Source organism: Uloborus diversus, chromosome 8, assembly GCF_026930045.1.
Source record: "Uloborus diversus isolate 005 chromosome 8, Udiv.v.3.1, whole genome shotgun sequence".
NCBI lineage: Eukaryota > Metazoa > Arthropoda > Arachnida > Araneae > Uloboridae > Uloborus > Uloborus diversus.
The window spans coordinates 11,742,589-11,814,677 of record NC_072738.1 but is presented as its reverse complement, the minus strand read 5'-3'; the positions used below and the strand labels follow the sequence as shown (position 1 = coordinate 11,814,677).

The 72,089-nt window shown below is 33.4% G+C and overlaps 2 protein-coding genes across 2 annotated transcripts; one reads left to right on the top strand and one right to left on the bottom strand.

Moving 5' to 3' along the window:
• The first annotated feature begins 33,717 nt into the window (after positions 1 to 33,717).
• Positions 33,718 to 36,848, top strand: LOC129227920 (zinc finger protein 726-like). Its single transcript, XM_054862541.1, has one exon. It carries the CDS (start codon positions 33,848 to 33,850, stop codon positions 34,694 to 34,696), a length of 849 nt encoding a protein of 282 aa, XP_054718516.1. The 5' UTR covers positions 33,718 to 33,847; the 3' UTR covers positions 34,697 to 36,848.
• A 10,452-nt stretch (positions 36,849 to 47,300) lies between these two features.
• LOC129228078 (uncharacterized) lies at positions 47,301 to 68,998 on the bottom strand. The gene is made up of 5 exons (XM_054862714.1): positions 68,865 to 68,998; positions 65,384 to 65,417; positions 58,087 to 58,204; positions 52,138 to 52,183; positions 47,301 to 47,538 (listed from the first exon to the last, which is right to left on the bottom strand). The coding sequence occupies exons 1-5, from the start codon at positions 68,979 to 68,981 to the stop codon at positions 47,323 to 47,325; spliced, it is 531 nt and encodes a 176-aa protein (XP_054718689.1). The 5' UTR covers positions 68,982 to 68,998; the 3' UTR covers positions 47,301 to 47,322.
• Positions 68,999 to 72,089: the final 3,091 nt, after the last annotated feature.

Below are 72,089 nucleotides of genomic sequence, written 5' to 3'. Positions count from 1 at the left end.
GGCGGTCAATATGGGTAATTTCAGTGAAACCTGCAGCTTCTAGGCCTTCTCTGAAGGTTTCGAAGTTGTAGTCAAGGGGGAGACCTCTAAAGACCACACGAAGAACCTTCTCTTCGTTAAGTTGTCGGGTATAGAAGGGGAGGTTGTTTTCAGTAGCATATTTTCTTATGGTTCTGAAGGTGTCACTATCCTTAGCGTTAATGGTCAATAATTGATCAGTGGCATTGTATTTGCCTAAAACTTGAGTATTAGTAAGTTTATCGAGGGTGCTCAGTAGATCTTGGGGGGAGGTAACATTACCAATGGTGAGAGGTGGGGGGCGGCTTGAGGCCGGGGGGAGAGGGGGGTCATTAGGGGGGGATAGGGGGGGGGTTGTTGCTGGAAGAAGGGGTGGGATCATTGGGAGCATTGTTGGGAGAGGGGGGAGATACTTGCTCATCAATTTCTGAGTCATCAGTAGGGTCATTATTGAGTGAGGACAAGAACAGATAAGCATGCAGTTTAAAAGATAAAAGCAGCGGATTAGCCAAACACCAATGACAAAGTTATAAACCGATCAGGAACCAATAGGAATGCAAGCAAAGGCCAAGAGCTTTCTCTTAGGTACGAACCCAGAAAGAAAGAATTCAATTGGACAAAGATTAAGCCGAAGCTTAAACAGAAAGAAAAGAAATTGTCAGTAACCGTGAACCGCAAGAAAGAAAAAGCTGAATGGAAAACCATGAAATAAAATAAACAGAAACAAAAAATATTCGAAAAAAGGAAAAATAAAGATAAATAGAAGAAAATTGGGAAGGGGGGGGGGAGTGTCAATCAAGACAAAAAGGTAAAAATAAACAAAGGAAGATCGATAAAAATGAATAGGAAAAAAAGGGGGGGGGGGAATGGGGAAAGGACAGTATTAAAGATATGGGAGCCAAATGTTAGAAAAATATGGAACTGCACTAAGATCGTTAACTAAGTTAGAACTGTTCCTCAAAATATGAAAGGATTCCCAAAAGTCAAGATCAGATGAATTGGGGCATTTTTGGATAATCTGATAAGAGTTAAAATCAAAAGAGTGATTCGAATCCCAACAGTGTTGAGCAATACTAGACTTATTTAATTGTTGTTTTTTCACATAATTTTGATGCTCTTTCAAGCGAATTTTTAAAGCACGCCGAGGCAAGTTTACAACTACAATTAATTCTATAAATTCCACAACAATTAAGAGGGTGAATAGGATCTTTAAGAGAAGAGAATGAAAGTTTATTAATAGGAGAGAACACCACCTGGAATTGGAAACGTTTTAGAATCTTAACAACCTGATAGCTTACAGATGGAAAGAATGGCAAAACAACCGAATTCTTTCTGATGAAGGTTCGGTTAAGAACATTAGTTTGGGATTTATTTGAAAGTTTTTTATAAATGGAATCAATCAAAGTTGGCGGATAGTCTCTATCAATTGCCACAGCTTTAAGATAATTAAGTTCCACTTTGAGAAGTTCCGACGAAGAACAAATATTAATTGCGCGATAAACAAAAGAATTGAAAGCAGAATATTTTTGATTTGGAGGATGAGACGATAGTCTGTGAGGAGGTAAAGAAACAGCAAAAGGTTTGCGATAAACAGTAGTTTCAAAACCAATTTCAGTACGAGAAACAAGTACATCAAAAAATGAAATGCAATTATTCCGTTCTTTCTCACAAGAAAACTGAATATAAGGATCAATGGAGTTTAAAATAGATAAAACCTCATCACTCTCAAACTGATTCTGGTTCATTTGAACAAAACAATCATCATCATACCGAACATAAAATTGAAACTACAGTTTTTGGAACAGCTTAACCTCAAAATAACGCATGTAAATATCACTAAGAATGGGGCTAAGTGGGTTTCCCATAGCCAGACCATCTAACATAATATAAAATTTCCCATTAAAAACAAAAGAACATTGCTTAAGACAAGTACGGGTAAGGAAAATTAAATCCTCAATTTCCGTATTGGTGAAATGAAATTCAGAAAGTCTTCTACGAAGGCATAACAATGAACCCTCGACGGGAACGTTCGTTTATTTTTTGCATTGAAAAAGGCGTTCCCTGTAACGCCGAAACACGTGTCTGCTGTAATTCACAAATTTGTGCTTCTTCTGACGTTGTTTTGTCTTACTTTAAGATGATGTTTGTTCCATTTTTCTCAATTAATTAGAACAGGAGATATAAGCGATACTAATTGAGCTAATTTTCAAGGCTTCTCTTTCGAGAAATTGCTATAACACTAGGTTTACTTTCCAGACAATTTTCAACTATAACACTAGGTCCATTTTCCAGACAATTTTTCAATTACTTTCTTTTTAAACATTTTGGAGGAAGTTGCTTCTGCTGCTTACGAATATTTTACTGTTATTACTTTATTTTAAATTCATTGTGTGCATGTTAATTGATTTTCTTTTTAATTAGAAAGTCGCTTGGCGAACTTTGCAATGAATTATGAAGTTTTTTACATTTGAAAGCTACTGCAAATGTAATTTTGAAGTAATTTGTTTTTCTTTAATTCAACGGATTTTCTTCAAATTTTTAGCACAGGTATCGCTGTGCGGGTACTGCTAGTAAAGTAATAAGAAAAAACTCATGTGAGGTGTGGGATTATTTAATAATCATGCCCTCGTGTTATAATCTATGCTTCTAAGTAAAGCCGCTCATTGTCTATCATGTCGGTAATATAATATTGGACTTTGTATTTAAATGGCCTGACGGACTCCTTAAAAAATAAATAAATTAATAAATAAAATAAAAAACACGAACATTTAAAAATAAACTGATTAAAACTTTGTTTTGAAACATCGAAGTCGGCGGTGGGAGAGGGCTATTCAATTTCCCGTGCCCCCTCCAAAAGATTTTTCTGTATCCGCCCCTGCGTATTCGAGATCTGGAAAGGAATGAATACGCAACTCCAACGAACTATAGGGGGCACTGTAGCCACTTTCTAATGGCGGACGAAAAAGGTAAAACAAATGCACGTGGTAACGAAGAAAATGCTAATAAGCCTAGTAATTTTTGTTCGTATGCATGATTTTTTGTCTTTATTCTTTTTAAATTAATTTTCAAAGTCTTGTTGATAATCTGGCCCACGGAGAAAGAAATGAGAATTCAAGAAGCATTACTAAACGTCAAATATTAATGCAAACTACATAGTTCGTAGGTCTAAGCAGCCATTTCCAAGATGTTGAATTCGATATTTATCAATTCTTGATAAAACTAAATAATAATTGTCGCCTGACAAGAATAACAATTAGTGCTAGAAAATTTAATATGACATTACAAATTATTATCAAAAAGAAGATGATACTTCTTTGCCTTGCTTGGCTAGCGCTGTTTTAGTTTTTTCGGCAATTTAGGAAATCACCGCAAGGAAGCGTATTCGAGCGCTGGAGTTGCGAATAAGAGCACGAATCATTTTTCGTCTTAAGGCGTGGTTACTGGTAACTGATTGGGATTAAAATATACGACGCCGAACGGCGAGGCTGCGGAGGCTTAAAAGAACACGAATATTCTTTAGCAATTATTCCTTTATTTGTAGTATGATTTTGTCGCTGCTTAAAGGAATTTTTATTTGAATGTATTTTGGATGCTGGAGAAAATTACTACAATGTTTAGCAAGCAGTCGGTTGAGCGTAAGGCTTTTAATGTTTAGCAAAATAATTTTAACCAAGCCTTCTGCTGATTTTAATTCTTATAGCAAGTATCGACAAACATACCATAAGCGATTTGTTAAAGCGAAGGTAGCTGTCGTTAAAGTAAGTTTGTACTATGGGCTTTTTAATTAATTTAATCTTTTCCTTCCTTTTTTCAATGTTATTTTTTAGATTCATTTTGTTTTTAGTCGTCTATTTATCAATATTTTGTCCGAATTTTCCCCAATATCCATCTATTGTGGGAAAACTTGAATTCTTCAATCTTAATTTTGACAAAAAAGCTGGCTTCAAAGTATCACTTCTTTCTTTTAATTGCCTGATTCATAGCCGACAAACTTAGGGATCGATTCAGACGCAAATTGGGTCAGCTTTTCTGCTCCTTCACAAAATTCTTTGTTGTAAAAGTGACTACTTAGCTATATTTCATGTCTAAAATTAGACCTTTCACAAAGTTTCACTTGGGCAATTCCACTGTTACAGACGTAACAATCAGACTTTAAACACGCATACTTTCAATCTGGTTTCATAAAAAGCTACAATTTTTTCTCTCCTGTTGTATAGATTAGTGTTATTAATGCTTTCAAAAATTTGAGTGCAGATTGCTTTATTACAAAAAGTAACAAAAATTAAAAACTGCCTGTTATGGACGTAACTCGGAAAACAGCAAAATGTATACATTGTCATACAATTGCCAATATTCCTGTGAATCATTCATTGATTTCTAAAATTTTCTTTCATATACTTGTTCTAGAGATTTCAAGCTTTCTAAAACCATGAAGTTTTCATGGATATTTTTTGTAAAATTTATGATAGAAATTTATATATTTGTTACGGATGTAACAAAAAAGTGTTATGAATGTAACACATCTGATATGCTAATTGTACAAAACAAATAAAAGCTTAATGTATACTAATAATTTTTGTTAAGAGAGTGCAATGGTCTAGATTAACACATTATTTTGACCCTTTAAGTTACTTTAATAGTTTTTAAAGATTTGGGGAGGTAGGGAGCAGCCCACGTGCATATACCACCATGTAAAAAAATATATAAATTGGTGCGTCATAAAAAGTAAAATTATCCAAGGAGAAATTAAGCAGAACAAAAGTAAAATTATTCACCTATAAATAAATTTTTCAAATCTTTAACATGAACATAAAGGGAGAGGGGGGGGGGGCTTCTACAAGGGAGTACTTTGACAGTTTGATAATTTTTGATGATTTTCTCTATCTCTCAACAAACATATTAATGCCAAATTTCTTTTAAAGTTTAACAGTTGCCTTTGATTTCGATTGCTCTTTAATAGCATTGGCACGTTTTTGCCAAAGGTGGAAAAAAAACGGTCAAAACTGACATAGGGAAAAATGCATTTTGGCCAGCATTTGTCTAAGTACATTAGTAAAATCTTGCTTCAAAACTAAATGTGCTTTATCTGAGGATCAGATGTAGCTAGTTTAATATTTAGTACTTTTAACTCTAATCTAATTATGCTTTTTAATTTAAGGTTTAAAACTATAAAATATTCAACGCATCAATGAAACAGTAATTTAAATATTTTTTTTTTTGTGGAGAGTAAATAAAAATAAAAAGTAACCCGCAGTAACTTCGCTTTAAACTATTAAACAGGACAAATTCTTATCTCTAAGTTAGTTTTTAGATAAGAAGTAATATCAATTTGGCTATGCTTTAAGAATGATCTAAGTTTGAAGAGAAAAACTATAATTAATATCTGTAATATAAATTAAAAAAAAAAACTTGTATTAATGAAAATTATGCACAAAATGCTTTAGATTTCATCATGTTAAATTTTTCACAAAAATCTACTTGGAGAACACTATTTTTTTGTGTCATAGTACATTGATGAAGCAAAGTTTGAGGAATTAAGAAACCCTCTAGAACATTTTTATGCACGTTATTAAGCATTAATTTCTAATCTAGAATTATTAATACCAATTGAATTTATTGCATGATTTGGAGGACAAAAAGTCTTACCTTCAGAGGAACACCTCAGAGCAACAGTAGGATATCTTAGTATTATTCCTAGGATTAGATGTATTAATGTTGCTCTGAGGCAACGATGTGTGTTTCAATGATTTTGAAAAATAAAATTAAATATCCACTTATATTTATAAAATTTGAAAATCAGAGTATCAGAAGCTTTGTCATACCATATTACATGTCATACCCTATATTTTCACTGCCCATTCTGTACTTTTTTTCCTTTTAATTGAAAATATACATGTGTTACAGACGTAACGTACAGCTTTTTGTTACGCTCATAACAAAAAATGTTACCTCTGTAACGGCATTTTTTAAAAACTAAAGAAATTCTAATATTTTTAAACTATGGTAAACAATTACTCTGATGAATTGCTAAAAGAACAAAAAAGGTTTTCTTTTAATTTTGTTTTTTTAGGAAGTAACGACAACTTTTGCTAAATTTTTGTAACGGACGTAATATTGAATTTCATTTTTTAAAAATTTAAATTGCCTAATTAGATTTTTGTAAAAAATTAAAAGAAATATATGTTATTATAGTATTATATTAATAGTTTAAGCTGTATTGCAATTAATTTTGTTTATTTTTATTTTGCTATTAGAAATAAGCGTTTGAAAATGGGGTATTTTTTCTGATTGCTTTGAAGAACCGACTATCATACTTCCAACTAGGAAAAAAAATTTAATTTTTATTAAAAAAGCAATGCAATAATCTGAAAATACACATTTCAAGTTTTACAATGATGTGTAATATAGCAATATGATAATATGTATAATAATTGCAATATGAAATTTTGACCTACTGGTTTCACTTTTCATGGAATTGTCCATTTGTAGAAACATCAGTAGCTCTAGCTTCTGAGTCTTTTCCAGTAAATTTCTTTTGGCTTAAGTGATTTCAGATTAGTTTGTAATTTAAACATGCTATATACGATCAGAGAGGATATATTTTTTTTTTTTCAGGAAAAGAAAATGTTCCCAAAAAATTTTTTTCCCCAAAATGTGGACCCATTAATAAAAACTTGAATCGACCTCTGAAAATCTTGAACTTGTTGAATAGTGTTCTATGAACAGCAATTCTGTTTTTCAGTGGCACACACAAGAATTTTTTGAAGATTGGGGAGGGGGGGGGGATTTTTCAAGGGTCCTGGCTCGAAGGTCAACCATTCTTATATCATATTCCAATACGCCTCGAAATATATTCTTTTGATTCTATCGATTGTGAGGAGCAAAAAAAAACAAAAAATAAATTATTTAATTATTACCTAAATACCAGATAGGCAGTGGCGGATCATGTGATTTTGAGGCCCCAGGCGCAACCAGATCCGGAGGCCCTCTAATTGACACAGCGAAAATGATCTAGTTGACTAATGTTTACAATGCCGAAAATCATAACTTTTTTTTAATTTCTTGAATCAACAAGCTGTGTGGGGGCGGGAGGTAGGTAGTTACATTGTTATTTAATAGGGAAAAAAACATTTCTCTCTGACAAAAAAAAAATACTGTGAAAAATTTTGTTCTCTCTATTTTTTAATAATTTATATAGTGCAGAGGGTGAGATCCGAGCCCCAATCTTGGAACATTGTGCCAAGGAGAAGCACTTTTCTGACTCTTTTGAAACAATTTCCTTTTTACACTTATGACTGAGAAGTAAGTAAAGGCATTGGAGGTAAAAAAAAAAGTGTGATTGCTCACCTCAATCCCACAGCTGTTTTATTAGGGAAAAGGCTCTTTTCTTTCATTAAACTAGTAAGATTCTGAACACTGTTACAACACAACACTGACCTGTACTACTGAATTGCTCTGAAATGTACCAGACAGAAGTTCTCGCGGCCATTTTCCAAGGTCAGCCGAACCCCTCTGTTTTTGTCTGCATTTAGCGTAAAACTTGAGCCATAGTAATGCTTTTCCTTTTGTTACTTCTTACCTAGCGCCCCACTTTCTTGGAAACACACACGACCTTGAACAAAGAAGCAGGAACACTCGAATCAGAATAAGTGCTGGGCTACGGTAGAGCACAAAATATGCTGCTTGTTTTAATGAAGCAATCTGGAGGAAAGAAACAAATATATTTTGAAACTTTGTGGACCTTCTGCGTATAAAAAAACATATTTTTTTTAATGTCCCAACTTTTTTTCACTGGAAAAATCAAACAAAGGTACCTGAAGCCAGGGGCCCCTTTAGATGCAGGGGCCCTATTGGCAGCAGTCAGTCTTCACTTAAAATTCATGACTATCTGTCAATCCCATGAGTTTTGAGCATTTTCCACTCAAAATTATGACTTCCAATGGCAAATCCTCAAAACAAACATTTTTTTCTCCTAAAAAAATCATTAACTACTGAAGCAAAATTTTTCCAGATGTAATAGGATTCCCAAAAATCTAAATCATAAATCGAAGAACACCCATGAATAACCTTGGCTGAAGAAAAATCGAAAGTATGATTGAAAGACCAACAGTGTTGTGCAATAGAGGAACGTTTTAAATCTTGTTTCTTGACATAATTTTCATGTTCTTTAATTTAAGAGAATGTCGGCAGGGTTGGCAAGGTTTTGGACACTACGGTAAAAACCCTGGTTTTTACCGTCCTGTCCAAAACCCTTGTGTAATAAACTATATTTTTAGATAAATTATATTCTCTGAGAAAACATCAAAACAGAATAAAAATTATCAAAGTAATTTTTTATATTGAACATTAATTCAATGAGAACATTCAACTTTTTTATGCAGCTGATTTATATCTAGTTATATAGAAGTTGAATTCTTGATTAAAATCAATTTGTATGCATGAGTTTATTTAGTTATTATTATTGTAACGGATTCGGTGCGACTTCCACTTTCTTGAAATGAAGACACAGTTCTTGATAAAAACACAGGAGATTTATTTACACTATATACAGGAAAGATCTTCAACAACTGCTAAATTATTCATCAGCAATTAAGCAATTATCACACAACACCGTAAACTCACCGTTTACACACGTATTTACTTCCAAATACGAAAATAACACAGCGAAATGCCTCGCTATAAACAGAGCAAAAATGCACTCAGTTCGAAAATCTCAATCGAAACTAACTGTTTATCCATCGCTAACGGCTTAAATACACCGAAAAGAATTTTCTCAAATATTCCACACGCTTCTCGAAATGCGTTGACCGTTATCAAATTTTATCAATAAACAAAACGGGAATAGGGGTCGTATATTTTAGCCATATGAAAAAGGGGTTGTATATTCATTACGGGAAACTATTTACAGGTTACGTTCCTACAATAATTACTATTTACAGAATTTGTAACATTGCCCCCTTCCTAAGGACTGCACGTCCCGGGCAGTACAATCCCCAGAAAGGGTGCCAAACTTCTATCACAAGTTTACAAATATACACATTAATTAATAACTAACAGATACAGAAAACACAATAATAACAAGAAATATTACTAAACATTAAAAGCAAAAATTATCTACAACTTTTATGTTATCAACCATGGTTGTTTACGTAATACTCATGAACTATGGCCATAGTATGGGGCTAACCGATCATAATGTACAACCCTAGGTTTTGCATTAGGTGATTTTTGGATCCTCACTACGACGTCATTCAGTCGGTTAACGACTTTGTAGGGTCCATCCCAATGCGACTGCAATTTGGGTGAAAGACCTTTCCGTCGGATGGGATTCCATAACCAAACCTTGTCGCCTTCGTTGAATTCATGTCCAGTAGACCTTGTGTCGTATCGGGTCTTCATCTTCTCCGCCGCGATGTTGATTCGCTCTCGTGCGAAGTTATGAACGTCTTCCAACCGGGCCTGGAGATCCTGGATGTACTCCTCAGGCGATGAAGGCGCATCCGGAGGACGACCGAAGACGAGATCACAAGGTAGCCGAAGCTCTCGTCCGAAGAGCATCTGAGATGGGGCAAATCCGGTAGTCTCGTGGACAGCACTTCGGTAGGCCAGCAGGAACAAAGGTAGCTTCTTGTCCCAATCCTGTTGATTTCTGGATACCATAAGCGAGAGATTGTTCAGGATTGTGCGGTTAAATCTCTCCACCATGCCGTCCGATTGTGGGTGTAGTGGTGTTGTCCTAGTTTTCTCAATTCCGAAAATTTGACATAGGTCCTTAAACACAGCAGAGATGAAATTCCTCCCTTGATCGGAATGAATCTGCAAAGGTGTTCCATATCTCGAGATCCAGTGTTGGACCAGAGTCTCTGCTACGGTGGTAGCCTCTTGATCTGGAATGGGATATGCTTCCGGCCATTTGGTGAAGTAGTCGATGGAAACAAGAATGTATTTGTTCCCATCAGCAGTTCTTGGTAGAGGACCCAGGATGTCAATCCCAATTCGTTCGAAAGGAGCTCCAACGTTGTACAGATGTAGCTTCCCTCTGCTTCTCTTCTTCGGTCCTTTACGAGCAGCACAGGCGTCACAAGAATGGCACCACTTCTCCACGTCATCCTTCGCCTTGCTCCAGAAGAAGCGCTCCCGAACTTTATTGAGGGTTTTCAAGACACCAAAATGTCCTCCAGTCGCACTACTATGTATTTCTTTCAGAACATCTGAAATCCTTGATCGGGGAAGTAGTAACTGCCACCTAGATGTTTTGCCGTCGTCAGATTCCCATTTCCGGTACAGTACGCCGTTCCGTAAATGGAGCGAGTTCCATAAAGCCCAGTATCTTTTTGTTGCAGGACTGAAGATGGAAACGTCCTGCCAGCTAGGGCGCCGACTGTCACTTTCCATGAACTCCAAAATTGGTTTTATGTCGGGGTCTTCAAGCTGATCATTTCGAACTTGGTCGTCACTCCATGGATCAGGTTCTGATGATATTGGAGTCACTGTCACCTGATAGGCGGTAGGGCCAGTCGTTCCATACTGTTTCTCGATTCGGGAACAATAATTGCAGTTCTCAGGACAGGGTCTCCTTGATAGAGCGTCAGCATTACCGTGAGATAACCCTTTTCGATGCTTGATCTCCATGTCATATTCCTGGAGCCGCTGTATCCATCTGGCTATCTGGCCTTCCGGATTTTTGAAGTTCAAAAGCCAAGTTGTAACGGATTCGGTGCGACTTCCACTTTCTTGAAATGAAGACACAGTTCTTGATAAAAACACAGGAGATTTATTTACACTATATACAGGAAAGATCTTCAACAACTGCTAAATTATTCATCAGCAATTAAGCAATTATCACACAACACCGTAAACTCACCGTTTACACACGTATTTACTTCCAAATACGAAAATAACACAGCGAAATGCCTCGCTATAAACAGAGCAAAAATGCACTCAGTTCGAAAATCTCAATCGAAACTAACTGTTTATCCATCGCTAACGGCTTAAATACACCGAAAAGAATTTTCTCAAATATTCCACACGCTTCTCGAAATGCGTTGACCGTTATCAAATTTTATCAATAAACAAAACGGGAATAGGGGTCGTATATTTTAGCCATATGAAAAAGGGGTTGTATATTCATTACGGGAAACTATTTACAGGTTACGTTCCTACAATAATTACTATTTACAGAATTTGTAACATTATTTTGATATTAGTAACCGAATTTCCCTATTTTTATGCATGCGTGCAAATGAAAGTAGGGTTGGCAAGGTTTTTACCATACTGTTCAAAACCCTTGTGTCCAAAAGTGTCTAAAACTACTTTATAAGAAACTATATTTTGTAAGAAAATATAAAAACACCAAAATGTGTCAAAATTATTATTATTTTTTTTGACTATTTAATATATTTATTTTATGTGAACATTCAAATATAGTTACGTAAAAATTGAATTCTTCATTAAAAATTGCAGTTTGTATGCAGGAGTTTTTTTCTTTCCATAAACCAAATTTTTCGACTTTTATGCATGTGTGCAAAAAAAATGTTCAAAATATAGTGCAATAATTGATTTAAATGCAATAAATTACATCTTTTTAGTTACAGAATGTAGGTACTATATTAAAAATATGAACTAAAAAAAGAATAGCACAAGTTTTATTACATAAGTGTTTAATCATCAATGTCTTGTTCTTTAATCTATGATTTAAAGAACAATTTTTGTTAAAACATCATGTAAAACTTATTTGCAAAAATCCTTTAAAAAATTATTACTATTATTATTATTATTATTATTATTTTTGCATCTAAATATTGCACATTTAGTAAATTCCTTTGAGTTGGATAAATGGAACTGAAATTAACTGTCTTGGTAGTGTTGTGAATTTCCTTTCATAACTCTATCAACTGTTACATAAGGAAGTTTTTATGTAATAGTTATTGGCATTTTTTTTAGTAAAATACTTTTTTAAATGAACATTTTACAGAAAAATATTATCCAATACTCATTAATTAAACCTCATTAATATCTATATTTATGCATTAAGAATATTGCAGTAAATACGAATTGATTAGATTACACTTTAGCTTTAGCATAGTTTTGGACAGTTTAAGACACTTTTGGACAGTTTTGGACGGTAAAAACCACCTGTCCTGTCCTAAACCAGTTTTGGACAGTCCAAAACCCAACCCTGAATGTCGGGTCTGTCCTGTGTATGTCATTTGACACTGACAAGAAATACTATAAATGCCCTATCTGTCAAGTTCCTGAACCGGGTGTTTTAGTTGCGAAAATTTAAGTTTCTTGACAGGGGAAAATGCAACAGAAAAATTAAACTTTTTTACCATGATCGTCTTTTGTCGGTTTTAAACTGTATTGATCCACATATTCAATTCAACGTTGAAATGGAATCTAACAATCATCTCTCTTTCTTGAATGTTTCCATCACTCGTTCAGACAATACTTTTGTTACTACTGTTTTCCATAAACCCTTTGCAGTCACTCTTCTCCCACATAAATTATCTGTTCATCCCCCTCAACAAAAATTAGTGGCATTCAAACTTTTGTTTTCCGAGCTTTAACGATTTGTTCTAAATCAATTTACTTCCTGCAGAATTGAATTATTTAAAAAGTGTTGCATTGGATCGGGGGTTTACAATTGACATCATTGACACCATACACAGGAAACTTATCAATTCAACTAATAAAAATCAAGCACTGGCTAAGATGAATTATTCTAATTTGGTTGTTTTACTCTTTTTTCCCAAGAGTCGGTCATCAAATTGCAAAAATTTTTAAAGTTTAATTTTTTTAAAAGTTTAATATTTTTGGAGCATTTTCCCCTGTCAACAAACTTAAATTTTCGCAATTAAAACACTCGGTTCAGGAATTCAACAGATGGGGCATTTATGGTATTTCTTGTCAGTGTCAAATGACATACATGTGGCAGACCCAACGTTCTCTTAAATTCCGTATTAAAGAACATGAAAATTATGTCAAGAAACAAGATTTAAAATGTTCCTCTATTGCGCAACACTGTTGGTCTTTCAATCATACTTTCGATTTTTCTTCTGCCAAGGTTATTCATGGGTGTTCTTCGATTTATGATTTAAATATTTGGGAATCCTATTACATCTGAAAAAAATTTTGCTTCAGTAGTTAATGATTTGTCGAGTTCGCCCCCTTTCCCTGGTGTTTGTAAATCTCATCTTTAAAAACTTTTTTCTGTTTGTGACATTTTTCCGCACTATAGGTGTCGTTGCTGTTCTGTGACGCAATGTTTCCAGTTTCCATGTCCATTTACTTTGCTTCCTTCCATTTTTCTTTCATTTGTTGGTTGGTCTACATTGTAAAGGCTTTTCGTTTCTTTTATGCACTGATGTAGGGGCTTGCATTTGACAGCCCCAAAACAGCTGTTTGCTGAGTTTTTAACTCTATTTTAATACTTTATTTGTACTTAATACACTTTGCGTCATTTTACTCATGCACAGTTTTTATTTTAATTACCCAGGTTGCACAACATAACGATTGACATAGAAAAATTTGCAGCAAAAATATAGATCTACATTTTCCCCAAACGTCGATCTTCCGGAAAACGTAAAACTTTTGGAAAATAAATTGGGGGGGGGGGGGGAATGGCGACTGAGGACTTTTTTTTTTAGGTTGCCACTTTTTCAAACCAGGTCGCCATGTGGCGAGTGGCGGCCGTGAATCTTGACCTTTAACACCCATACACCAGATTGGCTGTGAAGAGAATAAAATTTGAGTAGCTTTGTTGAATCACAAGCCAACGTAAAGAGAATGAACTCGTTTTTTAAATAAAAGTTTTTTCAAAGTTATACATGCCGTTAAAAGAATTTATAGTACTTGATATGCATACTCATTATCAAAACTGCAAAAATTTCTTATACATTGAGGATTTTCCAAGTTGGTAACCATGACACTTTAGTAAAATTATATTTAGGCTTATCCTTCAAAAGGCAGGTCAAAGGACTTTAAATTTTGATTTGTGCAGTGCTTCCCAAACTGACCTACAGACGACTTGGGGATTCAACTGACCTTTAGAGGGTCTGTGGCAAACAAAAAAAAAAAAAAGCTTAAGAAATATTAAATGATATTTAAATGATGCTTTTGCATTTGAAAACTAGAATTTTCACCTTCAAAGAATTTTCCTTTGAACTCTGCTTCCCAGCATCTGGAGATACAATACTTCAAGATCATGCGTAAGCGGTTGAACCATTTTCTGCTGCGATAAAGCCGTGTAATCTGTCCTCATGTGAATCATGGGCGGATTTATGGGGGGGGGCAGAGGGGGGCAATGCCCCCCCCCAGTTTTGGGAGGACTTTATGTAGTAACAACACATCTTCCAAAAAGTTTTTAACATTATTTTTTTATTTTTTGACTAGTTCAGAAGGGTATGGGTGAATTTATAGGAGGGGGCCATAGGGGCAATGCCCCCCAGTTTTGGGAGGACTTTAAATAGTAACAACACATCTTCCAAAATCTTAAAACAAAAAATCATTATTATTTTTCTTTTTTTGAATAGTTCAATGAAAATGAAGAGGATAGTGAATGTCCTTTTCTGATGGGAGAAAAGAAAAAAAAAGAACATTAAATACAAATTGTACAGCTGTCACTGGGGTGCTGGAAATATGCCTAAATTCACTATTTTGGACTGAAAACCATTTGGGCAAGTATACAAATGTAAATATAGTCAAAACGAGCTATGCATTCAGCTGCAACACTTACAATAATTTACGATTATTTTTAAATTAGAACCTAAAACAAAGGGAACCCCCCACTCCCCCATTTGCGCTAACAGAACGATCTGCTCGTTATGATTTGTTTTCTTTCTTTTCAGAATGTTTATTTTCAATTTGCGTGATTTCAAAAACTAGATATTTTGTGTTGTTTCAGATGAAAGATTTCGAAGAACCTTCTGAATTCACACATTCAGATTGGTAAAATTGTAAAAATCCTTTAATCGTAAAAACTGACGAACTTTCGTAAAAATTACAAAAATCTGCAGGTAATAGGGCCAGATTTGCCTATAAGATAAACAAGCTATAGCTTCGGGCCACTGCTTTGAAGTGGGTCCGTTACTCGTAAAAAAATGCATGATTTGTTCCTTGAAAAATGGAAAGTGCTTGAAAAAATTAATTTCATCTTCAAGTGCTTGAAAACCTTGAATATTTGGAAAAGCGTGGCTACAAACCTTAAATTTTAAATTTCTAACAAATGGTAGGGGGAGGAATGCCAAAATATGTCAAATTCAGCTCCTTGCTATATCGTGCATCAAAAGTGTAAAAATCATGGTTCTTACGTATGTAACATATGACTTGAAAAAATTTTTTGTGACTCACATGTTTCATATCTTGCTATTTATTTAACCCCGAATGCAGTATTTTGGAAATTCTTTTGTATTGATTGCTTTTATCTTGCTTCTACTGCATATTGTTAATCCGTTTAGCCTGGAAAAAATGATACACTACCTCTATTCCTTTTCGTTTTCTGCACTGCTTATAATTTAAAAAAAAAGGTTGTTGTAATGAGAGAATTCTATAGTTTATTTTTTCTTTTAAACTTAAAATAGCTGGGTTTTTTTTTTTTTTTTTTTTTTACAAAGTTTGAATAATACTGTACAACTGTATAATCTAGTGCTTAATTTCAGAGATTGGAAAGTGCAAATGAAGTGCCTTAAATTATTAAATGTTCTAAAATCCTTGAAAAAAATTGGCACAGTATAACCTACTAGGGCTCTTGGGCTAAAACATCCAATCTAACCAACCAAACCTTGAAAATAATTAGACAAGTCTTTGAAACTCCTAAGCAAAGTGTGCTTCGATTTTATTTCTTATCAAGTGTATAAATTATGAATTGTTCTAATAAGTAGTATGTTACTCTCATGTTACATATTTTCTAATCCTGTACAGCATTTCTTTTAAAGTATTAACTTACATCACAAAGCACATTTAAATCATAAAACTTTTTTTAAAAAAATTGTCTATTTTTTCCCGAGATTTTTGTTTTTCCAATTAACCCTTATTAGGCTTCAAAATGCACAATTTTATATCCATTTTACAAAATTTTCTCCGGGGGAGAAACCCCCGGACCCCCTAAATTTGGAGACATTCTTTATCCCACTTAAAAAGGAGCCCTGCGTCACTCTCTTGATACCAGTCACCTCTCTTAAGGTCAATTCAAAAAGAACAGCAAGAAAACACATATGAATGAAAACGACGCACCAAAAAAAAAAAGAGTAAAAGCATGACCTTATTCATCGCAGGACAAACAGACCAAAAACATAGGGGGAAGGGGGGCAATTTAAAGTGTTGCTCAAAAAAAAAAACCCCTGCCCCCCCCCCCCACAAGAACTCGGTCCTAAATCCGCCTATATGCTAAGGGTGGTTCAAAAATTTTTTTTTTCTCTCAGCTCGAGCCCGAGACACCCCTTATCTTTTTTAAACTTACTAATAGTATTGTGCTGTAAAAGTTTTAGCTTCTTACTCAAATTTTAAGAGGTTGCTCATTGACCCCTTAATTTAACATTAGCCCTAGAATAGAAAAAGTCACAAGTTTAGAAACATTTAATTTCCCCAGCTGTTCTTTTTTAATTTATGTAAGTAATTATTTTATTGCAATGAATATGCATATAACTCGTGTAGATTGTAGTATGTAACATTGTTTTTTCAGTTCAATGTATTTTTTTAACCCCCTCTCCATACTTATGAAGTTTGGGGAGGAGGTCGAGCACCCTCTTTCAGTTGGAATAGGAAGTTAAAATTCTTCCAGTATTTTACTATCCACAAATCTAAAAACATTGAGTGGTGTCCTGTTTTCCAGGAGAAACTTTTTTTTTTAAGTGTATTTTTGAACTACCCTAATGTACTAACACAAGTGAAGCAAATCACTGTAATAAAGAATTAATGTAACTAGCATATCTAATTTTCAATAGCGAGGAGCCACTGCCTTACATGAAGTGAAAGAACTACGAAATTAACAATTGTGACATCTGTATCACTAAAATAATCTGAACTAAAAAGTTATGAAACCTAAACTTTTTCAATTATTGCCTTCCACCCCTCCAATCCATTGAATTCACAGCGCTTTTAGACTTTGGCCTGCAAAAAAATATGCATCTTTTAGCTTTACATATTTCCCTGTTTGTTGCTCATAAAACAGGGGTGCTCAACCCCCAAGTTCAATGGCACAACCCTCCCCCCCCCCCAATATTTCTGAACGCCTTAGCGCTTTTTTATTTTTAACCCTCTTTTTATTTATTTATTTTTTTTTACCTATTTATTTATTTTTAATTATTGTTTTGAAAGAAAAGTGTGCTCGCTCCTCCGCAATAAAATACACACACACACACAGATGAAAATAATAAAGTAAAATAATATGAGTAAATAATTTGAATAAAAATAAAGTAAAATAAATAAATCACTACCAAAATACTAAAAGATTAGCGACACTTCTGTAAAAAAGAAACTTTCTAAGTTTAAAATTGTCTAATGAACTAAATTTACAGAACAAAATTGTTTAGAAGAATACGATTTCATTAATTAATTTTAAAAAATAATATAAAATATGAAAAGATTATTGCAGCTCATTAAGAACTTCAGTCGCACTCGCAGACAAAACAATGTGCTGTATATCATAACTTCAGAATTGCTGACGTAAATAAGCAGCGTTTAAACAGAGCCCGCTGAAACTAGGAAGAAAAAAAGTACTTCTGCGCATGTCCGCCGCCGACTGCTATGGCGCACGTGCCAATGGCAGAGAGTTGATAAAAAGAACTGCAGGGGGAAGAAGAAAGAGGGGAATGACAAAACGATGAATGGGAATGGCGGCGAAAAAAAACAAGAATGAAAGGGTTTTTTTTGACATCATAGACAGCGGGCCGCGCTAATAACGATCGGAAATATGCAATTTTTCATTTTCCCTGACATTTTCCTGATTTTCGGCCATTTTCCCTGACTATTCCAGGTTTTCCCGGTGCGTGGCAACCCTGTCCTATGTGTTTCACTGCTAAAACTTAATATTCACTAGACATAGTTTGAAACTTCATAGGGAAACACGGCTTGAAAAAGAAAAATTGTAAGAAATTAAATAAAATCAAATCTAATATTAATAATGCTGCATACTTGTGAAATATTACAGCTAATTTCTTTTACACATTTTTCTTTGCAAGAAAATGCACAGCAATAGTGAACCATTTTTCTTGCACTTGGTATTATGAATAAGAAATTAAAACTTAGTGCTTGGCAAACATGATTTCTTTTAGAAATCCATGATATGGAAGACGTCGCCTGCTACGATCAACGCCCGCCGTTGCTAGGATACCCACCAATCACATGGTTCGGTTTGTGAGCACCAAAAGGGTTGCCATAGCTCGGTCTATGTTAAAATGTATAGCGTGAAAAAAAATCATTGAGGTGAAAGATCTGTTGTCTTTTTTTTTCTCGAATATGAACAGTTAAAATTCTTGTTTTTATTTTGAGGCTTTTCCTGTAATCACACACGGGGTTTAAAATGTTACTTTTTGGGCTTTTTCCCGCAACTGTGACAATAGATGGCGCTGTCAAGGTGAATATCTGAAAATAACCTAACGGAGGGACTCTTTAACGGTGGATAATGTTCTTCGGCAATAAGAAATAACTGATTCCAAGAATGAAGAATAAGTCTTCTTTAATGCAGATAAGATCAAGTTACGTGTTTACGACGACCTAATTGGGAGTGTATAACAGCACTTCCCACAGCAAATCGGAGCTGCTGATATTGTCAGTGGCGGTTTTCCATGTCGCATATGTAGCAATTGCGAGAGGCTCCAGGCCACCGCCATGGGCGGATTTATGGGGGGCAATGCCAACCCCCCAGTTTTGGGAGGACTTTATGTAGTAACAACACATCTTTAAAAAATTTTAAAAAACATTTTTTCGTTTTTGAATAGTTTAGAAGAGCATGGGTGGATTTATAGGGGGGGGGCAAAGTGGGCAATGCCCCCCCCCCCAGTTTTGGGAGGAGTTTATATAGTAACAACTTATCTTCCAAAATCTAATAAAATGAAATCAAGATTTTTTCTTTGAATAGTTCAATGAAAATGAAGAGAATAGCAAATGTCCTTTTCTGAAGGGAAAAAAGAAAAAAAAACGAACATTACAGCTGTCACTAGGGTACTGAAAATTGGTCCAATTCACTATTTTGGACTGAAAACCATTTGGGCAAGTATATGAATAAAAATATAGGCTAAACGAGCTATGCATTCAGCTGCAACACTTATAATAATTGATGTTTGGGACCCTCCCTCCCCCCTCCCCAATTTGCGCTAACAGAACGATCTACTCGTTTCGATTTGTTTCTTTCTTTTCAGAATGTTTTTCAATTTGCGTGATTACGAAAACTAGATGTTTTGGGTTTGTTACAGACGAAAGATTTCGAAGAACCTTCTTGATTCACACGTTCAAATGAAATTGGCTGATTTGAAATGTATGCTATTGCAAAAGAAGTACATAGCTAAAAGGTTTTTGTACAGCAAATTACTATCAAATGTAACAGTTAACACCATACTCAACGAATGTATGTAACAATGAAACACAAAACTGGAAAAATTGTCCAACCATTGAACAAACAGATCGAAAAATCACTGTAAACAATGCGTTAATTTTTTAGGGGGGAAAATAGGAATCTCAATTCCTAGCAGTTCAAAACTAAATTTCTGATTTTCCAGAATCATACATTGTAAGGAAAACGTCTGAATAAAAGAAAAAATTGAGGGAGATATAGTATTTTCCGGCACGAAAGTTTTACACAATTCTTGTAAGATCGCATTATTACCTGATGAAATGTTTTTATAACTGTTTTCTTTATTTTTTAAAGGAAAATATTTGTATATATGAAACTAATAGTTAGAACTGTACTTCATGCACTAGGAAAATTTTCGGCATGTCTTTTTTTTTTTTTTTTTGAGAAATAAAAGTAAATACTATCGCAAACTGAATAAATTTCAGTTATCTGAACGTTCTGATTAATTGAATCTTTTTACTTAGATTGAAAGTAACATTTTCCTTACTTTCTAAACACTATTTAAAAATTAAGGTAAGTCATAATCATCTAAGTCCAAATGAGACACTTATTTTCGTTATTGAAATCGGAGTAATTCAGTCATCAAAAGTTTTGGAAAAATTTGCTGAAATTTGATAAAAACCTTGTTACACAGATTGGTAAAATCGTAAAAATCCTTTAACTGTAAAAACTGACGAATTTTCGTTAAAATTACAAAAAATCAAACAAAAATCTGCAGGTAAGAGTGAATTACATGCAGGGCCTGATTTGCCTATAAGATAAACAAGCTATAACTTAGGGCCCATGCTTAGAAGTGGGCCCCTAACTCCCAAAAAATTGTGATTTGTTCCTTAAAAATGGAAAGTGCTTGAAAAACTAATTTCATTTTCAAGTACTACTGGAAAACTTTGAACATTTGGAAATGTGTGGCTACAAACCTTAAATTTTAAAATTTCTAACAAATTGTAGGGGGAGGAATGCTAAAATGTGTCAAATTCAGCTCCTTGCTACATCCTGCATCACAAATGTAAAAATCATGGTTCTTGCATTTGTAACATATTACTTGAAATAAATTTTTGTGACTCACATGCTTCATATCTTGTTATTTATTTAATCCCGAATGCAGAATTTTGAAAAAAAATTTGTATTGGTTGCTTTTATCTTACTTTTAACTGCATATTGTTAATCTGTTTAGCCCGGGGGGAAAATGATACACTACCCCTATTAGTTTTCGTTTTCTGCACTACTCATAATTTAAAAAAAGTTGTAATGAGAAATTAAAGCTTATTTTTTCTTTTAAACTTAAAACAGCAGTTTCTTACAAAGTTTGAACAATAATGTACAACTGTATAATCTACTACTCAATTTCAGAGACTGGAAAGTGCAAATTATTAATAGGTTCTAAAATCCCTGAAAAGAATTGGCGCAGTATAGCCTACCAGGGCTTTTGAGCCAAAAACCCAATCTAACCAACCAAACCTTGAAAATAATTAGACAAGTCTTTGAAACTCCTATGCAAAGTGTGCTTCAATTTTATTTCTTATCAAGTGTATAAATTAAGAGTTGTTCAAATGGGTAGTATGTTACTCTCTTGATACCTATTCTCTAAATCTGTGCACCATTTCTTTTATAACTTGCACCACAAAGCACTTTTAAAGCGTAAAACTTAAAAAAAAAAAAAAAAAAAAAAAATTGCCTATTATTTCGAATTAACCCTTATAAGACTTCAAAATGCAAAATTTTATATCCATTTTATATAATTTTCTCCGGGGGAGTAACACCCAGGCCCCCTAAAATTGGAGATATTCTATATCCTACTTAAAAAGGAGCCCTGAGTCACTCTTTTAATACCAGCTCCTTCTCTTTTAAGGTCAATTCAAAAAGGACAGCATGATTACACCCAGTAATGAAAACGACGCATAAAAAAGTAAAGAATGGCCTTATGCATCACAGAAAACAGGCAGAAACATGGGAGAGAGGGGGGGAGGACAATTAAAAATATTGCTCCAAAAAAAAAAATATCCTGCCCCCCCCCAGGAACTCAGTCCTAAATCCGCCTATGATGTGAATATGAATGTTTGATATACATATCGTTAGGCTGCACCTTGAAATCTACCAGTACCCACAGGGTTTGAAAACCTTGGGCACCAGGTTTCTTGGACTACTTTTCTTTTTGACTTGACTAGTTCTTTACAATATTATTTCAAAAATCACGTTACTCTGAGATTTCGGACAAATCCCAAGAAATAATTTGTCTAGAGCCTAAAATTTTTACCTGTTCCTAAGATTTGATATTTTTTACCAATCTCTGATTAACCCTGTCTTTGGCTTAGTATGGAAAACAAAAATGAAGCCTGAATTTTCCATCTATGCTACAACCGAAACGAACGACCAAAGCTGTCTAGATGCTGATCACACAGCTATCAACAGTTCAACCCAATAATTGAAATTGTTCAAATTAAGAAAATTTTCTCTTCTTACTAATTCAGTGCTCTATTTTGAATTTTAATTGTTTGTTACCTTTAATTGTTTACCACGCCCTCCCCCCCCACACCAGCTACCTATGTGCCAACCGCAAGCATATGTCTACACTCTAATGACAGGGATCAGCTCTGAACATTTGTCCATGAAGAAGTCCGCTTGGTATAAAGTTTAAGAAGCCGTAAATTTGCGTGTTCCTGCTGCTACTAGTGATGTTCCGGATATCCGAGGGAAAATAAAGATCCGTATCCGTTTCTTTTTTGGGGGATCTTAAACGGATCTTTTCTATTCTAAAAATTCTTAAATATTTGAATAAGAGCCTTAAATTCCGTTTAAATTAGGTTTTATTCCGTATATACATTATAAGGTATCATTTCAGAAGCCAATTAGTACCCCACGTCGGGAAAAGGAAGGGGTAATTAGTTTTAAAATTGTGTATCTGAGTTTCAATTTGTGGCATCGTAACTCTTTAACAGGTAAACCGATTTGGATAGTTCTTTTTTTGTTCAAAAACTGAAAACACACTTCTATCGAAAGTGTGCTTAGCTTGGCCTCGATTTTGTAGAACTTTAACTACCGGAGATATTAATTAAAAACCCGACTTAACGTTTTTCACAATTAGGGTAGTAAAAACTTACCTACGTTAAAAATATTGGCCCTAGTTGAAAGAACGAAGTTTTCTGCGTTTGATATTAGTTTGGAACTTCCAAGTTATACAGTAGGACCTACTATAAACTTGTTAAGTAAATTTTAAATGCAATTCTAAGCCTTTATACGTGCGATTGGTAGTGATTTCATAGTTGGATGATAAGGAGAAAAAGCTCAATGCTTTAAAATTTCTATCTGCTGTCAGTTCGTATTTGTTAACAATGTTTGTTATGACCCGCAAAATTCATCTTCATATGAGGTTCTTTTTTATAATGTTTAATTTAATATTAGTTTTTGTTTCTGATTTGGGGTTTCTGTTATTCTTCAGTTTGGTTTTTCTCGGCATCCTTCAAAAAAAGTGAGACTAAATACTCTATTTACTATTTGTAAAGTTGCTCCTGGCTCTGTTATATCGTCGGTCGGAGTAAGTTGGGTGGAATGGGTCAGCACTGCATTTATGCTGAAATGAAATGCGAAAAATTATTTCTAGCCTATCTAGTAGCAGCTTTACCACTCTTGCTCCTGTATCCTACATCTACCGAGCAAGCTAGAAATAATTTTTCACATTCTATTTAAGCATTAATGCAGCGCTGATCCATTCCTTCCAGCTCTCCCTCAATTTTTACGGAGATTTCTTTAAAAAGGAAATCATAGTCTTGAATATATTTTCGCTGTAGATGACATTTTTCGAAGAAACAGTGCCATTATTCTGACGGGAATACCTTCCGTAACAAATTTTACACTTGGATAGTTGAATTGGGTAAAAACAATTTGAGATCCGTATCCGCGGATCTTGACATTAATGATCTGAATCCATATCCATATCCGCGGATCTACTTTTGTAACGATCCGGCACATCACTAGTTGTTACTGTTCAGAATCTTTGTTTATGTTAATTTCATTACAATTTTTATTAATTCTATTTTAAAATTTACAGAAAATATTGAGTTTTAAATTGTATTTAATATTTTTTGTTCTGAAATTCATATTTCTGTTTTAATTACAGATTAAACTATAGATTTAAAAAGGACAGTTGAATGAGTGTTTTGAACATGTTATAAAAGTGATTCTGTTTTTATTTGTCAAGAAAACTAAATATAACAACTTAAGGTTTTTAGAATATTGAAGACAGAGAAAGGTAAGCCTCATTACTTAATTTATTAGTTTTCATTCAACAATAGCAGTTGAACTGGGCCTAAGTGCTTTCTTTGTACACATTCAATGTAACACAAAACACAATGTAATTTTTTTTATAATTTAAGTGAAGAAGTTCAATAAAGCAAGGGTCAGAATATTTTCATAATTTTTTCATTGCTATTTAGGAAATATTCATAAAAAATGTTTCCGTAAAGGGATGTAAAGTGCGGAAATATTTATTTTAGCTTTCATTGGTTTCTAAAATATTTTCAGAATCAGCATTATTTTATTGTTTAAAAAGTTCATTTGATACAATGGAATTCTGATTACTATCAAACCCTGTTAAAACAAACTTGCATAAGGCAAAATTTCACTTAGCGCAAAATAAATGCTACTCCCTGCTAGATAAAGCTACAAATTAGTGACAAATCATTTCCCTTAACACGAAAAGGATAAAGACAAAATCCTGCATAAGACAATTTTTTTTTTTTTTGATTTTGAAGAAAAAAAGGAAAAAAAAAAAAAGAAAACACTCATACTTTTACATGAAATTACTTTCAAAAGTCAAAAGATCTGCACTTGAACCCAACAACATGGACGGCAGAGAGAAAATTCCTCTCCTTGTGTATGAAAATCGGGAAAACCACAATGCTTCAAGAAAGTATGAACGGAACTGATGTGATATACCCCACCCTTGGCGACTTTTTCCTGTTGGCGCCAAGAAAGCGTCGCCATGAAAACGATGTATGACGACATATGTCATACATCGTTCTTAGCGATGCTTTTTTAGCGCCAACAGGAAAAAATCAGATAAAAAAACATGATCAAAGCACTTCAGAACACAATATATATAAAAACAACATAAAAGCACAACGAAAAACATCACGAATATATGCTTCAAAAATGTACAGGGCCGGGGTTTTTTGTAAACATATTAAAATACAATGAAATAAATTATTGTATTAATTACAAGTCGAAATGAATTTTTTTTTCATCATTTCTCCGGGATACGAGCCCTCGGTCTCATAGTACTTTCGTAATGAGACCTCGGCTCGCCGGCCCTGCCTCGGTCTCATTACGAAAGTACTATGAGACCTCTGGCTCGCCAGTTATCCCTCCGACTGTTAATATACATTACAGTCGGAGTATGGTCACAATTATGTATATTTATGTATATTATGCATATTCATGTGTATGTACACCCAAGGGTGGCTCCTTCCGTTCAGTGTACAATAATGACACAGTTTTAAGTGTGAAATATGCACCATTATTGTGCAGATTTATTAATAAAATTCAGCATTTTTAAGAGCACAACCGAAAGAACTTTCAATTGTTAACATAAAATTCAGTACCTAAAGGAGGCACGTTAATGTCTAAATAATTCGTGGCATCGATAAGAATTAACTTTTAGAACAAAATAACCGTACTATTTCTGTAAAATTAATTTTCATACAGTAAAAATAAAGTTAAAAACTACAAGAACCCCTCAAGGATTTGTAAAAACAAAGAATTTTGGAAGTGAGAGGTTTTTTTTTTTGAATTCTAAAATAAAGAACTTACCTTTTTATATGGTATAAATATTCACAGTCAGTCTAAAACAATACATCATATGACAATGGCACGTTACAGATACACACCACGTTGGAGTTAACTTTTAATTAACCTTCAAGTTTGAAGAAACTGAAGTTAGTATTTTTTACTGTGTTTTGAAAATGTTTTTACTTCAAAACACAACTACTGAATTTAAACTAACACAAAATAAGCATTCCTGTAAGGTATATTGCACGAAACAACACCACGTATCTCTCCTGCGTGAAACCCAAACAACCCAAGTAAACAAGTTTGAACAGATCTGTAAGATTGCCTTCGGGTTGCTAAACACAGGTTAGTTTGGCCAGGGATGCCATGCATAAAAAATTATCGCCTCATTGGCAAGAAAAATATTTTAATTTTGTGCAAAAAAATCGAATGTCACCAAATGGGGGGGTATATCACATTTGTACCGTATGAACTTTTACTGTAGACTATGCTTACAGTGAAAAAGCTTGGATGAACAGTGAAATGTTCACCAAGTCACTGACAAGCCTTGACATAAAATTTCATCATGGAAAAAAAAAGAAAGGAATTACTCTTAATTCTGGACACCTGTTCTACCTATGTAGTCTAAAAGAGATACTGCGACAAATATTCAGTCTTGCGATCAAGAAAAAATCAGATGTTTGAAAATGCACTGGCGTAGAGAAATGGTCCGAATACCATTGCCTGTTTCGAATTACTCGTGCTTCTTACTTAAATTATAAATTTTAATACTTGTATGTACATTTTATGGATAGGTACTTTGGTTTCTATATTTTCTGAGCCTTTTGAATCAAAAAACTCTTCTGCTTAACCAAAATCCGGTAAGCTCCGAAATCGGTTTACACAAAATTCAGTTAACATAAAATATTTTGATGTCCCCGTCGAGTTCGTTTTAATAAGGTTCGACTGTATAATTTTTTGTCCTAATTTTTATGAGTGTGGGCAGTGACGGCCTTGAAAAAATGAGAGTGTCAGATCATGAGCGCACTGCCCCCCCCCCAGTTTTTGAAAAAAAAAAAGATTTTATTTTCAAATATTTTTTTAATGTTCAAACTTTCTTAAAATAATTTTTTATGTTAAATAAATGAAATTAAATTCATTTTAAACATAGGACAAGCTACAAAATACTTAAACTACTAAGTAAATCACGAAAGATATTAATACCTTGTTTATGTCTACGATTGCCGGCAGGGTGGTGCACTTTCACTCCCCCCCCCCATTCTGCCGACTTTCAAAAATAAAATTTACTTAATCAGATACGAAAAAACTACAAAATACATCATAAAAAATATTAATTTAACGTTTACATCCAGTACGCTTTCCGGTGCTGCAATACGCCTCCCTTGCAGCACCAGTAAGTGTCTGCAAGGGAGGCACTTTCGCCACCTGCCTTTTCAAAATAAATAAGTTTTAAAAAGCTGTTTTAAATCTTTAATAACTAATTGTTTTGAATGAGTAAAACTAATTTTATTTTAAACAAGACCAAATTACAAAAGTGCAAAAATATTGTAATCAGAGAAGCATGTAAAAACTATAAATTCATTAACTTTAACAAAGAAGAAAATACATCTCAGTATTTGCTTCAAAATAAATAAAATAGAAATAGATAAAGAAACTTTAAAAAAAAAAAAAAACTGAAAAGAAATAAATTAAAAAACTAGTAAAAAAAATATTAGCGATTTACATGCAGGTATAACTCTCTGCTTATGAATCAGCCGGTGCCCATGGGCCAAATTCAGATTTTTTATGCAAACAAAGAAAAAAAACCATTGAACTCTTTTTATTTTCTTCACATTATTGATGACATGTTACATTTTTCTTTAACCTACATTAGCAGAATTCATAACAAGTAATAACTTCTGTGTAACAATGAGAAGACATTTTTTGAATTAAAAAAAAAAATCTTTTAACGATATATTCACACACATGCATACAACACAACACACAACAGTGGCGCAACTAGAAATAATTCTTAAGCGAAAGGGGGGGGGGGAGACATAATCGGAAAAAAATCTCACTAATTTGATTGATTTGATTTGCTAATCAAATCTCTCAATACTGAAACTTGTAGTTTTAAAAACACAATTTGTAGAAATTGAAGACTTAAAATGCGGTTACAGGCCATATTTATTGATGTTAGGTTTGAAGCTCCAAAAACACAATTTTAAACTATTTTCAAATGCAATTTCAAGCAATGTTGTTAGGTATTCAGAGATTTTCCCTGGAAATTTTGCAAAATTGAAGCTCTGGAAATGAAAGTTGATGTTCTGTAATGTTTTTAGCAGGGGGGGGGGATTCGGAGGAGAAACTCCGTTATTTTCAGACAATGTCAAAAAAAAGATGGATGAAATAGGAGGGGGGGGGGCAACTAGCTGACCAATAGTTGTAACTATTGAAAAATTTTTGATTCAAAGACTTCTTTTTCATAGAAATTAAGATTTATCCTAATATCATTTTTTTTTTTCGAAATAAAATCTCTTTTGCCCTATTGTGTTTCTCAGATATGTTTTTAGAAATTTCAAAGAGCAAAATGTTCTTTCGTTAGAAGCAGGTGTTGCAGAATACATAAAAAGACCTCAAAAAGCTCAGAAAGAAGAGTAAGGCCTGCCGAATGTTCTTAATGTGTGTGTGTGAGAGATAAGACGGACCTTCAAAATTAGGTGTAAATTTGACCCTTATTGAGTTTCAAAGGTACTTTTTGGTTATTTTTTTCTAGTTTTAAAATAGAATAGAAATTTTTAAAAATCAACACACCTAGTAAAAGTTTTGTACGCAAATGGAAACGATAGTTTTTTAATACGAGCTGAAGGGTTTAAACTTGTTTAAATTCAGAGCTTCGAAAGGTAACGAACACAATTTTTTGCGACAACGGAGAAAAAGGGAAAACGGACAGGTCCTGGGACAAATGTCTAGTGTTAGTGATCGGCCCGCTTCGTGCCGGTCTTTCGTGAAGGAAATGTTGAGAATATTAAGATAGACATTTCATGGTGGAAATGCAACAAAGTAAATCTTTAAAAATATTTCCCGACTCCCCTTCCTCTCCTGCAAATCAAGCCATTGTTTTAATCTCAAGCATGTAGGCGTAAAAAAGGAAAAATAAAGGAAAATAAATAAAAAGTTATAAATTATTGTCTGAAAAAAATGAGAGGGCCTGGGCCCCCTCTGGCCCCTTCCACGAGCCGCCACTGAGTGGGGGATATTAGAATTCTAGTATTGCATGATTATTTATGCATAAAATGGCATCAATTCTAAAAACTGCTGATTTGGTAGGCAGGCCCTATTCCTGGGGTAGGCGGCCTATGCCATCATCTGCGGCGCAATTCTCAGTTGGTGGAATGTCACCAATCCGTAGAAAAATCTGACCGGTCCTGAGAGATTTTTGCTCATCCACGTTTAATAAGAAATCTCAAAAAGAAAAGAAAAAAGCAATCACCATGATGATAGACTACAAATATCCTATACGACCTCTTTAACTTGAATTAGACGATTAATTTTTGTGCTATAATTTTGCAACTATGTTTATTTCTTCTGCAAATGTAATTACTTCTGTTTTGTAATTCTTACAATAATTATTTATCTTATTCTTAACATTTAAATATGGTAACGTTCTTTAATACCAAGAAAAGTTTTATTTTCTATTTATTTTATTATTATAATTATTATTATTATATTTTGTGAAAAATGAAAACACTCTTAGTCATTCAGAATTTATTTTACAATTATTTAGCGTCCCTCAAGTTGAAAAGGAAGAAAATAGGGAAAAACCTTGCTGACCCAAAAAAAATTTACATGTTTTTAACAATCTGCAATGCAAGGTTTTTTGCCAAAATAAAAAAGGGAAGAGAGGGAAAGGTAAGGAAAGAGGCTGTACATAAATGATGTTGCACTTTTTTTCAATATTTTCAACCCCCTCCCCTACCCTCCTTTGTCACAAAGTGTCACATTTAACATTGCTCTCCTTTCCTACAAAGTGCTTTGTCACGGACGACAGTGTTTTCAATAAACATAGCTTTATTTAAAAAATGCATGATATCACCTCCCTCTTGTCACAATTTCCCAACCCTCCCCTCTTATCCCCTAAATGCGGGACATCATTTGTGAACAACTCCAAGGATGAAAAAACAACATCGCCATCTGCAGTTTTCTTTTCAAAAGCTCTTGCCAGTCCGTGCATTAAAAAAGGTTGAGAAATGCTGGTCTAGGGCAAAGGTGCGGAACCTTCAGCTCTAGAGTTGTTGCGCCTCCTAGCATTTCTTGTGAGGAATGAATAAAAAAAGCCCAGATAACTATCAGAGCTAAAGTTGACGACAGTGGAGATGTGGCGAACGCAAGCTGAAAAATCATCCTTATCCTTAACTTAACCAACACTCATTATAGTTGTTGGGACTGTGGGGAAAAAATTTAAAAATTGAAATTTTAAGTTCTACATAGTATTAGAAAAGTTCTTCTGCTAGGACAGAAAGAAAATGTTTGCATCATTCAGATTTTCTGTTATGAAAAATAAGTTTTTTTTTTTTTTTCTGTTATGAAAAATAAAATCAATTTTTTTTTAAAAAAAAACCTGAAGGCTTTTTTTACAAGCCAAGTACAATAAAAACTGTTGAGAAAAAATATAGTTCTATTCATGTTAAATTATATTTCTCTTTCATGTAATATATTTTAAAATAATGCTCAGTAAATGCGAAAAATCACATTTATAATTGTCTTGTACTTTTCAATGTCTTGAGTCTCTGAATAGGTAATATGCTTTGAATAGATCTTTTAGTCCACCAAAGTTTCTTTAAGTTGTAATTTCTGAAACATAAAGTGACACTTAATAAAATTTAGTAAATTCTATTTAATAGTGGAGTTTTTAGGAAAAAAATCAATTTTCTTTTATGCAGTGCTGCAGATGTGGCTATTTGTTTGCCCTGTTACAGGATTAACATTGATTAGTGTACAGCTTCAGCATGTTACCCAGTTTATTTAGCCAATTTTACTGTTTCTGACATTCTGATTAATATACCATTGCAAGTCTTAAGTTTAATGATGCCTTTTGTTTGTATTAATTGTTTGTAACAATGACACTGGGAAAGAAAAAAGGGAATGTTTAGTTTTCTTTGAGTATTATATTTTTATTTGAAATGCAGTATCAGAGGATACAAAGAAGTCAGTTGACTATCGGAACTCGATTTAAGGAGCAAATCATCATAAAATTGAAAACTCCTTTTTTTTTTTACTTTAAGGAGTAATTTCTGAATCGTTTTTTTACTTAATAACCTACAAAGCCTAAAATGAATATTATTATTCTTGAAATCATTTTACTTAACACTTACGTTTGAAAAATGAAATTTCCATTCATTTTTTGATTATCCTTCATCATAAATAGCTGGAACTAATCTGTAAATTTGAGCAATTAGTAGTTGACTTAGTATGTACAATAATTTTATAGATTTCTCTTTTTGAAGCATCACTTATATTCATGAAGATCTAAGCATTTCCTGCAAAATTATCAATTTTGTTCACATGTTTTTGGCTCTTAACTCATAGTTTTCTGTGAAACTTTTAGCAAACTTTCATAAAATTTTACTGCATACAACAGATTCATTTTACTAAAAATTGAAACAAAAATGTTGAAAATTTGATGAACATATAAAGCAATTCATTTCTTACTGTGTATGTATGAAAGATAGCAATTTATAATTTTAAAAATGTCATAGCCAAATACTTTTGGCAACTTATAAAAAAAATCCAGTTGAATATCTTAAAAACTCAAAAAGATATTGACTTCTTAATGAACTTCATTTCAAATATTCTTGGATAGGTAAGAAATTGTATGGGATTGCTCACAAACAATCTGTTTTTATCACAAATCATGCTAAGCAATCACATTCATGTGTTCAAACTTATAAACAATCCTTCACGGTTCAAGCCTTATAACTTGAATATTGCATTATCTCAAAGTTTTCATTCTATCCCATCATTTTGAGATGGCTGTGAGAACTTCCCATAGCTCAAACCATTAATAACTTGAGGGTTTTACTGGTCCCTTTCAACTTTGAGTTATTGAGTCGACTGTATGTACCGTATATACTGCGTATAAATGGATCTCGTGTATAAGTCAACCTAGTTTTTTAGGAGAAATATCAGGAAAAAAATCGAAAACCGGCACATAAGTCAAGTCCTTACTTTCAGGAAAAATCGGGATCGTTTTTCCACTAATTTTAAATATAAATGTTGTAAAAAGGAGGGAAATACAATACAATGAACATTTTTATGTTAAAAAACGTCCAATTATTATTCTTTTGCACAAAAGGGTTCACTTCTGCAATCGCAATTTTTGTAAAGGGTTCAATTTCACTGTTGTGATTTTTGTTACTTGTTGCTTTTATTTTGAATAAATATCAGTAAGATTCTGCATTGTAGCAATATTCTACATCATTTTTTAAAAAATGAGCATTAATTTGATTATTGGGAAAATTTGCAAATGTGGCAATTACTGAGTTTTTGCATAATCCGCCATTTACTGTAATTAATTAGTGTTTATTTCTCAGTCAAACTGTAAAATAATAGCTGAATGTATAAGTATTTACTTCTGTAAATCTGCCTTGCATATAAGTCAACCCCTTTACTTTTAACCTCATTTTTTGTACTAAATTTCTCGACTTATACGTGAGTATATATGGTAACTAAATAGAAATGAATAAGTAATAATAATACCTTTTTGTTAGATTTTGATTTCTGAGATCACAAACTTTTTTTTTTACAGCCTCTGCTGGACAAGTGCACATTCATCATTCATTTTTTTACAAGAAATTTCGAGCTACATTGCAGTGAGATGGATGTGAATTATTTTAAGAAACTAATAGCAAATTGAAAAGCGAAGACCAGTGTGCAAAGAAAATTTCTTGTTTTAGAAATGGATTCTGTACTGCAGCACCTCTGGTGGTAAATATGTTTTTAGAAGATATTAATTTGGCATAATGTATGAAGCTTTACCATTTTTTGAGCTACACCAATGTTAAGAATGATCAGAAAATGGAGCTTTTGGAGATTATTCTTCATAGAAATAAATTCTTGACAAAAGCACCCGGTGCCTTATGTACATTTTCTGAAGTACTACTTTGGTGATGAAAATGTGAGGCTTGGACAGTTTTTAAAGCTGCATTGATATAAAGGATCGTCAGGGAAATTGAACTTAAAAAGACTATTTCTTGAAGTAGAAATAGATAAAGTTCATGAACACTATTGATCTTGTTCATACAGTGGAGGGTCAAAAATCCGCACAACTTGGGAGAAGTGGAATTTAGGATTTTGTGGATTTCAGACCAGAAAGAAACTAGCTCTTTAAACAGTATCTTAAAACTGAAAAATCAATAAAAACTTTGAAACATTCATAAATTACTTCCCACAAAAATTGAATAATTTATAATCATTAAAAAAATATATAACTGATTCGTTTATAACAGTTAATTAAAGAACTTTTTGAAAATAACATTTGCTCACCACTATAAAGGAGTAAAAACCAATAAGCGGCGTCAGTTTGAAAATACTTGTTATTTAATTTCAAAAGTTAAGGCTTTTGTTTTAAATTGAAATGTCCAAAATCATCCACATTTGGCTTTTACATGCTGAATTTTTTGTATTTTTGGCTTTTTTTATTACTTTGATGTTACACGTCATGCAAAATATTAGCATTTTACTGCAACTCTGCACCAATCTTTTGGCATCAATTTACGATATTTCTTCAGTAAAACACAATATAAAGCATATTGAGCTGATTGAATAAATATGGTTTTATTTGATTGCATCGCTTGGCATGCATAATATTACAAAAGAACTTATTATCCAGAAATTATGCGGTAGAAGCAAGTGTTTAACCAAATTATGGTGGTTTGCATTATTAATAAACCAAAATAAAATAAGAACAGAAAATAAATTTGTAGCACAAAGAAAAAAAACTCATAAAAATAATTGAAACATCTATGCAGATTTCAGATGTTGGCGGCTTTTAGGTCAGCGGGTTTATGGCATTCCACTGTATTTTGAAATCATGATGTAGCTTTATCATTTTTTGAGATACTCTGATTTAAAAATCATTTGAAAATGGAGCTTGATAAAAGCATTGTAGAGTCGGAAGAAGATAAATATTCTGAGAAAGAAGTTGAGGATGATGATAGCTTTTGTTATAAAAGCACTTCTGCAGCCCAAGACCTTGAAATCCACGTTGATGCAGCATCTTATACTTGCAAACTGTGTGCAAAGCAATTGGATTCAAAAATATCTTTGAGAAAACACGTAAAAGCCCATGATCGGGACAAGATCCGAACGTGTGAGTATTGCCGGAAGGTATTCGCCAATGGATCGAATCTGTTGCGACACATTCGGATTCATACTAACGAACGTCCCTATCCTTGCGAGTTTTGCGGTCGAACCTTTACCCAAAATGGGGATAGGATGAGGCATTTGAGGTGCCATTCTGGAGAGAAACCGTATTCTTGCCAGATTTGTCAAAAGGAATTTTCCAAAACGGGAAACTTAAAGAGACATTTAAGGATTCACACCAATGAACGTCCGTATTCTTGCGAGGTGTGTCAAAAATCTTTTATTCAACGTAGCGATATGTTGAAACATTCAACGCGGCACTATAAAGTAAAATTGTTTTCCTGTGAACTTTGTGGGAAAGAGTTTCCCAAAGTGGGAGATTTAAAGAAACATTTAGGAACTCATTCTGATGAAGGATTGTATATTTGCGAAGTCTGTCAGCAATCCTTTCTTCAACCTAGTGACTTGTTTCAGCATTCAATGTGCCACGCCAGAGAAAGACCGCATGCCTGCGAAATTTGTCAAAAAGAATTCACTAAAGTGGGAAACTTGAACAGGCATTTAAAAACTCATGCCAATGAAAAATCATGCCAAATATGTCAAAAAGATTTCGCTCAGCATATTGATTTGTATGATCACATGATTAGCCATATGGTGGAAAAATTCCCTCCAGGGAAGAATTCTCAAAATTCGGGTGAAAATTCACAACATTCAGGTAAAGACTCTCAAGGTTCGAGTGAAGAGTCTCAAAATTCAGGAGAAGAATACCGAGATTCTGAAGAGCATTTAGCAGCCCTTACCATTGAAAAGCCACATACTTGCAAATATTGTCCGAAGCAGTTCAAGAAGCTTTCGGTTTTAAAAGTGCATTTGCGCATTCACACCGGCGATAGACCTTTTACTTGTGAAGTATGTCAAAAATCTTTTACTCAGCGTCATGTTTTGCTAAGACATAAGATGATTCACAAAGTCGAGAATTGATGTTCTGTTGAAGGATTCTCAAAACTCGGTTATATATTCCCAGGTTCCTGAAAACCATTTAACTGACAATGATGGTGAAAAATTCAATATTTCCGAATTGTGTAATAAGTAAGGTAAACACACCAGTAGTGGCCACTTCAAGGTTATTGATTTACTTTGAAGAAAAAAAATGAACAATAATAATGTAAAATACACCGCCAGCTCAGTCATTTCCAGCTGAGGACTGCAGTTTCCAGCTCAGTCATTTCCAGCCGAGGACTGCAGCTTCATGCTTATTAGCACTCATCAGCCCGGCATAGGAAAATAACTGAGCTGGAGATGGAAAATCTCTTGTTGTTTTTAATCTCCCTTTGGTCTGACGGAGTCAGACCAAATCGATGAAGCCGTTGACCCTTATGAAATCTGACACAGGCAGTGGACTGTCGAATATGTCGTTCAAGTCCAATCCCAGGCAGCTCAAGATATGCTGTGGTGATGCCTGGTCTTGTTGGCATTTAGGGCAAATGGGGAACCTCTTGGCGCTTCCAGAGAAAGTGAGACTTTTCAGATGTCCACTGGCGAGGCGAGACAGAAGGGTGTTAGTCTGCCTGTCACAGGGAAGGGCAAGAGATTGTCCTGGCCTTTTGCCTTTGTACCAATTGTGAGATGGAGGTATTAACCATTTTTCTTTATTATTGGCTTTTTGCTTGGAGAACAGTTCTAGATAGATGAGCTCCAAGGTGAAAGGTGTTGGATGGGCAAGACTCTCTTTGGCAAGAGCATCGGCCAGCTCGTTACCGTAGATATCGACATGGGAAGGGATCCATTGAAAGTGGACCTTATGCTGAAGGGCTATGAGCTTTTACTTTACGTAGGATTGAGAGGTTAGTTTTGTCTTCTATGAGGGACCAGTTTCTGAGGTGTTGAATTGAACTTTTACTGTCAGAAAGTATCCAAAGATCACCGAAGTTGTTTTCGCACATAATTTTCTCCAGTCCTATGTGAAAGGCAATTAATTCGCTTTGAAAACTGAACAAAAATCTGGATTTCGTTGCTTTAGGAAGAACTTCTCTTGAGGAGTTTTAATGCAAGAAGCCAGGAGTGCGAAACAAACTGGTATCTAATATAGAATTAGCAGACCAGACGAGTGACCGAAACAATGGTTCGGTTCAACTCGAAGATTGAACGCGAGGCAAGGTATATTCAGTAAGTTACCGCCCATTAGCCAGGGCTAAAGCAAAAATACGTGAAATACACCGCCAGCTCAGTCATTTCCAGCCGAGGACTGCAATTTCGTGCTTATTAGCACTAATAATGTGTGTTTTTTTTGTTGGTACTTAATATAAATTACTTAATGGTACTTAATTGAATCAATTTTATTTGAATTTAATGTAAGTAATGTAAATTCTTAGGATGGAAGAATGTCAGATGGCCACTACTAAAATTTTCAGATTTTGGAGTAGCCACTACTGGATCAAATTTGAGGTTTGAGAAAAAGTGAATAAAATTTAAACAAATTGAAATTCTGGCCTTTTTAGAAATTGGGGCAAGGCAGGTAGCAATAGCCTTAGGTTGCCCCTTCTTTATGGTATTTTAAAAAATGTCCTCAATCGTTCACATGTGCTCCTATAGGGGGCACTTTTGAACAAGATTTTAATAACAGGACAGTTATCATATTTTAGGGAGCTTGAATGTGAAACATATATGTATATACCAATTACATTGAATCATTTGTAAACTCTAGTGGGTTGTTTTAAATTTTTTAGTAATTGTCTTAGAAAATATTTTTCTAGGACATATAACCTTGCTCATTGTGTATTTTAAATTTTTGTTGCATCTTCTCATACTGAATAGACAAAAAAGACTCATAAGACTGCATTGTTTTCAGTTGCATGTACAGACAAATTATATTTTTATCTTAATTTTCATTGTTTGATTAACAATTGTTTTGTAAGCAGGCAATAAAAATTAACCAAAGAGCAATCATGTCACAATTAGTGAGGTGCTTGTCCTGTGTGGTAAACAAAATGCAATATATGTCCTACTTAGTATATTTTACTTACATGCTGTTATGTTATTTTATTGATGAAAATAATCATTCAATTGGAATTGTGAACTAATGATAATAAAATATATGTACATATTTTGTCATCAAATTGTTTTGTTCATGGTATTTATTCTTTTCAATTTGACAGATTTATATGAAAAAAAAATAACTCCCCTACTAAAAAAATAAAATAACGAACCCCCCCCCTCCCCAACAATTCTAACGTGTTTTTCAGATTAGCCGTTTCCAATTTCTTCCTGCTACTATTATGTGTTTTTTCAATTATTTTTCGCTGTATTCAATAATATCTGGTTAAGATTTGCTGAAATAAACATAGTGACTTGGTGGAAATTTAATATTCTATATACTACAGCAGCACACCTTCACGTAAATTTGTTCCTAAATTAATTGCCTTTTTTTTAGAGAATAATTCTGGCATACAAGGTTTAGCTGCATTACCAGTTTTGAGCTTGTTTATAATTCAGCTTTATGTAACATTTTACTTCAATTGAAAAATTTTAATCTAAGTCAAACTAGAAAAAATTCTTTTGAAAGTTTACTCAAACCTGTTTTTGTTCTCATCCATTTTGATTATTTACTAGCGTACGTGTTTAAAAAAAAATCTTACATGTTGCAAATGTATTTTATTAAAGCAAAATGTAAAATTTCTGATTGCATTAAATGCCTTCCCTAAAAAACAGGTTCAAATTTACAATTGATGGAATGGATGGGGTGTAGCGTAGCAGGCCTCCTCGTGGTGCACCCTGGGTAACGCAAAATCTGCTACAGCTTTGCCACCTCTGTCTAGGGCAGTTGTAAATGAAAACCATTCTTGTATCACTGAAGCCCCCAGAAAGGCGGCTGTGGCTACCTTTAGACTGTTAACAAGGCATGACATAGTGTGTGGCATTTGCGAAATAAATTGATGAAATGGTACAGGTTTTATTATCTAAATCAAGGTGTTGTAGTTAATTAAATGTAGTTGATGGGATTTCCTTTGCACATAACGTCGACTGAGTACTGCAACTAGAGGTTGAAAAACACGTCAAGACTTCTTACTTAAATTTCAATCTGTAATACTCCTGGTAGTTTTTTTTGTTGTCGCCAAATTTTTAAGCACCATAAATTACCACTGATGCTTTTCGTCTTTTTTCAATTTTGCAAAAACAGAACGAATGCCTGAAATTTTCAAACAAAACGCATTGATACTCCATTCCTCCGTCATCACTGTTTATTAAATTCTTGCTTTTTCTCCCAACGTTGCATGAGTTATCTCTTTTTCCAAAGGGATGTTAAGTGACGCATTTCAATACTCAAGATTTAAAGGAAGAAAAAAAAAAGAAGTGTAAAATTTATCATGAAAATAACGACGGAAGTCATGAAAAATCCGCGTCGGATTTCACACCAGCTATCTCGACTTTAATATTTCGTTGCTCCCCAAAGTGAGGAAAAACAACACCTATGTCACGTTATGTGACACATATTTAATGCACACCCGAAAATAAGAGGAAATAGTTTGAGTTTAATTTAAAACCAGAATAAGGACAGCAATCCCTTAAAACTGCACCCGTTGTTTTTCGTGCTATGCTTATAAATTTCTAAAAAAGTCAACAGTTTTTTAAATAAAGTCATTTTTGTTAAATTTCTAATCCCCATCATATTGTACCTGGAACTACTCTGGCTATCTAGATATTTGATCACTGGAAGAGATCACGTGCGCATGACTCTGTTAAGGAGTAGGGATTGCAATACCGGTATACCGAATACCGGTATTTCGAGCGATTTTGAAATTTCATAATACCGGTACTTGCTGAGGAAAATACCGGTATTTCGGTATTAGTTAAAAAAATAAATAGTTTTAATTCAAGACTTTTCCATTTAACTTATTAAATATCTACTTATATTTTAAGTGTACATTTATTTTCCCATTATACAGAACCGAAATCAATCTATTGATGTAAAAATTTAGCTTCAAAAGCATGAACTAATAAAATATCATTAAACAAAAGTATTTTCTGTACCATGTATTTATTTTTTCTTTTTCCCTGATCGCTCATTTTCCCTTTTGGAAAAGCTAATTTTGAGTGTAATTTTGAATGCCCCCCCCCCTTTTGTCCAATGAACAATTTATTCAAACTATCAACTGCAGGAATGCTTTGATTTTTTTTCTTTAATGTTTGTCTCATCTGTACTAAATTTTGGCAAAAACTGTTTCTTGTTAGCATTACAAATGGCAATTTGTTGGCACCAGTATTGGTTTGTTGTGCCGTCTCGCTATTTGGCTTCATACTTAGCAAGATAATATTTAGAAATTATATATTGCCTTGGAAATTTGCATAGAGAAAAAGCGTAAATATGTTCCACGAATCCAAAAATATTTTCAAATATTTACATAATTATAATTGCAAAGAATTTTGAAAAGAAAACTAAAACGAATAAAAGAAACCAACAAGATCAAATTTAGTCAAGCTTATCGTACTTTTCAAACCAAAAGACCAATAAAAATTAAATACAAGCCTCTCCTGTTCCAGAGAAAATTATGTTAATATTGGAAAAGTATCGTCTCTCAGGAAAGAAATTTCAACTAGCTTTAAATTAAAAAATAATAGAAATACATACAATACGAAAAACATACACACACACATAAAAGGGTTTGTCCAAAAATGACATGCAACAGACCGAATTTTTCTGAAGATTAAATAGTTTAAGGCAATTAAATTAGAGGAGGTGTATCACGCATTGTGAACAATACCACCGACCTGCGTGAATTCAGGAAGAGTAGTTTCAACTGTAGGAAAGTTGAGCACTAAAATGAGTTCCAGGCTTAGAGACAATGCAACAGATGCATTATGTTTTTACTAGTACTCCAGTGGTCACTTTTAATGAGTACATTCGAAGAATAATATGGGCGCTACAGGCCATTCGCAATGAAATCAAAATTCGTATCAAAATTAATAGTTCGGAGTAACGCATATGTATCTTGGTCTTCCTAATTGATTTCAGGGTTTTTGAGCAATCACGATTGCTTATTGTTCTCATTTGACTGTTTTTGGCGTGCTATCATTTTATTTTCCCACCGCCACCCTCCGCACCATCATCGTTGACCGGCTCCTCACCATGCTGCACCTATACTGCCGTGCTAAGCACAGATGTGGTATCTGCAGTAGAGCTCAAAATGAGAAATTGACGATTAAAATTTTACAACTCGTTTCTTTGATTTATGACTTAGTTAAATGCTCAACTTGCAGTAGTTGTTTTATAAATAACTTATCTAAAAACCGTAAAAGCGTATTTTTGTAAAAATCTTAATTTAAAATTAATAAAATGTAGTTACAACACATTTTCTTTTCAAAACCTTTTCATATACTAAGCTATTTTCACCGTAAGTGACAATTACTAAGCATTTTTAGGGGTATCTGCACAGATACGACAAAAATAGCTTAGTCAAACGTGCTCAATGTATCATTAAATAATACTGAAAACATCTGTTTTCTTTACACTTAACTTTTTCGCTTTATTTTGTTAATACAAATCTAACAAAATCTACCTTCTGAGAGATACCATTTTCAAAACTCTGGACACTGTAATCCATAACAATTTTCTGTTTTTTATATTCAAAGAATGTGTTTTTTATAATGTTTTATTTTCTAGATTCATTTTTACCGAGCATGAAAATAATTTTGACAGCAGACGCTACTTAAATAGAAATATTACTGGCCGTAGAATGAAATGCGTTTTTTTTTTTTGCATGAAAGAATTAGATATGATATTTTTAGAATTCGCATTTTAAATAAACATTTAAATAGAAAAAGCTGAATATTTACTTTAACAATTATGCAAAGTTGTATTAGTTTTTATTATCAACCTGTATCAACTATTCAACGGTAAACTAATTTTAATATTCTGTGTTAAACTGCAACATTATTAAAAATGCTGCTTTACTAAGGTATAAAAGTCGTATCTACAAAAAATACTAAGGAAAAAAGTGGTAACTGCGCAGATACCACTTTAAAGGCTTAGTATTTGTCACTTACGTTCAAATTGCCTTAGCAAACTCCGCAAACTGTGCAGTTACGACTTTTTTCATAAAGCTTTTTTTAATTTTTCGCGTTCACAAATCGCCAAAAAACTTGACATTTAGGTTAATTAAATTACTAACGACCACCTGGTGACAATAACTCAATTTTGATAAAATGTGCAGATACCACATCTGTGCTTAGCACGGCAGTATAGCGGAAGCCGTCTCCAGGTTGCATCCATGTCCTACACACGCGCATACATACACAACTACACATGCACACAAACACATACATACAGACACCAACACATACACACACACAAACACCTTCACGCACACACATACACACACAACACATACACCTTCACACACAAACACATACACAAACATGCACACATACATACAGACACCTGCACATACACACAACTACTCACACATTCATGCCTGCACACAGACACAAACACATATCCCTACACACACATACACCCCCCCACACACTTATTCATATACACAACTACCCACACACTTATGCCAGCACACAAACACACATGCATACACACACATACTCATACCCCCTACACACAAACACACATACCCCCCACACACAAACACACACGCCTACATACAGACACTCGTGACTGCGAAAAACATAATTTGAAAGATGTCAAAATTCGAATTAATTTTTTTAAATTTTTATTTCATTTTGCCTTTTCTTCAAACAGATGGCGCTATTTTATTTTTTTAAGCCTTCAAGAGATTCATTGGTTTTATTATCAACACTAACATTTCTGAGTTATGCATACATGTTCTAAATCCTCGCATTCACTTTCAGCAGTGATGCAGTGGGAGTGTGAGAGTACACTCCCAATGTAATACAGATGCATTATTTTCTCATACTTTTTATTGAAGATTATTCCTTAGCTTACATTATCTCATAATCCTGCATTTTGCTTCCGGTTTTGAATTGTTGCAAAAATAATAGTAATTATAAATTTAAAATTGCGGGGTTCCTCAAGGATCAGTGTTAGGGCCTGTTTTGTTCATTGTTATTTCTGGGAACATGAATTGTTTTGCTGATGATGTCAAAGTTATGGGGACTGTAGAAAATGAAGAACAAGCAAATCGGCTGCAAGAGGATCTAGATCATATTACGGAGTGGGCTGATAAATGGGGTATGGCTGTTAATGTTGGGAAATGTCAAGTGCTACATTTAGGGCATGGAAATAAGTGTACAAGTTATTATTTGCAAGGTTCAGTCATTAGTCAGGGAGACAAAGTTACTGATCTGGGGGTCCTAATAAGTCAGGATTTAAAGTTTAGCCAACAGTGCAGCATTGCTAGCAACAAAGCCAATAAGATGCTTGGGTTTATCAATATATCTATTTCAAATAAATCTAAAGAAGTTCTTCTGCCCTTATATAGAAGTTTGGTAAGACCCCATTTGGAGTATGCTGTTCAGTTTTGGTCTCCTTATCTTAAGAAAGACATTAATGCATTGGAAAGGGTTCAAAGGCGGGCTACAAGGCTAATAAGTGGACTTTCCCACTTAGATTATGATTCCAGGCTTAGAAGGCTAAAAATGTACAGTCTTGAGCAAAGAAGAGACCGAGGGGACCTGATTCAGCTGTTTAAATTTATTAAAACGAAAGATGTTACGGGGCTGAAGTTTAGCACTGAAAACAGGACAAGGGGTCATTGTTTTAAGCTATTTAAATCTCAGGCTAACATGGATATTAGGAAAAATTATTATTTTAGCAGGGTAGTGGAACCTTGGAACAGTTTACCAGAAGAGGTGGTAATGAGCAAGGGAGTAGATAGTTTTAAGAGGGCCATTGATCTTCACTGGGGATTGTAAATTGACTAGGACCAGTCTAGCTGGGCCCAGAGCCTGTTGCTGGTCGTCACTTTTGTATTTGTATTTGTATTTATTTGTAAAATACTTCCGCTTTTTAATTGTTGTCAAAATAATGAAAAGGCTGAACTTAAGCAATCATGTACAAGTATATGTGGGTGCTTTTAAAAGCTTTCTTTTTTTCAATATTCTTGAACAAAATTGCTTTAAATTCAGTCATTCAAACCAGCAATATTGAAAAAAAAATGAGGGGAGAAAAAAAAATTTTTTTGAACAAAATATTAAACTTACGCGAAATAGTGCATTTATTCTAAATCGAAATATCGAACATCAAAGTGTAGTATTGTCATAGGTGAAAGTGAAACAAAAAATTATTTAAAATGTGTAAAACATAAAAAAAATATCGAAAAAAAAAATAATAAAATAAAGAATAAATAAAAAAGATAAATGAATCAATTTTGATTTAAAATGAGAGATAGAATTATACAATAAATATCATCATTCAAAAGTCGTTTGTTTCTTAAGGGGGTTCCAATTTTGGGAATCCTTTCTGGAATTAAAAAAAAAAAAGAGTTAACCAATAAATGTTTGCATTCGGCGTCAGCTTGGCACAGTGTATTTCTTTGTTTACATCTATAGTGAATTCAGCGAGAACTGATAGCAGAAGCAAACAAAGCAACGTGCAATTGGCGATGCCCCTTGTCTGATTGGTGATGTGATTGCGAAAACAGCGCCTAACACGTAAGCAAAATGGTTTTGTAGGTAAAAATAGTCAATAAACGGAGGGCGTTATGAGGAGGGGAGGGCCTAACTATTGCTTTTTGTGTCTATATTCTCAAAAAGTGATCTGTGAAAAGAGTTCAAGAATTTTATTAGCGATCTTGAGGTCAATTGCAGTCAACTTTAAAATTTTGAATGCCTCAAAAAAAAAAAAAAAAAATAAAATAAATAAATAAAAATAAAAAGAAAGTGAAACATTTTTCCGACGCTACCGAATCAAAGCTTAGTTCTCCTTCCCAAGCAGGGGTCCTTGCACCCGGTGCCAAAAATTACCCAATTTCTGGTAGGGATGCATCGGATATCCGGTAACTATCCGGTATCCGGCTGATTTTTTAACTATCCGGAACTATGAGGTATCCGATCCGGCAAGCCACTCCGGATCCGGATATCCGACAGTTTTTTGCAGGATATAAGGGCAGTTATCCGGTAGAAATGTGAGAGATATCCGGGGTTGATGTGGGGTTATCCAGTATGAAATGAGGGTTTAATTTTGAATTTACTTTTACAAAAATTCCAGTTAAAGCTTTCACTGTTTCATAAACTTTTCGATGATGCTTTCTCGTTTAATTGCTGCTTCAAAAACGACCATTCCTCTTCAAACCTAGCTTCTGGCATTCCCCCGTGTCCCCCCCCTCTCCTTTGCGAATCTGCTGACGGTATGTTGCCAATAATTTCACCCTCCCTCTCTCTGCTTTAACACGCTGAAGTGAAAAGTCGACCTTGAGATGGTTCATATCATGAAATGAAGCATAATTCTGTCATATTCAACGCCGATCTTAACTTGAGTCCATTGGAAATTTTAGAATGTTGAATAAAGTAATAATTGCTTTTCCCAGAATAATTATTTTAACTAAGACTTTCAACTGATATTTAGCATTTAAAATAGACAGTGAATATAGCAGTGAGAAATAACAGCTGTAAGTTATTGCTTCATTTTCTTCTTTCTAATTTTTTAATTGTATAGTATAATTTTTAATAATATATTTAAGAATTTAATTTGTATTTTTTAAGAATGTGTATTTTTATTTTTTCTAGAAATAAAGTAAAATTTAAGTTTATTGTTCAAATATAAATTTATAAATTCATTTAAGAAAGATTGAACATGTTTAGCATATTTTTTAATATTACATATAAGATGTTAATTTGCATCATTAAGAATGTGTAACTTTATTTTTTGGAATTTAGTAAAATTTCAAGTTGATTATTTAAGAATTGGTTTATTAATTTATTTTTAAAAGCGTGAACGTGTTTAACACGACTCTTAATAGTTTGTTTAAAATGTTAATTTGCATCATTTACGAATGTGAATCTTTATTTTCTGAAATTAAAGTGAAATTTTCAGTTGATTATTTAAGTGTAATTTTATTTATGTTTAAAAAAAAATTATTAACATGTTGAGAACGACTTTTAATAATATATTTAAGATATTAATTTGCATTTTTAAATAATGTGAATCGTTATTTTCTGAAATTAAAGGTTAAATTTTAAGTTGATTATTTAAGCGTAAGTTTATTAATTTGTTTTGAAAAAGTGAATGCATTGAGAATGACTCTTAATACTGTATTTAAGATGTTAATTTGCATCTTTTAAGAGAGTGAATCTTTGTTTTCTGGAATTAAAGTAAAATTTTCAGTTGATTATTTTAGCATAAGTTTATTAATTTGTTAACTGGGGTGCCCACCTAGGGGGGGGGGATGTTTTAGGGGTATTTTTCTCTCTTTTGGGGGCTTTCTATTTGGAGGGGGGTATTTATGGTTTTTAGGGATGGGCCCTTGCTCTTAGGGGTGTACTCCTGTATTTAAGATGCTAATTTGCATCTTTAGCGAAAATGTACCTTTATTTCTGGAATTAAAGTAAAATTTTCAGTTGATTATTTTAGCATAAGTTTATTAATTTGTTAACTGGGTTGCCTACCTGGGGGGGGGTGTTCTAGGGGTATTTTCTTTTTTTTTGGGGGGGGTTCTATTTGGGGGTATTTATGGTTTTTAGGGGGTGGGCCCTTGCTCTTAGGGGGGGGGCACCCCTGTATTTAAGATGCTAATTTGCATCTTTAGAGAAAATGTACCTTTATTTCTGGAATTAAAGTAAAATTTTAAGTTGATTATTTAAGTTTATTTATTTATTTTTTGAGTCGAACTGGCCCTGTTTTAATATTTTCTTTTATAACTTGTATGTTAGAAAAATTTTACACGTGTATTATCTGTAATAAAAATGATTTCAAAGCAAAGTTTTATTTTTTGTTATTTCTAAATTGGAAACAAGAAAATGTATTACTTTATGATGAAGTTTAAAAAAATTTCTACACGTCATGCAAATCTAATAACAAATACGACTCATTATACGACCTTTAAAATTTCAACTATGAATAATTAAAAGTTTAAACCATGAGTACATTACATACAGAATTAATTTTTGCCGAAAGTTTGTCTCTTTTGAAAAAATCTGTCGAAATAAAACAATATTTTAATGTTTCATTTTATATATAGCACAATTCCTAAATTAAAATATAGAGGCTCTAAAAAAGTACATTTGAATGTACTTAACATGTTTTTAAAGAAATGATATGTGGAACAAGTGTGATTTATTGTTTTGAAACGGCGTTGTAGACAAATATGCGAACATGCAATGCAATCGAAATGCCAGACATCCGTCGGATATCCGAATCCGGCAGGTAAGGGGGCATCGGATGTCCGGCAAAATCACTATCCGGTGCATCCCTAATTTCTGGGTCGTTTCCAGGCAAGGGTCTGTGTACCCTCAGAGTGCGGTGGGGTCCACATCCTTAAGGGGCCCAATGGTCAAAGAAATTGAAACAAAAAATTAAACAGACTAGCACAAAGACTTACTAACTTTGCAAATATATATTGCTAGCTTCTGGGGAGAGGCACTAAAGATTTTGTTGCAAGAGGGCCCAAAATTTATAGATCCGGGTTTGGTTGTTTCCCTTGAAATTTAAGATAACAAAACTGGTAGACAGAGTGGAAAGCAGTGAAGGTGGCAGGAACGAGTTTTTGCCCTGGTTTGGAAAAATAGTAGATCCGGCATCTGCCCTTCCATGCACATGTGTCTCTTCTCCAAGAATAGAAAAATGGAATATACTGTCTGACCACCAATTATATGGAAAGGCTAATTTTGTTTACAGGCGGAAATGGGCAAGTCTATTACCTTTCAGGGATGGTATATTTTCTGATACAGATGTGCACATTTTGCCTCTCAATTATTTCGACTCGGTTTTTTAAAAGTAACAACTTATTCACTGCAATAACCTTTAAATCAAGGCTATATTTTTTCTCATTAAAAAATTAATTGATTTGTTTTGTTTACAACATATTTTTTGGCTTACCGTTCTGCTTTTAATTTTCCAAATGAAATGAAAACATGTTATTTTCTTTTTGTTGTTTCCATAAAACTCATTTTGTGTCCACTCATTTTCACCTCCATGGTCAAACAGTACCCGAGAGATAAAAGGGATTATGTTCATTTAAAAATCAGAATCTAAGCATTTTGTTAAACAAATTTTTATATTCTATTTTTGTCTCATTGGCACAAAGTAGCAAGAATGAGTTTTTGCCAGGAAGGACTATATTTTCATGTCTTCTTTATCTTTTGCAGAATCCCCCCCCCCAATACCTTTTGCAAGAAAAGTTATTTATGCCACGTGCTTAGCTTTGTAGAATAACAAAATTGAGAACTATCCTGATATTTTTGCTCATTCATTACCCAAATGTTTCAGAACTTTCAAAGCGGGGAAGGGGGGGGGGGAGAATAAGTTCAATGTTTTCCAGGTAGCAATAGCACCCAGGGAAAATGAAAATGAGAACCTTTTCATGAGCACTGTGAAAAAAGATGAAACAATGTCACACTTAAAATTGACGCACACAAACATTGAGGCATTGAATCAATAATTTTAAAACAACAGTATCTTTTATTATCTCTAAATGTACAAAGTATTAAGAACCCGTTGATTTAAATAATTTTGGGATTTTCAACTTCATAATGTGAATGATATTCTGTGGTATGACATACAGTAGTATTGCAGCTTTTACATGTTCATCTGTACACAGCCTTCGAAGGAAAACTTCAATACTGAAAATGTGATACAAAAATAGCAAAGCACTCAAACCAATGGAGTGGACAAGCTCCCTGTCACTGCAGTGCAACAGAACCTGCAATTGGTAAAAAAGGAGCAAAATCACCCAATTAAATTAAAAACAAAAATATCTGTAAATACATGTTGCTAACATACTGTCATTTATTTTAACAGACCAGATTCATTTTTTTCCTAGCATAATTGGCAGATCTGCTGTCAGTGCTGATTTTCCAATAATAAGTAAACAATGTACATGCTAGACAGCCAGGTGCGGATGCATTTCATTTTAGTGGGAGGAGTCATGCTCAAGAACAGTTTTAAGTACAAAAATTTTCTTCTATGAACCCCCCCCCCCCCTCCCGTAAAAACTCTTCAAATATACAAACAAAAATCATTGAAATCATAAAATCCCTTCAAATATGCGGACAAAAATCATCAAAATCATTGATAAAAATCATTTTAGAAGTTTTTTTTTTTTTAAATAATTTTTCACTTTTAAAATGTAAGCCGAAAATTTTCGGAAACAACAACTCAAAGCTTTTGGAAATTTCGGATCAGAAAACCCCTGGTTGATTCAATATTTGCATAATACTTGACACATACCCATCTTGGGTTATAAATTTGCGTGATACTCATCACATCCATCTTGTATGCAGAAAAATAACATCACTTTAAATAATAGTAAAACATCACTTAAAATAATAGTAAAAAAATGCTGCAAAAATCTTATTAAAAATTAAATATTCCATAAATATAATGCGGACTGGATAAATAACTCACTGACTGATTAATTATAATTGTAGAGAACTGGAGTTTGACGAAGACGTTGCAGTCTCAGAGTCGAATACAGGAACTCCAGATTTGTTTCCATCGGGGGTTTTGGGTCCATCTGTTTTTTCAACAGTCCGGGGAAAAAAAAGAGACTACACTGCTTTGTCACCCCAACGCTCCATTGTTTTTGTTATAGGTTAGGGGTTCCCAAAGTGGGTGACGCAGCACCCTGGGTTGCTGCAAGGAGGGGCGAGGGGTGCAGCGAGCTGTTCATATTTTCAATATGAGTGTATAATTGAAATAGATTAGGGTGGCATGAAAAAATTTTAATTTGTCAAAGGGTGCCGTCAGTCAGAAAAAATTGGGAACCCCTGTTATATTTAGTTCTTTTCTTACAAACGCAGCTTTTTTCAACAGGGTTTCTGTCCAATATGATGGTCTAGTTTACGAGAAGGTTTGTATAATGAGGTTTTGTGCTAACACGACACTCAAATTTTACATTTCTTGCACGATATTAAATCCTAAACATTGATTTGAACTAATAAACTATTTACAGCACATTTAAAAATAAACTCAGCGAGACTAAAATTGAAACTATCTAAAAATTACAACAGAAAGAAAGTATAATCTACAGAGAGAGACTTCACATTAAAAGAAAAAATTTACAGACTCGAATGTTTTATCGATTGAAGCGATGTCTGAAGCTTTGGATATTGTTTTGCAAAAACTATCGTTAATTAAATTTGTTGCATAAAATGCGTCGTGCGTCAGACACTTCTTTGTTACTTTTCATTATACTGGCTTCTGAACCCAGCGCCGCAGATAATTGTCTCAAGAAAAGCTATTTTTACTGTCTACATATTTTAAATACATATGCTATAAATAGAAAAGTTACAGTTAATCCCTTTCTCCCAAAAAAAATCAATAAAACTATTTACTGTTTCTTATTATGGTTTCAGTCTGACTTTTCTTTTTTCTTTCAAGCAGTCATTTTCACTACTCAAAGGCAATGAACCTTGAAACAGATTACAAAGTATTGTTGCAGATTTTGATGGGGGGGATCATGACCCCTATGATCCCCCCTCCCTCCTTGTATCCACTTCTTACAGTTTCAAGTTTCGATAAAGTTTTTATATTTTTTCGAGCAAACTTTCAAATACTGTTGCAGGTTGGGGGGAGGGGGCTGGGACACCCCCCCCTGTATCCGCCACACACAGGGGGTGAATTGGCGGCAAAATGCACTGGCAAGCCATTCTTGTACTAATTTTCTGAAAAAATAAATCTTCCTTTCTCATAAAATTAATCATGACTCAGGTATCAGTTGAGAGTGTTCCAGTACTGGAAAATTTATGAATTCATGACACACACACATATAGGATGTCAATCCTAATTGTGGTCCAACAGCTAATTTCTAAACCGTTAGAGAAAAGCATAAAAGTTCCAACTGGGAAAAAAAAAATTAAATTGCATAAAAAATCAAAATTTATGAAAATTTTGTCAAAAAATTAAATTTTGAAAAAATTACAGTGGATGGCACTTTCAAAAATTCAAATTTTTAAGGATTTCTCAAGAAATAAAAGTCCAATTGCTTTGAAACTATTGTCACGTGAAAGGTATGCTTCAGCTGTCATTTTTCCCAATAAAAAAAATGACATTACTCTTGCATTTAGGGGATCAGTAATAAATTGAGGAAAACAAAAATGTTTTTGGTCATCATTCATCGTAAATAGCTCAGAATAAGCTGTAAATTTCAGAAATTAGCTTAGTGTGTACTTTTGAGTAAGTACCACTAATATCGACGAAGATATTAGCATTTCTTTCAAAACTACGAATTTTTTCAAATATAATTGGAAATAATTAATAAAATTTGTCTATCCAATTTTAAATGAATTGGATAGACAACAAGTCGTGAGGGGTTGTTCGCAAATAATCTGTTTGAATCATGAATCGCACTGAACGATTGTAAGCAAATTTTGCAATCTTGTGACCGATCGGATCCCTCACGACTTCTCCTCTATCCAAGAATTGTTGAGACCGAGGGGATATGATTCAGTTGTTTAAATTCATTACAATGAAAGATGTTACGGGGCTGAAGTTTAGCACTGAAAACAGGACAAGGGGTCATTGTTTTAAGCTATTTAAATCTCAGGCTAACATGGATGTTAGGAAAAATTATTATTATAGCAGGGTAGTGGAACCTTGGAACAGTTTACCGGAAGAGGTGGTAATGAGCAAGGGAGTAGATAGTTTTAAGAGGGCCATTGATCTTCACTGGGGATTGTAAATTGACTAGGACCAGTCTAGCTGGGCCCAGAGCCCGTTGCTGGTCGTCACTTTTGTATTTGTATTTGGCTCATTAGATTGCCGATAACTTTACGAATTTTTAAGATATTGAACTGGAATTTTATTATGAGTTGAAGAATCTAGTTGTGTTTTATATTGTGAAAGTTATAAAATTGCTATCTCTCGCGCATACACAGTGAAAAATTAAATGCTTTAAATGTTCATATTTTATCAAATTTTGAACATTTTATGTCCAAATTTTAGTATTACGCTTCTTTTATACGTTGTCATGTTTTCTGAAAGCTTGGTATTTTTGATGAAAAACTTTGCGTGTTTTGAGCCAAAAACCTTCAAATAAAATTTGTCATTTTGAAAGAAATGCTCATATCTTCACGAATATTAGTGGTACTTACTCAAAAATATGTAAAATAATTGTACATAGTAAACTAACTAATGCCTGAAATTTACAGCTTATTCTCAGCATTTTACGATGAATGATGATCAAAAACCATTTTTTTTTCCTCAATTTGTTACTGATCTTTTAATAGTTTAAGTATACAGTCATCCCTCGCTACTTCACGCTTCAACTTTCGCGGCTTCACTACTTTGCGGTTTTTTCATTTTTTTTTTTTTCAAATTCAGTAACTAGCCTTTTTGCATGCGCTCGTGCAAACTTTTCCTGCAAAAGAATAACAATGTATGTCTTTTTAAGTAAGCTGAGCTCTTCTGAGGCGTGTAGTTGTATTAGTTGAGGGAGTGGAGGTATAAAATCACGGAAGAAAGTGAAGGGACTCGCTAACCGTTAAACACTAACTGGAAAGTATAAATCACTGTATTATTACTAGCGGATGTAAATGCATCTATAAATGGTGTTCAACAATGTACTAGCTTTGTAAGTTGTATATGGTGTATACTTAATACCTTTAATGAGGATAAATGTAGAGAGGAAGAACGGGGGCTCATACGGTCACTAACTGGCAATTAATTCATTATCGAACAAGTTGAGCTATTTTCATAGATTAGTAGATAGATTGTAAGAACTTCATATGTGTGTGTAATTTATTTCTCAATGATTAACAATGTGATATATATTTCGTCTAATTTTATGCAATATATTAAGTAATACAAATGTAATGGTGGAAAGGACGCTGTTTCATGTCTAAGGGGCTCTAACTATGTTAGAAACCTATTTAAGTTGTCGTAAAGTAAGTTTCATGAGCTCTAATTAGGAAAATATTCGGTTTATAAATACAGAATCCTACTTCGCGGAAATTCAGTCTGGAACGAATTAACCGCGATAAAAGAGGGTTAACTGTAATGTAATTTTTATTATAAAATGACAGCTGAAACATACCTTTTACGTGGCAAACGTTTCAAAGCAATTGGACTTTTATTTCTTGAGAAATCCTTAAAACTGAATTTTTGAAAGCGTCTCTAATACTTTGGCCACCCACTATGTGTCAAATTCAAAAACTTCCGAGACAATGAAAGTAAGATTTTCCTTTTTTGCCTGAATTGACATGGACCATACCTTACATAATACAATGATAATTAATTCATTTAAGAAAATAACGTTAATTAATAAAATATAACATAAAAATAAGTAAATAAATTTACTTACTTGAAATACTATTGTAGTAGGAACTAAAAAAATTCCACAGATTGCTCTGAAAATAATTAATTTAATTTTTAGAAAACTATCTGAAAATATGCTACATGCAAACCATTTTTACACACTAGGGATTGCGCTCCTCTGCTCGCTAAGCTTTGGGGGTTTCAGCACACATCATTGACTTTAAAATAGGGGAATGCGGGGGCAAGTGAAATGGTGAAATATTTAGTAAATTTAACTATATAGTAGCACATGCAATCTATTCTGGTCAGGAAAAAAATACCACAAAAGATTAAAGCATACAATGATACAGGCAATTTTCAAAAATGGACAATCATATTGTAATATTTTGTTGCAAGTTAAAAATTATTTTTGTTATTATAAAAGGATAAAGTTCTTATTATTAACATTAAAAATATTAATTGGTCCCTTTTAACATTCAGTGCATTATTTATTTAGTTATTATTAAGCTTATAGGTACTTCAAAAATTGTATAATTAGTCAAATACATGCAGGGCAAAGTTGATAAGGCAAAGTGAAATAGTTTACTTCATTTATTTACTCAATCATTTATTTAATCTCTAATGCATTCCTTTACTAATTTTAATTAATTAAAATTCCTTCTTTCAGTTATTTAGTTATTCATTGATTCACTTATTTTCTTATTCATTCTTTTACTCACTTATTTTCTTATTCATTCTTTTACTCACTCATTTATTTTTCTTCAGATATTAATTAATTTATTTAGTTATTCTTTTATTATTTTATTATATTTTCATTTCCTCATTCAACTATTTATTTACTGATTCATTTGGTCAAAAATATTTTTATAACCAAATAGAAAATATTTCATTATAAAAATATTTTATTTTCACTTTCCCCATGAAAAAAAAGGGGAGGGGGAGATTTTTCCCTTTTTTTGAAGGCAAAAATTTACTGCCGAAAATAAAAAATACCGTTTCAATGCAAGTTTTATTTTAAATACAATGTTCTTTCTTTATGTATTGTAATTCTCAAAACAAATTTCTCAAATGTTCACTTTGTAATAGCTCAGTCATCTAAACTATTTCACTTTGTCGCACATTCCCCTACGTGCATTTATGGTGATTACTTGGTATAAAGTTAGTATGAGTTAAGAAAGTTTATTAACACAACATAATAATAATCTACATATATAAAAGAAAGTTGTGTTAGTTACACTATTTATAACTCAAGAACGGCTGAACCGATTTGGCTGAAAATTGGTTGGAAGGTAGCTTAGAACCAGGAGACGGACATAGCATACTGTTTATCCCGTTCGACCGCGTTGCCAAAATATTTGTAATTGCAAATTAAAAGTTTAATTAATTGTTTAGTTCTATGAATTCCTAACAGATGGCGGAATGAGTTTAGTTCTATGAACTTTTAATAGATGGTGGGGTAAGTTAACTCGAGAGAGCGCTGGCCAACAGTGTCGAGACGCTATTGTGGGACTGTTGTGGTCAGCTAACTGATTTTTGAATGCGGTTTGTTTTTTTGGTATTCAAGTACATAGTTTGATTTTGTACGATTTTTCTATTGGGTTTTGTCTTCCTTATTTCTACAACCTTTGTTTTTGTTCTTATAGTTGAAGATAGTTACTTATCTAAGTAAATAACTTCATTTGTCATATTATTCAATTGTGATTGTTCTTTGTAACGTTTTTATAACAGCAGTGTTTATATGGCGAAACACTTTAAATTGCGGAAGAAAAACCACTTCACTCGCTAAAAGGTAGGGTTACAGTAGCATGGTTGCTTGGCGGGTTAAGCGATGAACTATACAGTTGAAGGATTATTTTGAGTTTTAAAGCTAATGTTGATCTTTTTATGTGTTTTGGCGAATAGCTTTAAATTCCAAAGAGACTCTAATAGGTTTTTGAAAATGTGTGTAGGTATTTTAGTTGAAGTAAAATGATCATTTCACATCAGAAGGGATGGAAGGGATCGTGGATTTTTTTTTTATTCAACGGATTTCCTTTAAATTCTTAGCACGGGCTTCGCCGTGCGGGTACTACTAGTTATAAATAAGGAAGTTAAGAAATGCACCTTTTTTGGTTCATAATATGGCTAGGAAGAAATACAAGTAGGTTAGTAATTTTACATCAATGTTTTTAAAACATTCTGAGATTTGCCAACTATTGCAAAAGAGAAAATAAACGCAGTTTCGCAAAAAATGTGATAATAGACTTTAAAGATCAGGAGCAAATAAAACAATTAAGAGTAATAAAAGAAAATTTGAATGAAAACCACAAAAACGAATTTTTGCAGTTTTATATTTAATGAAAACATAGGATCAAAGTTGACTATGTTTCTATGGCTCTGTTAAATAAAACTAGTTGCATCCCTCTTGCTTACAAATAGTATTAATTTTTTTTTTTAATTTTATTTATTTATGTTTTAAATGAGTAAACACTTCTCTAAATATTTTCTTCTTTCACAGTAGTATTTCATTCTTTATCGACATTAGGGATTGAGAAAGATGCCCACTAGAAACGTTTTAAGATTATATTTTTTCCCTTAAAAAGTCGTATTTTAAAAAAAAAGAGCTCCATTACGGGTAAATATGCGGATCTGCTTTCAATCAAAAAACAAAGTGATTGATTAGTTGAAGGTATGGGTAGCACAAATAGAGGAGAAAAAATCTGACTTTCAAATTAAATAACTCTAAAACTACTATTCATTTCTATAAATACTTAATATCAACTTTTTTCCTCAGAAATGTCTCTTTAAATCATAAAACTTTCAAATAAATTTCATGAAATTTTGATTCACGAGAACTTGAGGTGCAAGCGGAAGAAACTGTCACAGAGAGTGGCGGCAGCCGGAATTGTTTTTCTCGTTTTGTGCAGAGGAATATTTTTAAAAAAATTGTTTCATTAATACCAATTCATAAAATGACTGTAACTGACTGAACAACTTAATCTGAAATTAGCCCAACATATGCATCAGCAAGTATAATTTCAGAAGAAAATGGAATCATTTAAATTTGATAATATGGAAAATAATGGCAAACTAATGCACGTACTGTCTGTCTTTTACGAGAAAAGCTCCCGCTGTCAAGTCTGAGCCCGTCTACTGCCATAGAAACGGATTTTGTTCATTTTCTGGTAGGGTTATCAGGAAGGCTTTTTAGTGCCATTTCACCACTCGTCTGCTCGCCTTTGTGCAGTCATACAGGTTTTCCTAACATTAAGCTTCCCTTGCAAATATGAGGCGCTATAGTAGTAGCTTTGTAGCTATAGCAGTAGACAGGTGGAGACATTTTGACGGTGGCTTTTCTCGTGATGGTCGGACAGTAAATTGGTTCAAGTGTTATCCTACAAGTTAGACAGAAAAATACATTGGCTCCTTTTGTTTTGTATTATTTTTCACACATACCTATCTATATATAAAATGTATGGGTCATGCTCAGATAAACAAGCAATATCCTTTTTAAAAAGAAATTGCTTTAATCTTCCACCCCATTTTTTTAAAATAGATTCATATTTTTTTTTTTTTTTTTTTGGCGAATCCATCTATTTCTTCCTTTAGGGGAAAAAAAACAAATAAAAACTGTGATGGTTGCTTTAGTTAATTTAGTAAGTTTTCACCATTTAGGTTAGGTAGCCAAAAAATATGGGAATAATGTTTGTGAAGATGGTAATGAGAGCTACAGAAATGACCCAACAGCTAAAGAATCAAGCTCAAATGATATAATGTAGTGAAATTGTGCAGGGGAAAAGAAATTAATATTTAATCTTTTGCTGAACAAGAACAAATCAGATTAAAATCTTTCTGATTGGTTGAGTAAACTGTTGAAAATATTAGCTTGGGAACATTTATTATTAAAAAAAAATGCAATCCCAAATTTTTTTATAAAGCAGTCATAAAATTAAGACCAGTAATAACGACACATAAAAAATGCTCTGAATAAAATTTAAGGAAAAAACCCAAAAATTAATGTTTTTACTTGCTGAAACCAAAGTTTATTACTCTGCATAACCTATTAAAGTACCAGTCGTTTTTGAAAAACTGGTAAAAGATTATTGGTTTTCTTTCTTTCTTTATTTTTTTTTTTGACAGAAACATGTGTACATATACTGCCATGTGCAGGTAAAGGGCAGCAACTGCAAATTTTTCATTTAAAATTTTTGTCATCTATTGTATGTTAGCTTTATTTTACAAGCTTTCTTATTTGGTTTCCGCTGAAAAAAAGGCGCGAAAAAATGTCTAATTCCAAGACTTCCCTATGGTTAATGTGGAATCTTACACACATTTCTTAAAATATGTCTAAAACTCATTTCTGCAGATACTGCCGTTTACCTGCACATGGCAGTATAGTGAAGCTCTGTCTACAATTTCAGCAGTGGGGAAAGTGATGGATTGACTCACAAATGGGCTAAAAGAAATTGGAAAATATTATATTACGAAGAAAGTGTAAACGAGTTAATTACATTCATCACTGAAACTTTTTGATGAATATGCATCAAAGACATCAGAGTCGCTCATTATCAGATAACATTTTCAAAACAAAATATAACAATATTTAGTAAAAAACAATTTGTGGTTAACTGTTTACTCCTATGATATTTACGAAATAAAAATAGAAAAAAACAATCTTTTCCCCCACTAAATGCTTTATAACGATCTACTGCTAACAATCTTACAGCTAAATGAAAAATGATCCGATAAGCTTTGTGCTACAGTCTTTTTTCAATTATTTTTTTATTGAAAATTTAAAGTGAAAAACCAACGTAAACAAAGCACCAATTCTCAAGAAAGTATAGCAAAAAGCTTTTTCAAGGCTACAATGGATCCTCTTCATCCGTGCAAAAAGCTCACCACACACACCAAAAAGTCACAAGATAATTCTCTTGTAACAGCCCTGGGGCAAATGTTTTTTTTTTTTTAACTTCGTTCCATTTTGATACAACAAGTTAAAATAATCAGTTACTGCTGTCTATAAAAAATACTTTCTTCAGGTATTCTACGCTAACAATATAAAGCAGAAGAGTTTGTTTGAATGCGCTAATCTCAGGAACTGGTTTAAATTGAAAAATTCTTTTTGTGTTGAATACTCCATTTATTGAGGAAGGCTACAGACTTTATAACATCACGCCATGACTAACAGGAGTGGAGCATCAATAAATTTAAATTAAATCATTAATAATCATAATGTATTTTTTGTTGCATCAATAGCTCAAACATGTAGCTCAGTCGGTAAAGCGCTGGGTCAGCAACCCTAGGGTCGCGGGTTTGAACCCGGCTGCGAGTGGGAAGATTTTCAGCATTTACTACCCGGCTCATTAAAAATTACTTAATTTATAAATGAAGGGTTTTCAATTATTTTTATTATTGATTTTTTTTTTCTTTTTTCAATTTTCTTATTTAATGGAAAACATTGCTGTGGATCAAGACATGTCATTTTTTTCTTTTTACACATCATATGAAGCAATGAGAAGCAAAGGGATACAAGTGGACATTTTCAAGTTTTGAGTAAAACGCATATAAAGATTATGTCCTAGGTAGGCTTTCATTGAATTTTTTTTTCTAAATCATGCTGTACAGCAGCACCTAACAGGGCTACTAGCACCATCCCTTGCCCCAAGACAGAGGAGAGGTTCACCTACCATATGTACTGGTTATCTCCAAATTTTTAATTTTGCCACTTACATCCCTTTGCTTCTCACTACCTCATATATATATATATATATATATATATATATATATATATATATATATATATATATATATATATATATATATATATATATATCATAGAGTGATGTACTTAAAATAGTTTCTTAATACATTGTCTAATTAAAACAGGTGAAACCGTGGGGCACGGCTAAAAATAAATAAACGAAAGTATAAATTGTTTCTCAATATTATTACTGACCTAGGCAACGATGTTTGCTAGTCAAAAATATAAGAGTGGAAATGGTTTTTCAATACATACATCACAGCCCAATATTTGTACTCCATTCTTCTTTGCAGAGTGAATAAGAACAAGATGCTAAATGCCACTGAGAGAAATAAATATGTAGATAACACACTCAGCCACTCATACACAGCAACTGCAATAAAAATATGTTACACCATTGAAAGCATAGCAGAAATTAAAAAAAAAAAACCAATATTTTCATACAGTAAAATCTGAATTAAACACAAATGGCAACAGGAAAAATGAACATTTCAGGTACAGCAAAGAAAAAGGATAAAAATTTACAACTTTTTGTAAAAAAACAAAATACAGTAACCCCTTGTTGCATTGTTACAACACTGATTTGGATATATTGAGCTTGTCCTTTCTCTCCCAAAAAATTATACATATATTTAAAAAATAATGCTTTACATTTCACACACCACAGAAAGATTTAAAAAAAAAATATCTCAGAAAAATTTTGTCTTCTTTGTTTAATCAATGAAAAAAACCAGTATATTTTAAATGCACTTACTTTGTTACAGTTTAAGCTACAACTTTCGGTTCATATATCACCATAAAACATTTAAAATGCTTTTTTTTTAAAGAAAAAGTGATAAATGTTTTTAAAGAGTAATTTGATTAAGAAAAATACCCTAATATGATATTTAACAGATCTTTTTGTAGGGGCACATGTAATTGGTTTTTGCATTAATTAAATCGTTACTTTTCTTGACCTTCGTTATATTGCGTTATTGGATATACAGCGCTTTTTTGTTGTCTCCCAAAAAGCGCAATATAACCAGGGGTTAATCTAATTCTGTATCAATAGAGAATTTTGATGATTTCCAAACATGAAATTGCCACAGTACAGCATTTGAAAGCAAATACTTCAATTACTCACGATTATTATATCAAAATATTTATATTTAAAAAGTAAACTCTGTATGTTCTGTACATTTTAGTTAGGTTCCTGGGATTTTTGCTTCTGCCGCCAAGCATTTGCTTTTAACAAACCAAGAGCCTTTCTCTCCTGTTACCACCCCCTGCATGTCAAATATATCAGAGAAAAACGTGCTAAAAATGAGGAAAAGAAATTTCTTTAATTTCGGTTCACTGTAATCATCAAAATGTTAGAAATAGATAATTTTTAAAAATGTATCTTTGGACATAACATTGCAAAAGAATGGAACTTAAAGGCATGCCAGGGTTCATACTTTATTTGGATGAAAAAATTCCATGACTTTTCCAAGACTTTTTCATGGCTTCAATGAACATTTTAATGACCTCGTTACACGAAGAGAATAGAGAAATTTTTCTGTATTCTATCGCCTGACTTAAGATCTTTATTTTCTAAAACATTCAACAAATTAAGATAAACTCTGACAAATTTAATAATAAAGTCATTACGAGTGATGGAATCGAACTCACATGCAATTGAATTGCTTTTTCTTTTTTGAGTGGGCGTGGCAAAACTAAGAACGTGAAATTTTGCTACTACAGGATATACAAATACAAAAACAAAAGTGACGACCAGCAACAGGCTCTGGGCCCAGCTAGACTGGTCCTAGTCAATTTACAATCCCCAGTGAAGATCAATGGCCCTCTTAGAACTGTCTACTCCTTTGCTCATTACCACCTCTTCCGGTAAGCTGTTCCAAGGTTCCACTACCCTGCTAAAAGAATAATTTTTCCTAACATCCATGTTAGCCTGAGATTTAAATAGCTTAAAACAATGACCCCTTGTCCTGTTTTCAGTGCTAAACTTCAGCCCCGTAACATCTTTCATTTTAATAAATTTAAACAACTGAATCATGTCCCCTCGGTCTCTTCTTTGCTCAAGACTGTACATTTTTAGCCTTCTAAGCCTGGAATCATAATCTAAGTGGGAAAGTCCACTTATTAGCCTTGCAGCCCGCCTTTGAACCCTTTCCAATGCATTAATGTCTTTCTTAAGATAAGGAGACCAAAACTGAACAGCATACTCCAAATGGGGTCTTACCAAACTTCTATATAAGGGCAGAAGAACTTCTTTAGATTTATTTGAAATAGATCTATTGATAAACCCAAGCATCTTATTGGCTTTGTTGCTAGCAATGCTGCACTGTTGGCTAAACTTTAAATCCTGACTTATTAGGACCCCCAGATCAGTAACTTTGTCTGCCTGACTATTGACTGAACCTTGCAAATAATAACTTGTACACTTATTTCCATGCCCTAAATGTAGCACTTGACATTTCCCAACATTAACAGCCATACCCCATTTATCAGCCGACTCCGTAATATGATTTAGATCCTCTTGCAGCTGATTTGCTTGTTCTTCATTTTCTACAGTCCCCATAACTTTGACATCATCAGCAAAACAATTCATGTTCCCAGAAATATTTTTGTGAATATCGTTCATAAAGACAATGAACAAAACAGGCCCTAACACTGATCCTTGAGGAACCCCGCTTAAGACCTCACTCCAATTAGAATAATTTCCCCTTACAACTACTCTTTGTTTCCTTCCGGTCAGCCAATTTTTTACCCAAATGAAAGTTTTCCTTCCTATTCCTATATCAGCTAATTTGCTAAGTAGAGCAACATGCGGTACCTTATCGAAAGCTTTTTGAAAATCAATGTAAACAACATCTACAGGCTTCTTATTGTCCAAAGCCATGGTAACTTTGTCATAGAAATGTAATAAATTAGTTGCACAAGATTTACCTTTCCTAAAACCGTACTGAAAACTAGTCAATAGATTATTAGTCTCTAGAAAATTTACTATCCTAATTTTCATCAATGTTTCAAAAATTTTGCAAACCACCGAAGTTAGACTCACAGGTCTATAATTTCCCGCACTCCCTTTAGACCCTTTCTTGAAGAGCGGTGTAATGTTAGCCAGCTTCCAGTCCTCTGGCACTGTCCCCGAATTATAAGAAGCATTGAAAATGTTTGCGATTACATCTGCTAATTCCTCTGCACATTCAACTAAAATTTTCGGATAAATATTATCTGGCCCCGAAGCCTTAGTCTCTTTAATTTTTTTCAAATGAAGTAAACAGAAAATTCAAAATAAGTGATGTCCGGGCAGTAAAATCACATCGCAAAAAATGGCAAGCGAATACGACAGAAGTGGATGCAATGAGATTTCAAAATTCAGATTTAATTTTTGGATCGTTAAATTTTCCACTTTTAATAGCTTTTATGTGCTATACTGTTAAATCACTCAAGATTTCTAACGCTCCTTTAGCTACTGTTCCCTTCTCTTTATCCAGTACATTTTTCCATGACTTGAAATAAATTTCCATGACTTTCAATGAAAATTTCAATTTTCCATGACTTTTCCAGGTCTGAAATGTTATTTTTTTTCCCATGACTTTCCAGGATTTCTATGACCCGTAAGAACCCTGACATGCCTTTTTTTTTACCATAACATTGAGGCATCGGGAATCTGAATAATACTCTACAAAACATGGACAATATTTTGTTGAAATACTGATATCCAGGGGCGGCATTTCAACATTTCATTTGGGGGGTCGAGTTTTTTAAACATGAATTTTCTCAATGTGGAATAAAATGCGAGTACATTTTTTTAAAGTAAGGTCATTAAAGAAATTCAAATTTTAATATCCACACTTTTAATTTATTTTATAGTCAGCTATAACAGAAAAGATCTTGATTTACGTTTCTAAAGTAAATTTTTAATGCACGATTTTTGGAATCCAGAAGAAGAGGAAATCTTGGTACTATATTCCGTCAATATCCAGCGGCATGCTCTTGGCAGTATAGCTGAAGATGGAAGTCTCGCTTGTCCCATCATGCACCAAAAAAAAAAAAAATATTCTCTAACCTTCTGAGACACGAAAATGATCTTTCACAATTAGCTGAGTTGATTGGAATCGGTGAAAAAATAATTGAAGCTACAAAGTCATGTTAGAAAACGCATCTTTAAAATTTTTCTCTTTAAAAAAAAAACCATGCAAGTTTAAAATTTGTGCTCTAGTCTTCATTTTTCATCACTGAAGTACACTGGCTCTTCGCAAAACAATTCTTTTTGCTTCGTTCAACAACTTTTACTTGTAACTGAAATATTTTATTTATCTTGTTCAATAACCTGCACATATAATATTGAACTTCGATTTATCACTAAATCTTGTGTTAATTTCATTAGAAACTGAATGAATCTATTATTTGATACAAAATATTAAGTCAATCATTTGACTTTGCATCATCATGTGGATTTTTGTCACTTTTTTATTTATTTATTTTTTAATATGTCCAATAAATCCAAATTAACAAGAAGCTCTTAATAGGAGCTCGATCAAGAGTTCTAGCTTTAACTTTTGAAGACCATTTTTGTACCTCATCCAGCAAAAGTATCTGTTGATGCACGAATATTTTTCAAAAAGAGCGTGTCTTTTGTAAGAAGTTTCCATGAAAGTATACAATGTATTGAACTGCTAAATATGCCTCTTAACAGGAGGAATCAATGTTCACTCACTAATTGAACGTATATCTTACTAATATTATATATGCGAAAGTTTGTCTGTATGGATGTATGGATGTATGGATGTTTGTTACTCTTTCACGCAAAAACTACTGAACGGATTTTGATGAAACTTTACAATAATATAGCTTATGCATCAGAATAACACATAGGGTAGTTTTCGTCCCGTTATGGGGGGCAAAACCCCCTTAGGGGGGCAATAAAACACAATTTTTGTATAAATTCTCTAATATTGGGATGAAAAAATACTTGCACATATTTACATTATATGTCCATCGAAAGCTCTAATTTTTCTGCTGAAGATGGCACCTGTTCGAAATTTCTAAGTAGAATAAAAAACGAGTTATGAGCTTTTTAGATCCATGTTCGAAGGCTTTCCTCAACTCAATACAGTATTTAGTGTATCATCTCAACTCCCTGTCGATAGCGACAATTGTTGTATTGTTGACTTTCTTTGCTTTTCGTGATTGTTCAAGGCTTTTCTCAAGTCAAATCTTGAAGTAAGATTTTTGCACAAGATTGGCAAATAATACATGATTTGGCTGATGATTTTCCATTTAAACGGAACTTTAATGTAGTTAATGGTTTTTATTATTATTTATGCTAATTGAACACTTACTCATTATCCAAACAACCAGCAGATCGCCAAAATTTTTGCAGAAAGATTTCCGTAGCTGATGCATTTGGCAGTTTTTTCAACGTTGCTGTTTTTGAAGCCGAAGACTACGTCATAATGTTTCTCAGCTTTCACCATGTAAACAAAATATCGCCAATCAAAGAATTTTCAAGACTTTTTTTACTGTGTTAAATAATCCAGCAACTAAATTAGGCAAATCCATAAACAGCACAAAAACTTCCATTAATTTTTCTTTTTGCACAGTTTCAAACAATCACCAAATTTTATTACTTATTTTGGTAACATTTCGGATGAAACTGTTTAGTGCCATTTTATGGTGACCAAAAATATTTCAGCATCTGGCGACGATATCTCTGTAACGAAAATTAATATCATATCGTTTTACAAAGTAAGGAAAGAATGGGGGAGCATCATCGAAGGTACCTCGAAACGACTTTCGCAAATTCGGTAAAATCGCACCAAGAGCCACAATGATTGAAATTTCCCGAAATAACTAAAGCAAGTATAAGGGGATTACGAGCGCAGCTACTTTTTTTTAATCACTTCGTACTTAATTAGCCATACAGAGAAGGTTTTAGACTCCATGTTAAAAAAAAGTATCAACAGATTAATCTTTTTAAACATGAGAAGATTAATTTCATGTTTTTTAAATTTGTATATGCTTAAATATAGTGCTTTCGTTTCTAAATCAATACTACTTTGTTCTTTATACTTATTGCTATTTTAGTTTTATGGGTAAGGATGAAACTCGATTTTTAATCACGTCAAAAAGATGTGTTTTAAATTTTTTTACTTAAAACAAAAAACAAAAGCAAGTAACGATTTTTTCTAATAATTATTACTGACCCAGGCAACGCCGGGTATTTTTGCTAGTTTAAAATATAAGCGCAACAATGAGCTCAAAATACCAAGAAACTTCTCGTAAAAATCGGGCCAGTCACACTGCACTGCCCTTTCACATTGGAAGCAGAAGCATAATCTTAACACTGCACTTACAAGTATGAGGCATATAAACCATATGAGGAAATTTCTTCTTTAGTTGAAACAAATTTATTCTCCATCTATTTTTTTATTATGAAAGTTCTGGAAATGATTCATGAATTTCAAAGTTTTTATCCAAATAGCGAAAAACACTTGCTCGTGGCTGGACAGGTCTCGAGTTTCATCAACTTTTACTAAAGATCATCTGCACATTTTTTTTTTTTAATTTCCTATTGCATATGATCACTGATTTGCGCGTTAGGTAAATTGAATTTCCTGATTTCTTAATATTCTGCGCAAAATATTTGGGGGTGCAAACGCCCCCTCTTGCTCCCCCTATTTGCCGCCCCTGCTGATATCTGCAGAGGTCCCTCCCCCAAGGGCGAGGGTGCACCCTTCAATATCGCGGAGACCCCGCCCCCAAATGAGAAAAATACCCCTCAAAAAATTTCAGTGGCACAGTCTGCAACATGACCCTTCAAGGTGGGCACCCCAGGTATCTGAAACTTCCTGACAATCGTCATCTAATTCTGACATTGCGAAGATATGGGGTTTAAATGAAATTTTGGGAGAACTGATGAGGAACTGCAAAATTACAAAAATCTGACAAATGGCTCGAAGCTGTTGAACTTTTCGTTCAACAGCTTAGAAACAAGAACAGCCATTGAAAAAATAGTAAACTACACATCATGTGCTGCCCGAACCGATTTTGAGTGTCACAGGCAAGGGGTTAATAGCACTGTCATACACACTTAGACACACTGCACTGCTCAAACATTTTTAGAATTTACTAGTGGTACCCGAACGGCTTTGCTCGTAATAGAAAAATTAAAAGGTCTTTTGGTTCGCCTGTATATTTACAAATAATGTATGGTGAATTTTCTCGCCAATTGGCTTGTACCCACGTTACGGTTCCACATTATGATAATTTCGTAATTTACTCGTCCATCTTATGATAATTTTGTTCTTAAAATTGTAGTAGAAAAAGAACCACATCGAATTTTCTAAAAGTCGCACACCCCCATGCTACGAACAAACTTTGTGCCAAATTTCATGAAAATCGGCCGAACGGTCTAGCCGCTATGGGCGCCAAAGATCCAGACAGAGAGACTTTCAGCTTTATTATTAGTAAAGATTAAAATTTAATGAGGATAAGTTTTAAGTAGTTGAGCTCCAACTAAAATGAGGAAAATGAAGTAATTTTGAGAGAATTTTTTACTTACCCAATATTGATACTGTGATTGCCTGAGAAATCATCTGCAAAAGAGTTTGTTAAACATTAAAAATATGTGTGATACTAACACTCAACAATGAAACCAAGAACATAGTAAAGGTTCAATTATATATTGTTGCAATCAAACAAAAATAATGAAAAAAAAAGGGTATCACTAAATATGTATATTTTGGATATCTACACACCTGATCATAATACTAACCTTTGATTCATTTTTCAAGTTTGTTGAGGGTAGTACATGATTGTGCTTTTTGGACAAGAGTACAATATTCACAAAAATATAAAGTTTTGGGAAAAGTTTATACTTGGTTCATTAAAAAAATTAAAAAATGTAGTAAATAGTTAGACAAAAGTAAAAATTCTTATTTTTAAAATTAGTGTGCCACAACACTCAGTTTCCTTGCCATCTATTTGCAGAAGTCAGTCAATACAGTGTTGTTAGAAATAAGAATTTAAATCTATGCATTATGATAGTGCCTAGTATAAGTTTTATGAATCAACTAAAGGTGGAAACTAGCCAGCGACGACTAAAAAAATTTTTTTTATTCTTTGGTGACTAAACAATGTCAAGACAGTCACCAATGCTAACGTCAAAAATATGTAATAAATCAACGAATAACATTATCTTTATTTAATTTCAGACTTATATTCTTTTAGTTCATTTTATTTGTATGACGGCTTCATTACCTCTAATTTTAAAATCTTATTTTAAATAAAAATTGCATTTTTCAGAAAAGATTTATTATTGCAATTAAATGAAAAAATCTAAGATATTAGTATGAACAAACATAATGTAATACAGTTGGTTCTCTATTTGACTTTCAAGGACCAAAAAAAAAAAAAAATCGTCCATAAATAGAATGTGTTTTTAAACAGAATATTTTTCTAAAACTACAGTGAACTTGGGAACGTGAAAAGTTGTCGTTAAATAAAGAAAGTCCTAAAAATAGAGAGCCAACTGTGTTACATTGCAAAGTGATATGATGGGGGGCGTAAAAGTTCATTTTAAGACGAACATGGAACCATTTGTTTGGGGTAAATGAATTCTTTTAAAAAAGAGAACATAATTACATGTGCATGCAACAATTACAAAAGAATGAAAAAAAGTTTACAAAAAAAGGAAAAATACTATTTCCCTAACCATTCTTTTAAAATGTACAAGTGGTTGTTGAGACTTGGGAGGATAAACAATACCAAAATGTGCTTCTATAAAGTCATTACTGAGTTCAGAATAGCATATCTTAAAACATGTGGCATTTGAAAAAAAGGGAAAGGGGGGAGAGGAAAAGATGACGAAGCATTTGATGCATTGAGCATTATCTGTACCTCAAAGACAAACTAATATGAGTCACATTATTGTTAGCTTGCAGGAGAGAATAAAAATATTTGTCTGTGCACATAAAGTTAGGGACTCGTGCTCTTATAACCTTGGTAGTAAATGAAAAGAAATTTTTTTTTAAATTGGAACTATGCGGCTATGGCCCAACTTGAAATAGAATTCTACATACAAAGCAGCAGTAACCTGAAAGCCGCCATTTTTGGACTTACCTCAGTCTGGTCTTGAGGTGCAGGCATGATAAAAGCTAAAACAAACACACACATAGGCGGATTTAGGACTGAGTTCCTGGGGGGGCAGGATTTTTTTTTTTTTTTTTGAGCAACATTTTTAATTACCCACCCCCTCCGCTCTCAAATGTTTTTATCTGTTTTCTGTGATGCGTAAGACCATTCTTTACTTTTTTATGTGTCGTTTTCATTACTGTGTGTAATCATGCTGTCCTTTTTAAATTGACCTTAAAAGAGAGGGGGCTGGTATTAAGAGAGTAACGCAATGCTCCCTTTTGAGTGGGATATAGAATATCTCCAGTTTTAGGGGACCCGGGGGATACTCCCCCGGAGGAAATTATCTAAAATGGATAGAAAATTCTGCATTTTGAATTCTTATAAGGGTTAATTGGAAATAATAAGCAAATAATTTATTTTTTTTAAGTTTTACGCTTTAAAAGTGCTTTGTGATGCAAGTTAATACTTTAAAAGAAATGGTGCACAGATTTAGAGAATAGGTATCAAGAGAGTAACATACTACCCATTTGAACAATTCTTAATTTATACACTTGATAAGAAATAAAATTGAAGCACACTTTGCTTAGGAGTTTCAAAGACTTGTCTAATTATTTTCAAGGTTTGGTTGGTTAGATTGGGTTTTTGGTTCAAGAGCCCTTGTTGGCTATACTGCGCCAATTCTTTTCAGGGATTTTAGAACCTATCAATAATTTGCACTTTCCAGCCTCTGAAATTGAGTAGTAGTTTATACACTTGTACAGTATTGTTCAAACTTTGTAAGAAACGGCTATTTTAAGTTTAAAAGAAAAAATAAACTTTTCCTATTCAAAACAGAAAAAATCATGAATTTTTTTTTGTTATAAGATTTTGGAAGATAAGTTGTTACTATATAAACTCCTCCCAAAACTGGGGAGCATTGTCCCCTTTGCCCCCCCCCCTATAAATCCACCCAGGCTCTTCTGAACTGTTCAAAAACAAAAAAATAATGATTTTTTTTTTTTTTTTGGAAGATGTGTTGTTACTACATAAAGTCCTCCCAAAACTGGGGGGGCATTGCCCCCCTCTGACCCCCCATAAATCCGCCCATGAACACACAACTTTGAGAAGTAAAACAGAATACCTATTTTTTAACTTGTCAATAAGAATTATCAAATAGCGATTCACTAAAGTTGTGGTAAACGATTGCATACATTGCATTTAACTTGAATTTGGATTTTACAAGAAACCAGATTTAATGAGTCCAGTCCCAAGTGTCTCATTAAACATGGTGCACTGTATGAGTATTTACAGGAGGAAAAAAAAAAGAATCATTTATCAAACTGAATGGGGGATATAGGATCCAAGCATGGATGGTATTTTGCATTTACTGCAAAAGCAGAGGTCATGGCTTCAAACATCATCACATCCTAGAACAATCATACACAAATGCAGAAGTGATGACCAGTAGCAGGCTAGTCCTCGTCAATTTATCACTCTCCAATGAAAATCAAGAGCCCTTTTAAAACTATTCATCTCATTGCGAGTAACAGCTGCTTCTGGTAAAATATTCTGAATGATTGCAACTCTACTATTCAATTAGTGATTTGCCTTAAAAATATTAGTCTGGACTTTGAATAAGTTCACTATAAATATTGAAATCAGGAAAAAATATTTCAATAGGACTTTTACTGCACAGAACGGCTAGTTTGAAAAGGCTGCTACTTGTGATGAGACCAACAGAGCTTTTTTGCTGGTTATTTATTTATATATATATATATATTTGCATTTGTGTAGCTGAGATTTGGAACTGCTGCAGCCAAAATATTTTTTGATTGGAAGATCTTGCAAATACTGAACAATATGAAAAAAAATAGGGATAAAATAATCTTTGTTTTTTTCCCCGAAAAAAGAAAATATAAGATACATACATGCAAAAAGAGTGCAATATGATGCCACCATTTGACGTGATGGTGCAATTTCAATGACAGGAAAATGAGTAAGCTATACGTCAAGGCAAAGATGATAAACACAGACATCAAATACATGTTGCTGAAAAAAGAACAGAAAAACAAATCTGAAATAGTAAAGGCTTAGATAAAAAAAAGACCTTAACAAAATACTAATCAATAAATAATCTCAATTTTCCATTCATTCAGAAAGAAAAAAAAATGGTGGGAAGTTTTTTGAAACACATTTAATGTACCACTACTTTTCCCCATGCTCCATGCATTTTTTGCCTCAAATAAAAACAATAATATTAATAATGAATGCAACCAGGACCCACGCTAAGCGTTCGCCAAATAGGATAAAATCATAAATTTGGCTAGTCTTGGCAAATGGAAAATCCTCAGACATTTCCACAAAAAATAGAAAAATAGTTTTCCCCTCGATCCACAAAATTATTATTAAATAATCTACAAGAAAACAAATAACAATGAATTGGGAACTCCATGTCTTATGCATTGTTTTTAAGTGTTTAGTAAACTTAAGTGTATGCTGCATAACGCACTTGCATTGTATATTTTATAAAATTATTCTTTGTTTTCTAATTGAAGTTTTGTATAAAAAAAATTAAAAATTCACAATTAAAATTTACTAAAATTAAGTCTTTGGCTATGATTTATGGAATTTGGCTTAGACAATTAAAATTTGACTAATTTGTGGGCTAGCAATTTGAAGTCTCTAGCACAGGCCTTGGCAATAATAGGACAGTATATACTAGCATACAAGCAGTGGCGTAGCTACACTTTCTGCCGCCCGGGGCGGTTCCTCAATTTTCCGCCCCTTTTTTTTATGGGAAATAGTTGATACATTATAGAGTCAAAAGTATTTTGATAAGATTTTAATAAACAAGAAAAGAAACTTATGTTTTTTCCTTCTGCAAGAAAAACAATTCTTGCAGAAGAAAAAAAAAGTAATTTAGGAAACTCCACTGTGTGTGTGTGTGAAACATTCCAAAAGTTTAGTTAAATTTCCGAAATTTTAGTAACGCTTATAAAAGAGATGTTTGGAGCTCCTTCCAAATTTTTCTTTTGTTTTCAAAATTAAAAGTAGTTTTATGCACTCTTTGGTGACATTAGGGGGGGGGGGGTTCGGACTTCTCAAGGAAATTTTCCGAAATTGAAGTTTTAAAATAGCAATTTCAGGCTACTTTTGGACACGTGAAGATATTGGGGAAGTTTCGGGGGCGCTGTCTGGAAAGCTTTTCAACAAAATTGAAAACACGTTAATGTAGTCCGTATCTAGTGGTGTAAGGGTCTTCCTTAACTCCAACAAAGACTGGATTTTCCTCCAGAAATATTTTCAAACTTGAAATCAATTTTAGTCGATCTATGATAATGTTTAAGAGAATAGGGAACGTTCAGGTCTGGAAATTTTTTGATGCTGAAGTTTCAAAAATGCGATTGTAAGCTATCTTTGACGGCGTAAGTTTCCAAATGTTTCTAAAAATATTGGGAAGTCAGATGGTTTTTCCGTCTTCCCTGGAAACTTTTTGAAAATGACGTCGTAAAAATGGGACTTCAGCCGTTGTTTGACGGACAACGTTATGAGAGAGAGTTCGGAGGAGGGATTTCCCACCCGAAATCTTTTTCAAAATATTGTGATTCTTTTTAAGCTCTTCACTACTGAGAAAAAAAAAAGGCTTTGTGGTCTTCCCTCAGAAATTTCTAAAAACGAAATTTGGAGCCAACTGTTATGATGTTAGGTGATATCATGCACATCTGGGGTCCCCTAGAATTTTTCTGAAGTTAAAGTTTAAAAAACCCAACTTTAAGCTATTTTTGGAGACATTGGATGAGATGGCGATTTTAAAGTTCGAAGTTGATGTCCTAAATGTATACAGGAAAGGTCAGGGCTTGATCGCCCTCAGGAATTTGTTGGTATTGAAGTTGTAAAAACTCTATAATCAATATTAGGCTAAAAGATGAGATGTAAAGGGATAGGGTGGGCGTTATCCCTTGGAAATGTTTCGAGACCAAATTTGGATGATTCTCTTTCTCACTAATAGAGGTCAAAATGTGAAAGATTTTACTAATTGAAAACCTTTCCTTAAAACGAATGACCGAATGTGAAACTCATTGCATAAAGCAAGAAATCAGCCACCATTTGAGACCTCTCTCCTTTTATCCTTGATGTCACTTTCCCTTAATTTTTTTTTTATTTTTAATACAGTGGTTTTCTTGGAACTTACTTAAAATCAAGTGGTAGCTTCATCATATAATGAAACGTTATGAAATATATTGTTTCCTCCATAAAAGTTGACCTTAACAGCAAAAAGAAAAAAAAACATGGTCCCTTGACTTTACACTACCACCTCCCTCAGTCTGTAGACAAAGGAAAAGAAAAAACGAACAATAGTGCTGTGATGGAGATGTCCACAAGAAAAACACATGTTTTTTGTATTAGAGTAATTTTATTATCATAGTCATACTAAAACCTCGTAAGGAAAACTCGTTAAATTTTTTCGCATCAAAAGTGAAATTGCCGCCCCCCAAAAAGTGCCGCCGGGGCGGACCGCCCCCTCCGCCCCTCCCTAGCTACGCCACTGCATACAAGTCGAGAAATTTAGTACAAAAAATTAGGGATAAAAGTTGGGGGGTCAACTTATGTGCGGGACAGAACTTCCGAAAATTTTTCCCAAACTTGGGGGAAAAAGAACACTTGAAAACGTGAACATTTTTCCGATTCGAGTCCAACCTTTTTAAGCAGATATTTTGTAAGTAAATACTTACACATTCTGGTAAAATTTTACATTGCCTGACTGAAAAAAAGACTAAATAATTACAGTAATCGGCAGACCATGCAAAAAGTGCAGGAATCGCCATTTCGCAAATTTTCTTGATTGTTGCGAATTAATGCTCATTTTTTGAAAAAAAAAAGTAATATGGCTACAGAGCAAAATTTTATTGATATTTATTCAAAATAAAAGCAACAAATAACAAAAATCCAAACAGCAAAATTGTACCCTTTACGAAAATTGCGATTGTAGAAGTGAACCTTTTCTGTTCAAAAGAAAGAAACTCCTCACCAACCATGCGAATGCATGCAAGTGCTTCTCGAGGGACAGAAGGTGAGTCTCTACTCTGTAGTTTCGCAGGCCGGGTCCCACGCCCCAGTCAAGGCGATTACCTACGATGAAACCAAACAATTTT

Coding starts and splice junctions, on each gene's coding strand:
- LOC129227920 (XM_054862541.1), top strand. CDS start 33,848: ATGAGGCATTTGAGGTGCCATTCTGGAGAGAAACCGTATTCTTGCCAG.
- LOC129228078 (XM_054862714.1), bottom strand. CDS start 68,981: ATGTATTTGATGTCTGTGTTTATCATCTTTGCCTTGACGTATAGCTTA. Junction 65,418..68,864: donor ATATTGCACTCTTTTTGCAT/GTATGTATCTTA, acceptor ACTCTTTTGCAG/ATGATTTCTCAGGCAATCAC. Junction 58,205..65,383: donor AATCACAGTATCAATATTGG/GTAAGTAAAAAA, acceptor TTTTTATTGCAG/TTGCTGTGTATGAGTGGCTG.